At 41.9% G+C, this 72,089-nt stretch overlaps 1 protein-coding gene and 1 long non-coding RNA gene across 2 annotated transcripts; one reads left to right on the top strand and one right to left on the bottom strand.

Annotated features, from left to right (window-relative positions):
• The first annotated feature begins 28,135 nt into the window (after positions 1-28,135).
• Positions 28,136-61,671, top strand: ERCC6L2 (ERCC excision repair 6 like 2). Its single transcript, XM_048504369.1, has 10 exons — positions 28,136-28,208; positions 39,652-39,711; positions 41,476-41,894; positions 45,940-46,059; positions 48,332-48,525; positions 51,111-51,272; positions 51,714-51,921; positions 57,850-57,990; positions 60,641-60,754; positions 61,666-61,671. Exons 2-10 carry the CDS (start codon positions 39,693-39,695, stop codon positions 61,669-61,671), a joined length of 1,383 nt encoding a protein of 460 aa, XP_048360326.1. The 5' UTR covers positions 28,136-28,208; positions 39,652-39,692.
• Positions 61,672-64,558: 2,887 nt separating this feature from the next.
• On the bottom strand, positions 64,559-70,518 carry LOC125436894. The gene is made up of 3 exons (XR_007245131.1): positions 70,403-70,518; positions 65,431-65,502; positions 64,559-64,699 (listed from the first exon to the last, which is right to left on the bottom strand). It is a non-coding gene; the product is annotated as an uncharacterized LOC125436894 (long non-coding RNA).
• Between the last annotated feature and the right edge of the window lie 1,571 nt (positions 70,519-72,089).

Genomic DNA, 72,089 nt, shown 5'->3' with positions numbered 1-72,089 from the left:
AATTTTGCACATTATGGAAAGAAATCAGCTGTGGTACACAATACACACACAAAATTTATATTAGCATGACTTTAGGCACAGTACATAGCGTGTCTGGGATTGGCTTCTTGTGTGGGAGATCTTTTCACATGTATAGAATCCTCTCTAGTTTCAACTGCTACTGAAGTTTAACTGTGGCCAAGAGAAAATGAAAAGCCTTTCATGAGGAGGCAGCTAAAACTGACAGTTATACTCCCTGGTTGGCATGCTTACTTTGTTTCTTCTGCTAAACAAAAGGTCTCTGTGCAAGGTCACTGTATAATGAGCCTCCGTTCAGTTGTAAATACACTGCCAATGTTTCTGTCCCAGTGCAGAACAAAGAGGCATGTCCTAATTCAGGTCAACACTTTGCAACATCATCATTTGATGGGAAAAATAATTTTTGTCATCAGTTGTCTGCTAAGCATCCCTGCTTCATGGGAAGCAAGCTTTCAGATACATTTGACATTGACTGCAATGTCAAATGCCTGTCATTGGGTCCTTTAATCTTAATTGGTGATCTCAGCTTTCAGCTTTAAAGCATGTTTTTTGCTCACTCAGTATATGTGCATCAATCCCATTTGGATTTCTTTTGTCCTTCAAAACCATGGCCAGTTCAGATCTTTATTGTTAGAGAACTGCCTATTTTGGCAGACTGAATTGAGATAACATTTGAGTTTCAATGCAACAATGTTTAAACATTCTAATTATTTGTTAACAAAGGGGAAGATAATGAACATCTTATAGGGTGACAAGGTTTATTGATCAACCATAGCATTTCAGAGCCCAATCAGTTAAGTGAATCAGAGAGTTCATGGCAACGTGGCTAATACCTGTGAAATCCCGGATTCAATTTTTCTCTTCGATTGTGATGGCCTTAAGAGCTGTAATATTCTCTTAGCCAAATGGGCCCTGTCTCCAATATAGGGAGGCCACCAAGGAAGACCGGGGGTGCTATGCAGAGGAAGACAATGGCAAACCACCTCTACTCATCTAATCACTTGCCTTGAAAACTCCATGGTTCTGGGGTTGCCATGGATTGGTTGTGATTGTCTGCTGATAGCTGGCATGGGAGAGAAATCAGTAGTCATGGTCATGTTGGCATTAATGACATTAGGAAATGTTGTTGTATGGTCCTGAAAGAAAAATATTGGTTACTAGACAGAGGACTACTAGCCAGAATCTCCAAGGCAGCATTGTCAGAATTGCTACATTTTGTCTGTGCAAAGGCCAGCTACACAGGGACAGATTAGGAGGCTCGTAGATGAAAAAATGGTTCTGGGAGAAAAGGTTTAGATTTGGGGGGTAATGGGGGACTGTATAAAATAGATCATTTTCACTTGAATGAAAGGGAACCAGGATACTGTAACTTAATATAGAAGAGGAGCTACTGGAAAGCCAGCAAGTTCACCCGACAGGGATGGTGGCAAATTCTCAGGAGAATATTGGTGAGAGAATGCTAGAACTTGAGAATTTTTTCTAATTTATTTATTTATTTATTTATTTATTTATTTATTTATTTATTTATTTATTTATTTATTTATTTATTTATTTAACTTATATACCGCTCTCCCCTGGAGGGCTCAGGGCAGTTTACAACACTAACAAAACAAGTGGAAAACAGAATAAATACAAAGTTAAAAGTTAAAATACAGCGTTCAATTACCAAAAACCAATTAAAATATAGTTGGCATCCAACCATTAAAACAGAGGGGAACAGTGGGCCTTAGATTGTTTTGGGCACACACATCAGCAGCTGGCCTCCCCAAAGGCCTGGTGGAATAACTCAGTCTTGCAGTCCCTGCGGAACTCGTTAAGGTCCCGCAGGGCCCGGACAGCTGAAGGGAGAGCATTCCACCAGGCAGGGGCCAGGGCCGTAAAAGCCCTGGCCCTAGTGGAGGCCAGCCGCATCATAGAGTGGGATCACCAGCAGTCAGGCAGTAAAGGAGAGCTGTGTGAAGAAATCTGAGGACCAAGGGATGTGGAGATCTTTAGACCCAGAAATGAGATACCTTTGCATTTATGCCAATTCTAGAAATCTCTGAGCCAAGACTAGGGAACTGGAGTGTTTCATGCTAAATGACAGTGTAGAGACTATAGTAACCTAGTAAAATGGGGAACTCAATGGGACACAGTTATCTCTGGAAATAAACTTGACAGACAAAGTTGAACAAAGGACGTAACTACAGAAAATGGTACCTAAGCAATGAAACTGCACCCCCACCCAACAGTGTGCATAAGAATTGGGTTTGAAATGGTGTGTTGGGCATGAATCAACCCAGGGCAGCATCCCTGTTCAAAACATGGGAAGGTATGTGTGGTACAGGGGCAGAGATGTCCCCACAACAAGCTGAAGTTTCCCATTGAGGAGGAGGAGGAGGAGGAGGAGGAGGAGGAGGAAGAGGAGGAGGAGCTGGCAGGCAAGCAGGAAGGGAGCCAGTGGGAGAGGGGGGCATTCCCAGAGGGGAATATTTTGATCTCCTGAACATACTATCACGGTCCCGATAGATACTTTTCTACCAAACAAAAAATTAAACAGTACATGTCCCATAAAAAGAATTCCCAGTGTGAAATCCCATTCAAATATTGAAAAAAGTGAGCTGTGCCTCAAAAAATTCATATTGAAATAAAATTTGTAAGTCTTTCAGGTACCACGGTGTCAATGAGAGAAGGGTACACATGCAGTCCATGTTTGTATGTATACACAAGCACACGAGTCCATTTCCTCCTGGTGCCATGCCTTTTCCATCCACCACTGCTATTCCCTATTCATATAATTATTTATTCCATTTATATTCTGCCTTTCTTCCTTAGGGGGACCTAATGCAGCTTACACTCTTCTCCTCTTCTCCATTTTATCCTCCCAACAAACCTTTGAGGTAATATAGGCTGAAAGTCTGTGACTCGACCTGTAATAACCATCAAGCTTCCATGGCAGACTGAGGATTCTAGTTTGACACTCAAGCCATTATATACCACTCTTCTTCCATCATGCTGTATTGTATTGCCAGATACAAATAACTGCCATAACTTTCCCCCCCACTTTTATTATTCTAGTTTTATTTTAATATTTTATTTTAATATTATGATATGCCAATAAAGGCTCTGAAACTGATACAAACAACTGCTATGATTACTGTATTATGTCTAAAGCAACATCTCAGTGAACTTCTCCCCTACAGTGAAAAAAATCCACATCAGAACTTCATACATCTTCCCACATTACACAGAAAAGTTTTAAAAGCCGGTGGAAGGGTGAGCTGGTGTGGCCATTAATGTTAAACTGGTGACACCAGAGTTCAAATCTCCACTCAATAATTAAATTAACTGAGTGACTTTGGGCAAGTCACTATCTAGCTCAGCCTAATTTACTTTACAGGGGGGTGTTTGGCAAGATAAATGAAGGATGGGAGAGCTCAGTACACTCCCTTCGGAGAAAAGGGCAGGTCAGGATAGAAAGGCCATAGCCAGACGGAGTCCTTTACCTGCTGATGAGCCTCATTCCCACTTCCCCATTACGAAGCAGCATTTGCATTCTGACTGCTTTATCTGCAGTGGGAGAAATTCTGCATGGGAAGTAGCAGGTGCTCAACCCCTGCCCCCACTGTGCTCACAACAGCTTTGAGTGAGGCAGAAGCAGTGTGTGGAGTCCATGGGCTCTTCACCTAGCTGCTCTTGCGAGCCCATTCTTCAGCCATGAGAATCCAGGAGCAATTCCTAGAGACCTAGTGCAGAAGGTATAAAGGTCAGCTTGCTAGCTGTGGACATCAGACTTGCCTGGGCACTCTGCTTCAGTTTGTGTGCACCTTTTACCTTCCACACTTGGGTTCAGATGGAAGTTTTGAGCTCACAAGAAGCAGACTAGGAAAGCATCTGAAAGGGTGAGTAGCCAGGCTTCGAGGTGCTCTTCCTCAGCTTGGCATGACAGTTCAGTCACGGTGGCTCTCACAATGGGTGTGTCATCTGGTAGGTCACTGAGGATCCTCAGTAGGGCAGGCAGCTCCTTTGAGCTCATGGCAGGACTCTGGCCGCTTCCGCACGGCCACGCTGGGGGTTGGGTTGGCGTACATGATGCCGACCCAACCCCCCCCCCCGGGACTGTTAGCCATGCTGCGCCATCGCCCGATCGACTTACCTTCCCTGCGACCTTCCGGCGTGTCGCCGAGACCAGGGCACACGCCCCCCTGCCCTGCGCAACCGTTCCGGAGTTGCAGGGCAGGGGGGCGTGTCCCCAGGCCTTGGCGACGTGCTGGAAGGTCGCAGGGAAGGTAAGTCAATCGGGAAAGGGGGGATGGCGCCTTCCAGCTGCTGCTGTTTGCCCGGCAGTGGCTGGAAGCCGCCATTTTCCAAAAACCTTGCTCCCCGAGGAAATGGCGGCTTTGCGCCACTGGGGGGAGCGAGGGCGGTGCGGCTGCGAAGCAGCTGCGCCCCCCATGCGAACAGCTCCTTAGGGATGGTGTTTTTGCCATCTTAGGGTGATGTAAATGGCCCGTGCAGAAAGAGCCTCTATTGTGGATCCTGGAGAAGAAAATGGGAGGATTGGGTGCACACTCAGCTGGAGCACAGGCAGAGCTGGCCTGATTTGTCCCTACTTTTGTACTGTCTTCTCACAATCACCTTCTTGTAGTGATCAGTGACAACAGGAAGGGCTGGCCAGGGCGTCCCCAGTCAAGGTACACTGGGGCATGAGCCCTAGCCCGCCCCACCCTAGATACACACCTAAGTTCAACATGCATATCAACAGAAAGTTCGCAGTGTTCAAATCAATCTTTTGATTTCAAAAGATGAAACTTGGCTAAGATGAGTCAGTAGTATTTTAAAAGTGAGAATCAAGAGTCAACCCCCTCCAGGATGTCTTCAAACTGGCCACATCATTTTTGTGTGGGGATTTTTTTTAGTTGTGGATTGATAACTGCCTCTCTGATTAGCTGAGGGAAGGTGCCATGAATTAATGGCAAACAAGCAGAAAGCCTTAGCTGTCAGTGTAATTGGCATACAGTCTATGGCAGCTATAGTTTGTACCAGCAGTATGTGGAAATTGAAGGTCACAGATTCCCAATCTCCTGTTCAGAGTTGGTGAAGAACTTCATGATAAGGCAGAGTTAGGGGCAGACATGTTATCTTCCAGTAACATCACTGTTATGCAACCAAGGTCAAGTTCTTCCTGAAACATTCTGGCGAAGCATGTAGTTGTGTGCCTCATTGATCTGGCATTGTGCAGTATTGGAGAACAGATCTTGCACTGCCAACTCCTGGGATATTATTATGATTAGATAAGCAGTGAGCATCATTGCAAGGTATTGGCTAACTTTCAAAAATCCCACTCCCATATCTATCGGCTCCCCATCTGCACTGAAATAATGTATTCATTGAACATCTTTTTCCAGATAAAGACTGCCTCCTGCTAGAAAAACTCACATACTGCACTTCAACATACTAGTGTCCACAGAGAAGCTACAAAGCAGCCTGGGCTATAATTGTGATCTGCTGAGGTTAGCGTTGCCCAACAGGTACTATTCTATGTCAGTAAGACTTCTAGTTTTCAGATATGCAATTGGTGTATCTGTTTTCCTCCAATAGTCTTCCATCATTCCATGGAATGGTGGGCTCCAGCTGTAAATCCCAGGAGAAGAGCCACAGGTTGATTTGGTAGGCTCTCCTGGGCTTCATGCACTGTAAAGGGGAACAGTTGAATCCAGTGATATAAGAATACTATAAGCAACCAACTCAAAGTAGGTTCCACTCCATCTAATTCCTCTTATGCTTAAATCTAAATGTACCTAAGATGAAATTCAAGTAAGTAAACACACTTAAAAGATATTTAATCAACAGCCTCATCCCAACCCCTCTGGTAGCAGGATGCAGAGCCACCCCACAGCTGCCCCATCTCCTCTAAGAGGGCTTTCTGGCAGCAACAGGGAGCAAAAAATGCAACCGCCTGCCACTGTCATAAAGCCCTCCGTAGGACTTACAGGACTTACACCAGCTCCAAAGGCTGGGGTGGTGCACTTCTGGCCCTAAAGCCGATGTAAGCATATGAGCACAACGTCCATTGCACTCCTGGGAATGCCCCGGCCTGCCCTCCCCCCCACTGGTGTCCCATCAGGACCCCAGCTCAGCTTCACTGTGGTCTGGACAACTATGTTTTGCAGTGGCTGGCCCATCTGTCTCCTCCACTGGGGTAAGTGCCCCAGGGAAGGAAAATACACTGGCACAAGGCTGTGCTGCACCCTTAACCCCCCCCCCCCCCCGGGGATGAGACTGTTTTTAAAGAGTTGGGTCAGAGTTCCCAGGACCCAACTTGGGTTCCCTACAGCCACAATGCAGCTGTGGGGAACAACTTTCAAAAAAAGGAGAACCAAACAGGCTCAGCACAATTCTGCTGGGAGGAAGGGGTCCTGTCTTCTCCCCCAATCTATTTTCCCATGCAGAAACAATACTGGGAAGTGGGAGGTATTTTCTCATTTTTACTGCTCCAAATGCACAGATTTGCAGTTCATTGGGGGCACTTCATTGGGGGCAAGCTTGTAATGCCTCATATTTCCCTCATGGGCCAGTAGATGAGTAAGGCCCACAGACATAGCAGCCTACCTTTTCCCACTAAACTTACAAATCTCTTTCCTTTGAGGCTTCTCACTATTTATTGTTAACTAATCTCATGAGGAAACAGCATTTAGGTTTACATTCCTTTTTAGATGATCTTTAACTGAAACCTCCACAGTGAGGCTTTTATAATTTTGGTAATATTGGCAAAAGTTTCAAAGCTGTTAAGTCCTTTTTGCCTTTCCAATGCAATATGGACAGCACGTTGTCATGTGCCTTGATCCTTCAGTGTGCTGTAAATCAATCTTAACCTGCAAGAATTGCTCTCTAGTGAGTTAGATGAAAGCATCTCACTTCTCAGGAACACTCCTTCCTGGCCTTTTGCAGAGCAAAGCTGATGTGCCAAAAATGATATATGATACAGATAACAGCCCAAAAGGAACTTGGCTTATTTTGCTTAGGACCTTTAAGAGACCTCAATCACAATGAATTTTCTTCATCCTGGTGAAAGATAAATTGTAAACTTGAATTTGGAGCTGGCTTTCAGTGAACTCTATATGCTCTGTTCTTTAGTGGCTGTATATTGAATGATGTAATATTTTATGCTATCCAAATCAATTTATCAAGAGTCAAGATAAGTTTGCAGTTATCAGGGGTAATCATCAGATATGGATCCACATGCCAGTAACACTAAAGCTGCATCTAGACCCCGACTGTCGAGCATAAGGGCCTGTAGGGGGTTTCATCTCTAGCTTCTGGCAGCACTGCCACTACATAAACTACATACAAATTACTGAACCAGGGTTAGTGTGAGGGGTGTTCCTATATTTATTTTCATTGTTAGAAATGTTTGCTGCTGGTGCCTTGTATTTGCCCAACCATGTAAGCTACCAATGGCCACTTGGAGTACCACAGTTTCGGGGAAAGATGGATAAGCCTATCTGTTATAATAGGTGATGCCTGGAAAGCTAGGATGGAAAGTGGAATTAGGCAAATGCTGCAGAAGACCTAGCTATGAACATGACAGGAACCATTTAGCCTTTTCTGCAACTTGCAGAGGGAGTTAGGTCGGGTAAAAAGTAGTTTCAGGAAAAACCCCAGGCCCATTCTCTCTAGAACAGCCCCTTTGGATGCCATGGCAACAAGGGTAAGAACCCTGAACAGACAAATGTAAGAACTGGTTGTTGTGGGTTTTCTGGGCTGCGTGGCCATGGTCTGGTAGATCTTGTTCCTAACATTTCGCCTGGATCTGTGGCTGGCATCTACAGAGGTGTATTTGAATTTTTAAAGCCTTCGACAATAAAATGAAAGAACATAAGAAAGAGTCTGCTGGATCAGACCAGAGTCCATCTAGTCCAGCATTATGCTACTTGCAGTGGCCCACCAGATGCCTTTGAGAGCTCCCATGCAGGATGTGAAAGCAATGGCTGCTGCTGCTCCCAAGCACCTGGTCTGCTAAGGCATTTGCAATCTCAGATCAATGAGGATCAAGATTGATTTCTCCTCCAAAAATATGTCCAAGCCCCTTTTAAAGCTATCCAGGTTAGTGGCTATCACCACCTCCTGTGGCAGCATATTCCAAACACCAATCATGCATTGCATGAAGAAATGTTTCCTTTTATTAGTCCTAATTCTTCCTCCCATCATTTTCAATGTGTGCCCCCTGGTTCTAGTATTGTGAGAAAGAGAGAAAAATGTCTCTGTCGACATTTTCTAACCCATGCATAATTTTACAGACTTCAATCAATTTCAGTTTTATAGACTTCAATTTTACAGACTTCAATTCATGCTTCTACCACCTTCCTCTCTCTCATTGGAAGCTGCTCATCTGGGCAGTTGTGGAGAATTCTCCTATGGTTATCCACATTTACGGTTATGCATGGAAACCTCTCACAGTCTTCTATGCTGATGAAGCTGAGAAGGATTAGTATTAAGCCTAGATAAGCAAAAAGTCCTTGACAGCAAGTGATAATTCAATAGCATGCATAGAATAGAAAAGTTTTCAGGCGGAGAATGTCGAAATTTTGAGACAATCAGACCCCATTTGCTCTGAGCATAGCAGTCAAATAATCAAGGTTTGTTATATGCTCTGAATGAATGTAAGTCTAGTATTTGCCATTATTTTTATCAGGTCAGGTGTTATGCCAAAGGGTAGTCAAGAAGTTTCATCCAAGAAGATCTAAAAAAGTACTTGCAGATACTCCTGAACGCTGCAAACCTACTTGAGAGGAATCAGAAAGCCAGGTGCTGGTTACAGACCTGACAATTGGCATTCTGAGCATTGTATCTTACCTGAGAACTGTAGGAAATTGTTTCTGTACCTGAGAACTGTAGGAAATTGTTGGATAAACCAGAATAGTCAAAATATCAATAGTAGAATTATCTATTTTAGCTCATAGTCTCATTTTGCATACTGAATCAAAGACCAATTTAAAATTCTTAAACCCCACAAAGTGGTTATATTTCTAAACCAAATGACGGAGATTTAAGGTGCAAGCACCTCTTTTAAACCTATTTGCTCCCAGCTAAAAACCTCATGTGGTTCCATCCAACACAAGAATTTAAAATATAAATATGAAGTATGGAGCTTTCCTAAAGATCCATGACAGATCCACCATAAGCAGCACATTGGGCACCAAATCTGTTTCAAGAACTCTTTCCTGATGCAACTGACTTATGAGAAATATCACTGGATTGACCATGACAAATAGCCATGTTGGTAATTGAGTAAGCAAAACAGCTGATGTTAAGTTTGTCCTCCACAAAATATTGAAAAATAAGTGTGTGAAATAGTTTTCCCAAAATACAATAAATGTAGATGTGTAGAGGAATCAAGCATGCATTAGAAAGAAACCTACTACACCACTGCTACTGGCATTAAAAATGAAGTGTTTGAACATTTGAAAATAATATATCTAAGTGAATAAGTGTACAATAGCAAAAATGAACAAAGACACATTCACAATATATAGAGCCATATTCAACAGAATCAGCAATCCCACATAAACAGCTCAAAACATAGACAAACAAAACCTGCGTCAACATGATGGACAAGTCACTTTCAACATGATGGACAAGTCACTTGAAGAAGGAACTGAGTCCTAAATTACAGTCACATAAAGTCCTTTGATCTTCATGCAGCACAGGGTAAATCACCACCAGTGTGGATTCTTCCAAAAAGCTGAAGAGCAACAGAAGATGGGGCTCCCAGTAACTGTCTGTTTCGCATAAAGCTTCGTCACTTTGTAGTGACACATAATGCCTGCCTTTCATTAGGCTATCCAAGCTAAGCATTTTAACATTATGAAATAAGGATGCCTAGCCTGACGATACAACCATGAAGCATTACATTCTGAATTGTAAAGTGGCTAAGAAAAAAATCACTGTACTTTAACATCATTTTACCATTCTGATTTAAAGCAAATATCTGAGGACATTCTTCAAAGGCTGTGATAAGTGAGCTCTGCTTTCAAGGGTCTATTAGCAAAGCCTGTACTTTAGATGCAAGACCTTCCACACCATGCTTATTCTAATATGTTGGCTCTTCCGTTTTGGCAAAGCACCAAAATGCAATGTAATTTTTTCATTCATTACAATGACTACTTGTCCTTGGTGATAACTAAGTAATCCATCTTCAGTGTACCCTGCTGTGTGTGAATAGGATGTCAAAGTTGCAAGTATTTCAAAAGATTCAATAGAACAGAACTGATTTCTTATGTTTATTTAGATCTGTGGGTCTTATTTAACTGACAAATTGGATTTTATTTCCTAGTTAACTATATCTTTCAAAGACCGATCAGTATCCAAACCTGAAATAAATGGTACCTGATTAAAGTAGTAAAGGTTAAAACATTTAAAACACATGCTGTAGACCTGAGAAATCAAGTCAAGATGTGTATGGGTAAGAATTATTAGAGGGTTTATGAAATCTGCCCCGAACAAATTAATTCGTCCGTTTAGCCAAAGGCCTGTCAATGAATTCAAGAGCCATTTCAAAAAAGTGAACATCTGTTGCATATTTAAAGGTTCTGTTTATATGTGAACATAGTGGATTATTCTGTCTGAAGGAGGATACACAGTTTACATAAATGTATTTGGAAGTTAATTTTAAATTGCTCTTATGTCATTGAGGATCAAGAAGTAATCTAATAATTCTTACAGTTATTTTAGTTCCCAAGGCTTATAGATAAATGAGGTGAATTAGATTTTGATTGAGACTCTGAGATGGCTACAAAAATAGGATAAAATGCTTTGTGCTGATAAGACATCATCAGCTCTCTCTTACAAAATGAAAATATAGTCATTCAGAAAATGAAAAGTGAATATTAGCCTTTCATTCACCATTCTTTCTGATTAGTTTGGCAATGAAAAGGTAGGGCTTTTAAGATACCGAACTGTGTAATGTCAACACAACTGACATTTTAAAGGAATTACAGTTTTATTTCCTTTACCCTTTTTATATTTGATCTTAAGTCCTATGTTATGATATTTGCAAAGAAGAACTGTGGGCTTTGGCTTTTAGTTGTTTTTTTTTACTAGTTTACTTCAATGTGTTCAATTTATCCTTGCAAACAAGCACACACACACACACCCTGATAATTATATCACCAACCCACTAAAAACATCTACAATATTCTAGAATAAATCCATTGTATATAATACATCAAATGTTTAGCTAGTTTATAGTTTTAAAGAATTTTATTTTCTAGGCAGGCAATGGATTTATTCACATGTATATGCATGTTGTAGGTCCTTCTTTTGATGTGACCTCTACTGTGATCAGTGATGGGAAAACCATTATTTATTTATAATTATTTTTATTTTATTAATCCCAAATACCTACAGATCTGAGGTTTTTAGATAACGTTGGGTGGCTGTTTAGCTAGTCTGCCCAAATATTCTGCTGGAAGCTACTATATGGTGGATCTTCAGTACTTCCTATCTATAGCATTGCCAGCTGTGGGTTGGGAAATAACTGGAGATTTTGGGGGCGGAGCCCAAGGAGGGTGGGGTTGAGGAGGAGAGAGACTTCAAATGGGCTGCTTCTTTACCTACTGCTTCATCCCACCCCTGCAAACGCAACCATTTTCCTCATCCTTCAGCCAGGTTAGGAATGACTGCTGAGGGCGAGGAGGGGAATGGTGGGTAGAATGATGCCTGTTTTCATAGAGGTCTTAAAGTCTTCAGTAGACCACATTTCAGTTTGGACATTTAAAGTCAAAAGACTCTTAAATTTGTATGTTGGTTTTTAGCCAAGTTTTTGCACCTTGTTTGTTCTGAAGAAAGATGTTTGTTGTGCCTTGGGCTGAAGAACCAATTGCAGTCTTTGAAACTGAGAGCTGTAAAATCATTTCTACAATATTCTTAAAAATGAAAGAAGCAAGAAACATCTCCAAAGCATTTTCAGTGCACCCCTAGGTGCGTGGGTGGGAGCCAAAACCACTCAAGAGATGTATGATCCCAGCACCGAAGTAAATGCTGCTTGCACTTGGGAAAGGGGCACTTATGTGGTGCAGAGGCACTTGGCTGGCCCTGGCCCTGAAGGGGGTGTTCCCGGAGGTGTGGCCAGCTTTAGTTGGCTTCCTGAGCCGTTTTGAATGAGTGATGTTACATTAGGAGACAGACACAAGCCAGGCCAATTGTGTCAGCTTTATCAATTTCATCTTGAAAACGTAACATTAAGTTGAAGATACACTATGTCCACAGTTAGGAGTGAGTGAAATTGAACAAGGGAAGTTTCTTTTGCAGGAAGAAATTGACAAAAGACCTTCCATAATAATAATCGTGTATTACTGCTTCTCCAATTTGGTCAAAATATGGGCTTTTGTTTCTGTTTCATTAGGTAATAGTACCTGTTCCAATAGGGTTTTTTAAATTTTATTTTATGTGGGTAGTTCTGAATGGTAGAAATGGAGGGTGAGACATTTTTTTAAATTGCTGCTTTAATGTAACTCCGCAGTAATACTAGAGCACCTGCACAAAAGATTTAAAAAATGGGGAAGGATTGTTCTTTCTCATCACAGATGACATCTCATTACCATTAGAAATAATACGTCTTCAGTAGTGTGTGGAATAAAATACAACTGAAGCGGGGAGGAATGATGAGTGAGATGGAAGTATTCAGAATAATTTAACAGAAAACACTTCCAGTACACAAGGTTTGACCTCAGGGAAAATCTGTGTTAAGCTATGCATGCAAAAAAGACTTGTATATAAAAAGTTCATTGGAAGAGCTATCTCTTCATAATTCTAAAAACCTTTTGAAGAAATGTTATTTCCATACTGTTCTGGAAACCAGTAATGAAAGGCCTGTTTTCACAGCGGTCCTAAACTCTTCAGTGAAAGCACCATCACCACATTATTCTGAACACCATAATTAGAAAAGTCATCTCTACAACATCTGCAAAACAATCACTAGGAAAATCTGCCTGCACAGCATGCACAGAGCAGACCCCAAAGCTAGAAAGACCTTGAATGAGATCTGTCCAACCTCTTATTTTAAAGGTAGGATCATCCATATATCACAGGGGTGTCAAACTCAATCGCACAGGAGGCCAAAACACAAAGCACACTTTAGGTTGTGGGCTGAACAGGATAAACATTTATTGAACAGACTAAAACTACACGTTTTTTGAACATTAATATACATCGAAACACAGGATATCATTCCAAAATAAATAAAAACTGGTGTCCCAGCTGCTGGGCTGGAAATAGGGGCTGGTGCATCCCTTCTTGCCCAGCAACACCAGAGAAACTGGTGTCTTGGCTGCTGGGCTGGGAAGAGGAGCTGCCGTGGGCTTCCCTTCTCGCCCAGCAGCCACCAGAGAAACTAGCGTCTTGGCTGCTGGGTTGGGAAGAAGGGCTGCCCTCGGCCTGTCAGAAAAACACCAGTCGTCCTGACTGCTGGGCTTGGGAGTGGAGCTTCCTTGCGAGTAAGCGAGGCTTACTCATGAGTAAGCAGTTTCTGGCATCCCAGTGAGTCTGGGGAGGAGTGGCTTCTTTCTCTGGGGGATGTGGTCCGGGGCAAGTCCAGGGCTGGGGCCGAGCCGGACAATGGAATTTGAAGTGTGTGTATAATTGCATGCCAGGCCGGATGTGGCCCACAGGTCTTGAGTTTGACACATGTGATATATCAGCTCTACACAGATCTGCCCAAACAACCCCAGACCAAAGCTTGAAGCAATCAAGAAGCAGATATACTGTACATATCAGAACAATAAAGAGTTCCAGATGATAGCTAATTAACTAATCAATCCAGCCTGGAGGCAAATCCCTTATTGACCTTATTATTTAACATCTATATGCGACCACTTGCTCAGCTGGTACGGAGTTTTGGGCTGATCTGTCATCAATATGCCGATGACACTCAGCTCATTCTGTTGATGGAGGGTGGAGCGGTTGTCGCCCCTACTGCTCTCCAGCATTGTTTGGAGGCGGTAGCTGGTTGGTGGCAGCAGAGCAGGCTGAAACTGAATCCATCGAAGACGGAGATCCTGTGGCTAGGCAGTGAGGGAGAGGCTCGGGATTTCCAGCCGCTGGTGTGGGAGGGGGCCTTATTGGCGCCAGCCTCCTCCGTTCGCAGCCTGGGGGTCCACCTGGATTCGTCTCTTTCAGTGGAGACCCAGGTGGCCCTTACAACCCGGACTGCATTTTTCCACCTTCGTCAGGCCTGGCGGTTGGCCCCCTTCCTCTCCCAAACAGACCTGGCCACTGTGATCCATGCAACGGTCACCTCCAGGCTAGACTATTGTAACTCGCTCTATGCGGGCCTTCCCTTGTGTTTGATTTGGAAATTAAAACTGGTCCAAAATGCAGCTTGCTCACAGGAGGCGCCTTCAGAGAACACATTCAGCCTGTGTTGCGCCAGCTGCATTGGCTCCCGGTTGAATTCCGAATCATCTTCAAGATGTGGATTTTGACCTTTAAGGCATTATGCGGCCTGGGACCCTCGTACCTTTGGGACCGCATCACCCCATATGTCCCTACTCGGCCTCTGCGTTCAGCAGAGGCCAATTTGCTGGTGGTCCCCGGCCCCTCAATGATGCGGCTGGCCTCCACACGGGCCAGGACTTTTACAGCGCTGGCCCCGGCCTGGTGGAACACCCTTCCTCCAACTGTCTGGGCCCTGCGGGACCTTGGTGAGTTCCGCAGGGCCTGTAAGACCGTGTTGTTCCACTGGGCCTTTGGAGTGCCCAGCCGCTGATATGGTGTCCCCTACTGCTCCTTGCCCTGGCACTGGTACATCAGAGCCCTCATATTGAGGGGCCTGCCGTCCCCCTCTTGGGGTGGGTTGAAATTGAGGCCTGGACGCCTTTTGTTTAAATGTTAATTATTAGCCGCTGTTTTTATGTATTTTAAGATGTTTTTATTGATGGAGCCTATGTATTGTGTTGTATTGGATTTGCTCCTGTTTTATGTTTATATTATGTTGTTCACCGCCCGGAGCCCTTCGGGGATCGGGCGGTATAAAAATTGAAACAATAAAATAAATAAATAAATAAAATATAGCTGATAGTTGACTAAGAACAAGGACTAACAAGACAAGTCAACCCTGTCTTATAAAAAGTGGTAGTGATGGGATAGGAAAGGGGTAGAGAGTGTGTAGCTAGAGCATTTGCCTTATATGATGACAGCGATTAGTTAATCCAATGGTTTATCATTTTTCTACCATCAAGAAATCCTTTTTGCAATGATGGTTCTGGGGTATGTTTTAGGAACTCATATTCAGTTCATACAGTATGCTAACCAGGTCTGTTGGTCATCATTTATATATCACACAAACTGTGTATCAATACCTAATGGAAGCTGTGCATTGCCAAAGAAAATTGGAAGCAAGGGACAAGCTATGCTTCTTGGAATATTGTATAATGCAGTGATGGCGAACCTATGGCACGGCTGCCAGAGGTGGCACTTGGAGCCCTCTCTTTGGGCACATGCACAGAGAGTTCGTCATGTGGGGGGGGGGTGGAAAATCACACACACACCCCCATACCCATCTAGGCTGGCATGGGCCACTGAACACGACATGCGCGCGCCACAGTGAGCAGGGAGGACTCGGCTGGCGGGACTGGTGCCTGTGCTCCGGGTGGCTGTTGCCTGGGGGGGGCGGGGGCGCAGAGGAGGCAGAGATGCTAAAGAGGCACAGAACAGTGCGTACGGGACTTGCAGGAGGCCAAAGCCGACTGGCTCCTGCTCGAGTGGGTGGGGCGGAGGAAGAGGGAGCCAACCGGTTGGCACTTTGTGATAAATAAGTGGGGTTTGGGTTGCAATTTGGGCACTCGGTCTCAAAATCACTGGTATAATGTCTACCATTACTAGCCTTGTTATTGGAGGACTGCTGATTCTCACACACTTCCTTGCCTTAAGCACTTTGAAGTTTTCATTGTTCATGTTGTCTGAATGTTTGCAGCCTTAGTTGTACTGCACTGCTACTTGGATGGCTTATTCTGCATGACTATATATTTTTTATTTATTCTGTAATATGCCTTGAGTCTCAGCGAGGAAGGTGGACTATAAATAAGCTAAATAAATAGATACAGTAAAGTTCCAAGGTCCCTGGGAGTACAGTGTGAAAGCTGGGAGTTTTGTCTAACCAGAGGCTTGTTTATGATGGTACCCCTTCATAGATTTGTTCCTCAAAATTGTATGGCAAACATCCCCAAACTGTGTGGCAAACCTAGCACCCACAGAGTAAAATACAGTAAAACATCAGACATAGGTGGCAGCCTTCTCCAGTGATTTTGCAACCCTGGGTGACATAGCATAGCCAACAACAAGACCAGAGGTCCTGAAATCATACTCACAGCAGTTGCTTTACTCTGTACACTAACTTTATTGCTAGCAATTTGGACTCTTATTCTCAAGACTCCTATAATCCACTGGCAGGTTACTATTCCTATCTATTTATTTTATTTGCACATATTTTATACAGCTTTTCCTTACAAGCTCAGTGGGTGAAGTTCACTGCTTAAGAGACTATGAACATTGGCTACATGCCAGCCTGAAGAATAGTACTTTGTAAAATGACTGTGTGGTCTGAATTCAAATTGCACAGGAAAATAACACTCTTTGAAAGGTCTGCACATTATTTTTAAACTGCAAAGCCAACACCCAGAAATGTTAAACTTTGTGGTTTTATGACAAAGGGAGATTCTGCAAGCTCTGCTGCTTTGCCCAGAGGCTTTGGAACCATTGACATAAAACAATGGGATTTAACTGCTTCTTGGCTTTCATAAAGGAGGGGTTTTGGAAGATAATAGAATACTGCTGGAACATCCAGCTAATTATAAATGTGCACAGTGCTTTCAAACATGAAATATAAAGGGCTCTGTACAGCATTCTGTATCAGTCTTTGAATGAACTGTTATGAAATCCTGACACAATGGCAGAACGCAACATGGAGACTTGACAAAACAAAACAGAAATACTATTCCAGAAAAGTAGCTTGTTGTAAGGAAAATGACAGAAGTCATCAGTTTAATGCATTGAAACATTAGATGGTAAAGTTAGAGGCAGTGCATACCGTGTTTCCCCGAAAATAAGACAGGGTCTTATATTAATTTTTGCACTAAAAGATGCATTAGGGCTTATTTTGGCGGGTAGGGCTTATTTTCGGGGAAATATGGTACCTTCACAATTCATTCAGGCGGGCTCTCAGCAACCTGTTGCTTCCCCGTCACATGTGACACAAGCTGCATCCTCATAAACAGGGAGCACAGGGCACTGTTTGCGATCTGTGATCTGTAACTACCGGTAGGGCTTATTTTTGGAGGAGGGCTTATATTTTAAGCATCCTCCAAAAATCCTGAAAAATCATGATAGGGCTTATTTTCGGGGTAGAGCTTATTTTCGGGGAAACACGGTATCTTTAATTTTACCTATTAGGCAACAAATGTTTTTGAGAGTGCTTTAGAGATTTCTTTCTCTCCAGTAAAGACTCAGTGGTTCACGAAATTCTCCTCTCCTCCATTTTATCCTCACATCACCTTCTAAGGTAAGCTAGGCTGAGCATATGTGACTGTCTGAAGGCCACTCAGTAAGCTGATATAGCTGAGTGGGGATTCATTTCTCAGCCTCCCAGATCCTAGTATTACACTCTAACCCAGTGATGGTGAACCTTTTCGAGACCAAGTGCCCAAATTGCAACCCAAAACTCACTTATTTATCACAAAGTGCCAACACGGCAATTTAACCTGAATACTGAGGTTTTAATTTAGAAAAAATGGTGGGCTCCAAGGTGTGCGTTACTCAGGAGTAGGCTTGGTGGTAGTTGGTGGCTTTGCTTTGAAGCAACCATGCAACTCTTTCAATGAGTGAATCATGACCCTAGGAGGGTTTTCTCAGAAGCAAGCCCCATTGCCAACAACCAAACTTACTCCCAGGTAAAGGATCATGCTTTAGTTCTTCGCATGAAAATCTTTGAATGAACTGTGGGGTTTAACAGCCCTTAACAGGGTTACCTACACAGCTTTCCCAAAACTGGGTCTTAGGTTTAATGCTAATAATCAAGCCCAGTGGCCCAGGCCAGCCTAGATGTGGGGGGGGGGGCACTTTGTTTGCACGTGCCCACAGAGAGGGCTCTGAGTGCCACCTCTGGCACCCATGCCATTGGTTCGCCACCACTGATCTAACCCGTACAGTACTCTGACTTTCAGTGTTAACAATAGCAGCAACAGAATGTTGGAAATAGTTGGTAATATGTGACTAATAATAGTCACAATCAGGAGTTGACTGGAAAGTGAAAATGATCCAGGAAGAAGACAAGTTGAGCGGCCCCTGTGGTTCTATAAGGCAAAATGGTGGAGGCCTCTCAGCTAAGTGGTGCTAACAATGGATCTTAACTCACATTGCTTTCTCATGAAAACTGACAGGAGAGTGGGGAAAAGACAGGCAGTGAAGTAATACAGGTTACCATTTCAGATGAAGGGTTTGAGCCATGGGCTCAGCTGGTCTTTTGGGGTGGCGGGGGAGGCAAGAAGACCTCTGCTGGGCCCCCATGAGCCTGGCTGGCCTTTTGGGTTGGTGGAGGGGCAGAAGGGCTCTGCCAGGCACCAAGCGGGCCTGGCTGGCCTTTTGGGGTGGCAGGGGGCAGAAGGCGTCTACTGGGCCCCCTGTGGGCCACGCTGGCCTTTTGGGGTGGCAGGGGAGGTCAAGAAGGCCTCTGCTGGGCACCAAGGGAGTCCAGCTGGCATTTTGGGCTAGCAAGGGGGGGGGGGGACAAGAAGGCATCTGCCAGCCTCTCAGACCCCTCCGATCCTCCCGGGGTGTGGCCCCATACTCGCCTTGGGACAACAACGCCATGTGCAGGCAAGCCAGTGGGGCTGCTGGCGACCTTTGTTCCATTGTGGGCTCCGTCGGCCCGGCAGGAAGCCCCGAGGCTGGGAGCAGGCCAGCAGGCCCCACCCTTGGCCCCTATGGGGCAAAGAGCAGTAGTGCCAGCAGCCATCCACCCTCTGAATGTAGCCTGCCAGAAGACCTCATTCTGGGGGGTGGGACTGCAGCTGTCTGTGGCTGTGCTGGGCAGCCCCTCTGGGCTTTCCTTCACCCACCTGGCTGCCAAGCAGGTTCCCTTTGTTTGGGGCAGCCGCCCCAGCTGAACCTAGCGGAGCCCTGGAGGAGCTGCCTGAGTGGAGAGGAACGGGCTGGGCAGTCCCAGAATGGGGGGCTCCCCTCTTCACACGGGGCGGCATGGTGGGAAGGAGGGATGTGGGGGGTAATTTTCCTCCTCCACCTGACCCAAATGGCCTGCGCCCGGAACATGTGACCCCACATGTCCCCATGGGCCCTATGCCTCTGAAACTCAGCAAGATGATTTTTTCCTCTCCTTTAACTGAGACCTTGTCTATGCATTCAGCCAAATCTGAAGGTATAATTGAGGTGATATGATGGGTCATGCCTCTTCATAATGTGCGGAAGGAGCAGATAACATGCTTCTCTATATTAAAAGTCTACAATCAGAGATATAAAAAGGTTTTACTCTCACCTTTGTAAACTGAGTTTATTTTAATGTCACAGGCAATTAATTCTTTCTGCATAATTAGACTCTCAATAATGTAAAAGAAAAAAAGAATTTAGATTAAAAAAACTCACAGGCCCCTTCCGCACACGCAAAATAATGCATTTTCAAACCACTTTCACAACTGTTTGCAAGTGGATTTTGCTATTCTGCACAGCTTTAAAGAGCACTGAAACCAGTTTGAAAGTGCATTATTCTGCATGTGCGGAATGAGCCACAGTAAAAATTTACGCCAAAAAAGGCTCATAAGCTGTATTACTTATTTCACTTATTTCACCTAAGGACATCAAGTACCCAGTAAATCATCCAAGAATCAAATACATCAGCTTGTCTAATATGAGCATGTTCACTCTATGTTCAGTAACAACACAATCTTTTCAAGGTATCAGTATTGCACTAGAAGTGCTACTGAGAATCCAAAATGAATTCAAATAAAATTTTACATAAATCAAATGAAAACAGCTGAGCTAGATGGGCATCTGGATAAAAATCGAACCTCATAGGTATTTCAACTGCACAAGTGTCTAAAAAGTAAAAAATGTACAATCCAGTGAATAAGATATCAATACACAAGTAGTAAATAAAAAACTTCCTATCAGTAACACATTCACATGCAATGTTTTCTCATCAGAACACAGATGCTTGAAAATGTCCCGATAACCATTCCAGGTGCTAATATCAAAATCTGTGAAATGTAGAATAAATTTAAGCAAAGTCCTCAAATAGAAAGAAATAAAAAAACAAGGCAAACCCAAACAACTATTACCCAGAGTTGGATTTATATCCCCCTTTCTTTCCTGTAAGGAGACTCAAAGGAGTTTACAATCTCCTTGCCCCACCCTCACAACAAACACCCTGTGTGGTGGGTGGGGCTGAGAGAGCTCCGAAGAACTGTCCAAGATCACCCAGCTGACATGTGTTGGAATGCACAAGCTAATCTGGTTCCCCAGATAAGCCTCCACAGCTCAAGTGGCAGAGTGGGGAATCAAACCCGCTCTCCAGATTAGAGTGCACCTGCTCTTAACCACTACACCAGGTTGGCTCTAGCTGCCACACAAAGTCCTTGGTCAGCAGAGTGTCCACAAGATAGGAGGAGCAGTAAGAATGTGCAGTATAGTACAGGTATGATTCATCATCAATTCACAGGTAAGCAATATAGTCAAGGTCTGGTTTAAACCAGTTGGCTCCAAAGTTTCCAGCCGAAAGACGTAGTAACTTTTTATTCTCTGCAGCTTCTGTTGGATATTCAAATGGTGGCCTCTTGCTATCATCCAATGTAGCCAACACTCCAAAACAAAGAGACTCTGGGCAATGATGCTTCCAAAGGGAATGTTCTACTAGAGGGGCATCTTGGTTCTGATTGCAGAAACGTGATATGTGTACCAAAACCTTAATTTTCAACTCTCCAGGAGTTTGACAGATATAAATCTTATTACAATCACATCTTATATAATACAGTACATTTTTAGTATTACAACTGGAAAAATCAGTTAACTTTTTGGTAAAGTTCAGTTCTAGTAAGGAAACTTCCTGACATTCTAAAGCCACAGGGCCAACAACACAGTCCCCGCATTTGAAATGGCCTACAACACTAGGAACCTTTCTGTTCCCTATTTCTGACATCTGCCATAATAACTAAATCCTCCAGATTTTTGGTTCTCAGTTCTCAATCTTGAGTCACCAGGAATGCAAAACCACTCGCCCCTTTGTGGATAACCCTCTTGTGTTGCTTTTGTTATATGCAGAGATTTAGCCACCACCATTATTGTATAAGAAACCTACATTAGGTAACAAAGTAGTTTGCTTTTGGTTCTTTTGTTGTGCTTGATGTTCAGAGGAAGAGGGGGAAATATATTGTGGGTAATGGAACTGGTGGAAGGAAAAACCATTTGTTATATATGATAGTTTTTAGGAAGTTTTTTTTTGCAGGCTTACAGAGCAATCTTAAACCAGGTAACATCTTTATAAATCCACTGAAGTCAATGGGCTTAGAAGAGTCTAACTCTATGTAAGATTGCACTGTAACTGCTTTAGTTTGTGCTCAGCCTGAAAGATCTTGGGTCGCATCAAAAGTACTTGGCTGAAAACAAATAAACCAACAGTCTCTTCTCCTTTGAAAATATAGATGCCAGAAACAACCCCTACCATTTTTTGTTTATTCTATTACATTTGTATTTTCCATAATACAAATAGTCAACTAGGACTATCTGATAAAGCCATGATTCTTAAACAATTGCTGGTTATCCACAAAACCTTTCCTATGATTGCTAGCCTGATGGAAAGGTCTGTTCAGTTCCTAAAATTGTGTATGCTTGTAGCCCTTCTGTCTCTCTTTCCTTTTAGTAAAATGTGTAACACATAATAAAAATTCTATGAAGGATGATTAATTACATTGATTCAGTGGAACCAGAGCCAGTATATAAGTGAGATTATTTAACTAGTCCTCAAAGTGTTCACATGCTGGGAAAAAACAAAGCAAAGCAAACAGGACCGCTGCACATAAATATCTGTTACAAATCCATAGAACTGACAAGGATCATTATGTAGTTCCCATTCCAGGCAACTGTGTATGTTGAGTGTTGCTGACATGATCCATTTATGGACAATATTTATTTAAGGAAGAGATTTCAGAGTTTCTTCTGGTCACCCATTAAACAGACACAGTGGGGAAATGAATCAATACTTCAGAGCACTTGTGGAATCAAATATTTCAAGATTATTCAGGGCCGAAGAACTCACCTTCCAATCCGCAAAGCCTTTTAGAACAAGTAATTGGACCATTTTTGAATAGCTGGGAATATCTTGACTCCTTGTCAGCAAAATATAAGATCACATATACATAATAGCTCATAAAACTCTGCATAACCTGACCATGCATTTCAGCATTCCCTAGCCTTGTTAACACACTAAATATTTTTATTTAAAGCACTGCAGAGTCCTCATACAGAAACTGCATTTAATCTGCTTAAAAGCTGTAAAACAGAATCATCAATTTTTTGACACAACTCTTTGACATAGTTGCTGATGTATCATTAGAAAATGTTTGAAACATTACAGAGATATGTTTACGTCCTGTCCCTTAGAAATAAAGTCCTGTGATCTCTGCTAACCATATACTGCCTTGTATCCATTAAAGCCAATAAACCCAGATAATGTAATTTTAGATAGGCGTTCACTCAGAAAACATCTTTAAGAATGCAGAGCCTTAAAGTCCTCCACAACTCCATTGTGCAAGGCCAAACAGCAAACTGAAGTATTTTTGCTATATTTGAGTCCATTAGCACCTTACAGACAACAAGATTTTTGGGGTATAAGCTTTGGGGAGTCAGCCCTCCATTGGCATCTGACAAAGCGAACACTGATTCTTAAAAGTTTACACTCTTAAAGGCTTACACTTGCTGGTCTCTAAAATGCTGCTGGGATTGAATCAAGCTGTTCCTGTTCTATTGCAGACCAACACAACTACCCTCTGAAATTGAAATATTTTTGTTTGTTTCATTTGCAGTCAACCTCCTACAAAGATAATCTTGCCCAATTGCAGGGCATGGTGTTTCGGTGTATTGAGCTCTTTACATTTCCATGTAGTAATCTGACAGATGCAGACATGTTTTGATTAATCACCAGTACCATTGTTTAAGCAATTCACAGATGAATGCTCTGAAGCATTTTCAATTAACAAAAGCAAATGATGAGCTAGTAAACAAGAACCAAAAGTCATGCTTCTGGGGAGGGGGAGGGGAATTCAAATCATCTGGCAAATGTATGATTTGTTTCTTTATCCCTTTGCTTAGCCACGCGATTACAATATGGAATGAGGAAGAAGAAACTGATTGCAGAAATTCAAGTTTTGTTTGCATTTGGACACATGTATTCTTGGATTGTATAATCTATTCAAATTAAGGACATCCTGTTTAGGAGAGGCATATATGTTTGGAAAAATAAGAGCCAGTTTATTACAATGCAGACAAGGCAAGCTGAGCCATTAAGGAAAGTAAAGGACAAAGTTGGCAACCAGTTAGAAGCCTCTGCTATTATAAATAGTTATCAGAGATTTTCCAAGTATGAAGTCTTTCCATCCTCATATCCGCACTGGATGACATGAAAATTCCTTACAAATTTAGCAATGAACCCACAATCACAGGACAAGAAAATGGTGTATATATTCCCAGCTGGAAGAAACCTGAGGATATTTTCTGAGAATATAAACGAGCAGTGACAGAGGAAACATAACTTATGCTTCCTGTATAAAGTGAGAAGAGGGAATTCCTATTTCTCCCTCATGGAACGATGTGTGAGCTGTATGTGCATTCAGAACTCACATAGCTTACTGCAGGGGTGAGGCACAATTTCTTGCTTCCCACATTATACAGAATAAGCAGAAAGAAGAAACAGGCGTCTGCTTCCTTTCTCACTCCTCGTCCATAATGTGTTTCTGTAGGTGTCAGGGATCAGACAGAATAGGCTCATCATCTGTGGGTGAGGCTGTGAGTACACTTTTGCAAAGAAGACACCCCCAATAATTGGTCAGATATGTTTGGGCACTCAGAGAACATGTCAGCAAGCTTAGTCTTGTGCTTCATTTGGCACCTTTGTATGGAGAGTGGCATGATGCAATGTTAAGGGCATTTGTGGAAGATGAAAGGTAGAGATGGCAAACCTTCTGAACAGTACTACATACAATTCTACAACACTTCAAGTGTCTGTTTTGCCTGTAGGGAGCCTCCTTTGAGCAATTATAGCACACTGCTTCTTTTTTAGTTCCTTTCCAAATCAGACTCAATATTGTTTGCTGTGTTTTAAACGCAATCTATTGGTAAATTAAATCTTATATTTTATCAATCTTTTTTAAAATGGAAAAGATTACAGTTAGTTTACTAATACACTCAGCTTCTATAGGATCTATAGAACAAGCTAATACATAAATTAATATAGCAGGCAGAAAAGAGTAAAGTGTGTTTGTGTATGGGGGGACTGATTGTCATGGAAAGTTCCCTGTAGGTCCCTTTACCAAAAATGTGAGCACATACCGGTACTTAACAGTATTAGCTTAGTGGCTCCAGTTGCTAGGTATGTTTTGGACCCATTTCCTGATTCCTCAACAAGAAAAGCACATAATCAGAAGTTGCTTCTCACTGAATAACTGGCACATTTGGAAAAAATATAATAATTTGTTGCTTAATACTACAGTGAATTTATATGACATATCAGCAACAAATACTGTCAAGTATAGCTGTATTTACTATACAACTCCAACAAAAATTAAATTCAGATTTTTTTTGCTATCAAAAGGAGAAAATGGGAAAACATTTCCCCAATCAGTTCAAAAAAGACCATTTGGGGCAATGTGCCTTATTTCTCAAGGGCAGGACCAGACCATGAGTGTTTATTTTGTTAGCATTTTATCTTAAACACTGTCCTGCATTTACGGCTCACATTTAAGAAGGAAATGTTTTTGTGGTATTCCTTTGGAGTGAATGCAGTTAAAATGCCAATTGTTTGTATATTTTGGCTGGTACCAATTTATTGGTACTGTATTATGTCTAATTTTTTAAGCAATCTCACTCAATTCCAAAACTGCCAGAATGAAATCTAAGTAGCCTTTTCCGCATGCTGCACTAGAACTCTGATGGCTCATTTTCAGAGGATTAACCAGCCATAAACCATCTTTCATAGTTTCTGTTAAGGCCACACTCTTCTCCAGAAGCAAACGGATCAGATAACTGCATTCAGAAGGGAAATCTCTACAGGGGCAAGGAACTAACTGTTCTCATTTTGAGGTTGTAAATCAATACCAGAACCAGACTGGTGATTACAGTTGTGGAACTACAGTGCTATGAAAGAGGGAACACCCACATTTTGTATAACAATGCACTAATACTACATTATTAACCATCATGGTTACTGTTAAATATTTACACAGGCATTGGAATATTCAGTTGCTTCAAATATTTATGTTGCTTAATTTCACAATGGTCATTTGGTCACTATTATTCCCAATTACTGAACAGAAAACTGAAGGCAAAGCTGTACCCAGGATGATGGTTTAGAACTGCAGCATTTGACAAGGCACAAAAGTAGTTCAAGAGAATATAGCAACTCATGCAGTCATTTTATGCCATCATCTATTTTCCAGATTGTGCTGATCCTGCCATCCACTGATCTGCCACTTGCAGCAGGAGGAACTGGTGCAGAGACTAGTTTCTGCTTGGCCCATGACTGGAGATCAGGCAATTCTTTTAAAAAGCAAACCACCCTTCGAGAATTATACAGCAACATAATAAAGCTTGTACAACACTGCCCAGTCTGTCAGAAGGTAGGATTTTAATCAAGTTTATAGCTCCAAAGCTAAACTTGTATGTATCGAATTTGTAATCCAGGTTTGCTTCGCTGTTTGTAGTATATTGTTTTTAGAGTGCTACCCTCTAATTTTGTAATCTCATTGTAGGAGTTGGTTTTATACCTTACTTTTCTCTACCTTTAAGGAGTCTTAAAGTGACTTACAGTCACCTTCCCTTTCCCCTAACCACAACAACAGGCACCTTGTAAATGAGGCTGAGAGAATTCTGAGAGAACTATGACTAGTCTCAGGTCACCCAGCAGGCATCATGTGCAAGAATGAGGATATGAACCCAATTCATCAGATAAGAGACTTTCACTTGTGTACAGAAATGAGGAATCAAACCTGGTTCACCAGATTAGAGTCCACTGCTCTTAACCACTACATCACACTGGCTCTTAACTGTATTGTTGATTGTATTATAGTGCTCTCATTGCATTTTTAATGGTGTAATCAACCCTGAACATCTTGGTCTGAATGGCCCACCCTAGCACAATCACATCAGATCTCAGCAGCTAAGCAAGGCTTGGCTTGTTTTGTACCTGGATGGGAGACCACCAGTGTAGCTATGCAGAGGCAGCCAATGACAAACCACTTTGTTCATTTCCTGAGTTGAAAACCCTATGGGGCCACTGTAAGTCAGCTGTGACAATGGCAGTTTACACCACTAATCTACCCTAAATCTCAATAAGAAAGATAAACTATAAATGAAGTAATTTAGCAAATAACTAATGCCTATGTTTAAAGAGGAGGATAACCAAGACTTGACTGTGCTGAATGCGTCTGCTTCTGGCACTCAGTGATCCCCACTGTATTTGCTGGGGAAGACTGCTTCACTAACCCAATCTGAGAAGTGAATCGGGGAAAAAACTGCTTTGTTCTCAGTGACTGCTGCCAATCAAAGCTGGTAGGGCAGAGGGACCCTACATTACTAATACACAGTATTTTGCTATCACAGAATTTACTGACTTAATAGTATTAACCAGAACTTGAAAAGATACTTCTTTTCATTCAGTACTGAGGAAAAATTGCTTAATAATACTAGGAAGATTGAGTTACCATCAATGACAGTTGTCTTGAATGGTCACTATGCTTATTGTATTACACTTTAACTGACCTTGGGCCATTCTGGTCCAGGTTTTCAACCTCCCTGAAAGTTTCTCCAGGCTTAGTAGCTCTAAATATGGAGGATGTGTTTAGCAATTATAGACAGGAGAAAAACATCGAAGAATTTGCAAACCCCCTTTTAGACCACCTAAACCAGGCCTGATTGATTACTCTTGGTGTAAACAAGTATTTCCTTAAACAACTTAATTAAGTCATCAGGAGTTCAAGTATTATTAAAGAGGGACATTAATTGCAGACTCATTCTGCATAAGGCGAGGATACGACTTCAGTGGCACATTTGTCACCTCCACATCTTGAAGGTCCACGAGGCACTCTGCAGTCCACTTTGGGCTTCCACTTGAGGAAATGCGTGCCCTTCCTACTCTCAACAGGGCTCCAACTCTCCTTGAGGAAGGGCGGCATGTGGACAAGTAGCTAAGGCAGACCTGGGCATTATGCAGCCCACGGGCCATATCCGGCCCGCAGGATGACCCTGCCTGACTGCCCCTCCCACTTGAGCGAGGCGTTTTGAGTTCTGCAGAAGCCGGCTGCCGGCTTCTGCGGGGCTTTCAAAAGCGCCTCGCCCTCCTGCCTTACGGGAGAGCGAGGTGTCTTTGAAAGCCCCGCAGAAGCCGGTTGCCTTGGCTGCCGGCTTCTGCGGGGCTTTCAAAAGCGCCTCGCCTCCCTGCCTTTTGGCCCTGCCCTCCACAATATTTTCCGTTTCTTATGTGGCCCCATGGAAAAAATAATTGCCCACCCCTGAGCTAAAGCGACTCCTGTAGTCGTGCACACACATTCAGGCTAGAATAAATCCTCCAATCTCTAAAGTGCCCTGAGACTCCTTTTTGCTTTTCAGCCACTCGTAAGCGTAAGCGCAGAACTCTGCAAACAGACGCCACACCTGCCCCTTCGGTCTCCTTCAATCTGCCCAAGGGAGATAGACTTTGACTAAGCAGCCCCAAAACTGGGACGCGCACCGAAGAGAAAACAGCGACCAGCATCATCGCGAGAGCTGGTCGAGATCGCCACGCTATTTCAGTTGGAAAGGAAAACAACGTCTCGTCAACACTGAATCGCGAGGACCTTACTAATCTCGCGAGATTTTTTTGCGGCCTCCTGATTGTAACAGCCGGCGAGTTTCCCAATCCGGGAGCCGGCAGGAACAGTCGTTCTTGGCGACGCGCCCTCGTGAGTTACGTGACGGCGGGGTTGCAGTGGGTGCGTGCCTTTGCTCACTCTCAAATCGGAATTACCCACAGAAGTAGTGGAAGAGCTGGGCTTTGTTTTATTTGTGCTTTACTCAGTCGGCTTGCTTAAAGATTGTGGCTTGGCTGCACCTTACTCTGCTTTCCGAAGCATGATGCTGACAGGGGATGATGGTAACTGTAGTCCCTAACATCTGGAGGGCCGCGAGTTTGACACTTGTGACTAAAGAATCTGTGCCCAGCAGTTTCATGGAAAGTGCTATCAAGTCAGATTCGATTTCCATAGATTTTTGAAGGCAATCTTGGACTTCCTTGGTGATATGCCCAGCTAAGGCTGACCCTGCTGTCAGCTGGGAACTGACATCATTGGGCTAGCCTGGGCTGTCCAGATGAACAGTTTTATGGATGCATAAACTTGGAGGGGGGTTGTCAGATGCATGGAGTGAAACTTAATCCCGCAGTTTTAAGTCTATAGCACACATGTATACTCACGGGAAAGAATGTGAATGGTGGAGGTTAAAAAGCTGGGGAGGGAGGCGCCTTTGAAAGCCCCGCAGAAGGCGGTTGCCTTGGCTGCCGGCTTCTGCGGGGCTTTCAAAGGGCCTTTCCCCACTCTCTTGGATCCCCCTATGCCATCGCCAGCTGCTCTCTAGCGCCAAGAAAGCATCCCAGTGGCGTACTATCTCGGCATGTCTCCCATACGACCCTTCCGCGTTTGGGCGCAGGGAGCCAAAAGGAGCCGTGCTGCCTCTTAAGAAGAGCGCCTGGGATGCTGGGCGTGGCTGAGGGTGGGGCACTACAGCGTGCAGCGCCAGGGCTGGCTGGCGCTGTCACCTCTGTCGTGGGGAGTGTCAGGGGACCCCTGCCAGCCACTCTCCTCAAGTAGCGCAGGGCTTAAGGTAAGTGGGGGAAAGGCCCAAAAGCGCCTCGTCCCCCTGCCTTGCTGGGGAGCGAGGCGCCTTTGAAAGCCCCGCAGAAGCCGGTTGCCTGGGCTGCTGGCTTCTGCGGGGCTTTCAAAAGCGCCTCGCCCCCCTGCCTTGCTGTAAATCTAGTTGGTGATGTTACTTCTATACTTAATTTGTTTAGAAATGCCACAAGATTTTTATCCATTTGGTTACAATAGGCTTAACATGACTATAGTAGTCGAGTGGCACTTTAAAGACAAACAACAGTTATTCTGGTATGAGCTTTCAAGAGATGGAGCTCAAACATGACTAGCCTTCTGGAATGTGTTCTTCAATTTATTCTAAGGAAAATGACTACATATCTGTCACTGGAATAAAAAAAGAGAGAGGTGTTCTGCATTTCATGCCAGAACAGCTGTTTTTCATAACATGTGACTCCCTACCACGATGATAACTGAAGCATAGCTAAAAGACAGATTTCACTAGGTCCATGGGTTGAGGACTCCTTTCAAAGAGAAAGGAGCTAAATATGAGGACTTTGGTTTCTAACTTGGCAAAGTACCCCCAATCCTTTAAATTGTATTATTCAATCTGTTAAGTGAGGTGTTGGAATGTTTGTTGATTGTCCATCAGAAATTCAGCCATGGCAGCTTTGCAAAAATGTATCTGTTTCATATAATGGGTGGAAGGCAAAGTGAAGGAAGGGCAAGGATAAATAATACACAGTCCATTGTAACTAAATAAAACTCCACTCTGTAGCTGCCTCATCAGTGTTAGGAGTGTTTCACACAGAAGCTTTATAAAAGGAAAAAAGTAGTATAGTGGTTGAATGTTGTTAGGACCAAGTCCAGAGAGGAAACAGTTTACTGCTGTAGCAGTAAGCTCACTGAGGAATTCTGGTCCAGTCAGAGTTCTCAGTGTAGTCTATCTCACGGGGTTGTTGTTTGGTTTACCAACCATCTACTTGAAACTTGGAAGAGTTATTGCCAGTCTGATTAGACAAGAACTACCCTGATAGAGTAATGGTCTTGTATCCATTATCTTAGGACGTTGTAACATGTTTCTTAATTTGCATTTCTTCAGGTGGCAATCCTACCTGTTACAAGGAAAAAACTGGGAAGGAGGTATACCATGTATATTTTATGATCTCCGACTTTACTGACCTTCAAGTTCTTAGGGGCTGAAGTAACAGTAAAGCTGTGTTTTCTTCTGACTTTCAGCAAATTCAGTAAGTTAGGGATCCCCAGCTTTTTTGAGCTTCTGGGAGTCTTTGGAATGTTGACTGAGGGGGTGAGCATAATTGCAAAATGGCTGCCACAGAACGTGGAGTAACTAAAGAGTGTCAGGAAATGAGGTTACGCAATAACATATAATAACTCATCATCATTTCAGGCAGAAGGACCATTTAACAGCATGCCTTTTAGAAGAAGAAGAAGAGTTTGGATTTATATCCCCCCTTTCTCTCCTGCAGGAGACTCAAAGGGGCTTACAATCTCCTTGCCCTTCCCCCCTCACAACAAGCACCCTGTGAGGTAGGTGGGGCTGAGAGAGCTCTGAGAAGCTGTGACTAGCCCAAGGTCACCCAGCTGGCGTGTGTGGGAGTGTACAGGCTAATCTGAATTCCCCAGATAAGCCTCCACAGCTCAGGTGGCAGAGCTGGGAATCAAACCCGGTTCCTCCAGATTAGATACACGAGCTCTTAACCTCCTATGACACTGCTGCTCCTAAATAAACATACTGTTCAAAAATATTTTCTTGCCTATGTACCATTTAACTTCAGTCACAGTTGCTGCCAAAGCAGCTTTAAAAAAAATCTGCACAGCCAATCAGATCTCAAATGACCAATCAGAAGCACTGTTGGACAAAAGCCCCAACTGACCTTGTCCACTTTCGATAAATACTTTGTAGGCACCAGGAAAGGTTTCAGGTGCCCAGGGGTGCCTCTTTTCAAAATGTGAACATTATTTCTTTTTAAAATTTATATCCCGCCCAGTGGTGGGATTAAAAATTTTTAGTAACAGGTTCCGATGGTGGTGGGATTCAAACAGTGGCGTAGTGCCAATGGGCTGGGTGGGGCACGATGGGGGCGTGGCCAGGCATTCCGGGGGCAGGGCATTCCTGGGCGGGGCTGTGGCAAGGACGCATGGTGCGCGCGCCCCAGGTGCAGTTCCCCTTCGCCCCGCCTCTAGATTCAAATAATGACTTTTTAAAGTATTAAAAAAGCAATATACCGAAAGATAGTGTATTATTTCTTTTTTATATAATTATATTGATTGATTTTAAATAATAATATAAGTAAGGAGAGAAACTAAAAACTGTTTACAATTGTTAACATATTACAAACATATCTAATTTCTATCTCTTTCAACCCCCCCCAACTAAAACATCCTATCCCTCCCTCCCTACTTTCTACTTCCCCTTCAGATTCCTATAACTACTTTATCTATTCTGAAAGAAAACTAACAGAGGGAGAGATCCAAAATCCTTAATCTAAAAGAGTAGTTTAAACTCCTCTCTTTCCAATATAAATTTCAAGGGGAAAAAAGAAAATGAAAAATCTTTACCTATAATACTTTCCCAACCTTTATACCAATGAACAAAAAAAAATTAGAATTACTATATATTGTATTATTTATACAGTTCATACACATGTGGGGGGTGCCATGGGGGTAGGGGGCCGCAGGGGGCCCTGGGGGGCGATTTTGCATCCCCCCCCACTTGACGAGATTTGTTGTACCCAGGGACAGAGATTATCCCCTTGTCCCGAGTGGAGTTCATCATTCTCCGAACTGAGAAAATTTTAATAACCGGTTCTACCGAATAGGTGCAAATAGGCTGCATCCCACCTCTGATCCCGCCCAATCCCCAAAGGGCTCTGGGCGGGTTACAGCAAGCTTAGAAGAAGAAGAGTTTGGATTTATATACCCCCTTTCTCTCCTGTAGGAGACTTAAAGGGGCTTACAATTTTCTTGCCCTTCCCCCCACACAGCAAACACCCTGTGAGGTAGGTGGGGCTGAGAGAGCTGACTGAGAAGCTGTGACTAGCCCAAGGTCATCCAGCTGGCGTGTGTGGGAGTGTACAGGCTAATCTGAATTCCCCAGATAAGCCTCCACAACTCAAGTGGCAGAGCTAGGAATCAAACCCGGTTCCTCCAGATCAGAGTGCACCTGGGAGCAGCAGTGGCGTAGGAGGTTAAGAGCTCGTGTATCTAATCTGGATGAACCGGGTTTGATTCCCAGCTCTGCCACCTGAGCTGTGGAGGCTTATCTGGGGAATTCAGATTAGCCTGTATACTCCCACACACGCCAGCTGGGTGACCTTGGGCTAGTCACAGCTTTTCAGAGCTCTCTCAGCCCCACTTACCTCACAGGGTGTTTGTTGTGAGGGGGGAAGGGCAAGGAGATTGTAAGCCCCTTTGAGTCTCCTGCGGGAGAGAAAGGGGGGATATAAATCCAAACTCTTCTTCTTCTTAGCCACTACGCCACTGCTGCTCCCATATATGGTTCTCAGCTCAAACTGGCTGAACACATCATTTACAACCAGAAACCCCTGCTGGAAAATGATACTCTTCTCACAGTCAAGGGAGGAAACCTTTTCTTGCCCAAAGACAGTCTCCATCCGGGGCCTGCAACAAACCAAGATCTGTCTTCATATCCACTCATTTCATGTTCATTTGCCAATGTTATACATGTCCTCAAATGTCAGTAGTGCCCTTCCACTCAAACATTGGACTTATAGCTCAGTGCACATTGCAATAATCCAGTGTACCTGTAACTAAGGCATGGATCACTGTGGTTAGATCTGACCTTTGTGGTTCTCTGTATTATCTTGGTTGAGTTCTTCTTTTCCTTTTTTTTGATGTTTGAATCAAGAATGAACAAAGCTGACACATCAGCCAAAGCTGGTCAAAAACACTTCAAAACACCGCAGCCACCTGGTTTTCAAAGATGACTGCTGTGTTGAGTAGAACTTCCAAATTTGCAAATTTTGTTTTTCTAAGGGAGTGTAACCCTATCCAAGACAGAAGAGTTCTGAAGTCCCTGCTCTGCTTTTCTGGATTGTCCTTTCTGTAAGCAGAACATTACTGTCATTACAGTGAATGGATATCATAGGGCCTGCTTCTTGATTCCATGACCTCAATAGCCCAGGGTAGCCTGATCTCTTCAGATCCTGGAAGCCAAGCCCGATTAGTATTGGGCAGGTTTTGCAGAGGGAGGCAATGGTAAACCACCTCTGAAAATTTCTTGCATTATCATTTCTGAAGGTTATATATATTCATATACATCATTCACAATTATTTGCTAGTTCCACAAAGTCCTTCACTTTGTTCTATGCGGTTGATAGTGTGGTTTGGAAATAATGTTTTCTGTTTAAATTAGACAGATTAGAAATAACCTGTTCCCTTCTGCTACCATGGTTGTTAAGTAGAATAGTTATTCCATTATTGTCAAATGGCATTAAGTGATCTTGACTGTGTGTAATCTCAATCCATCTCATTGCCTGTGAGTACAGAACATAGGGAGATTGTAGACTTTCACTTAATGAGTTTAATTGTGTATGAAACCTCAATGTCTATTCTAGATCTTCTGATTTTATTGCTCTTTTGTATTACCTTCCAGCTTCCTTCCTCCAAGATCAATACTCCAAACTCAAATTTATGACTTAATCCATAGCATTGCCTCTAAGGCATGGATCACTGTGGTTAGATCTGACATAGGGATTAAGAGCAGGTGTACTCTAATCTAGAGGAACTGGGTTTGACTCTCCGTTTCTGTTTGCGCTGCGGAGGCTTATCTGGGGAATTCAGATTGGTCTGGGTACTTCAACACATGCCTTGGGCTAGTCACAGTTCTTCTGAGCTCTCTCAGCCCCACCTACCTCACAGGGTGTTTGTGTGAGCGGGGAAGGGAAAGGAAATTGTAAGCCCCTTTGAGTCTCCGTACAGGAGAGAAAGGGGGGGATATAAATCCAACTCTTCTCCTTCTCCTTCTTGACTATGTTGTGGGGCCAGGGCCGCTCTCTGGTCCTACACAGCTGAGTTAGTTTTAAGAAAAACTAAGTTAGAAATAAAAGCAAAAGACATCTGACATTAGAAACAAACAAACAGTTTTACTTAGCAGAATTTAGATCAGTTTACAGAATGTGAACTCTCCCGAGGAAGAGACACGCCCTTGGTGCCCTCGAGTGATAGACACAGAATTTAGATTGTTACAGGAGGTTGACCTCTCCTGGGTGGCTCTCGAAAGAGGCATGGCCAACAGAGGAAGAGCCTTAATTTTTATAGATGCAAAAACGTCACACAGTCCATCCCCTGACTCTATGTATTTTCACATTCTTTCTGTTACTCAAACGCTACATGCTGTTAGTTTATGGCCTCTATACATATACAAAGAACAGCCATCAAGGTAGCTTGTTGTCTTCAAGAAAACCCATTTTGCTAAGTTTCTCACAGAGATAGATGTCCTCAAGGTATGCAGCATTCCTTTGGATCATAAAACTTACTTTTCCCAGCATGAAATGTTTCTAACAATTCCCCAGTTTGAAATGTTAAAACATAATTCTAAGACTTATACAATGATTCTAAGACAATAGAATTATAGTAAAATACTAATACATGTGAATCTCTCTCATTATCATTTCTCTGTGCTCATTTAACTATATAGAAAAACACTTTGTTGATTTAACTAATCACATTCATTTCTAACCCAAAAACCAAATAATAAAATGCATCTGTCTGCTGTCACGTAGGCCCTCAGTGCCAAGATGTCAAAGATGTTATCTTGCTTGTTTGCATAGTCACTAGCAAGCTGGTAACATGCCTTTTTGACCTGTTGCAAAACATGCAGGCTTTTGGTCACTTACACAGAAGCTCCCATTTTGATTCTTTGCAAATCCTTGGTTCTATAACTTAATCAAATACAAATTTATACACATTCTGGCCTGTCCCCACAATGTATATAAAGTGCTGTCAAGTCGCAGCTAACTTTAAGGCCCCTTCCGCACATGCAGAATAATGCACTTTCAATCCACTTTCAATGCACTTTGAAGCTGGATTTTACTGTGCGGAATAGCAAAATTCACTTTCAAACTATTGTGAAAGTGGATTGAATGTGCATTATTCTGCATGTGCAGAAGGGGCCAAAGCAACCCCAGCAAGGGGCTCTAAAGGCAAGTGAGAAGCAGAGATGGTTTACCTTTGCCTTCCTCTGTAGAGCCTTCCTTGGTAGTCTTCCAAGTACTGGTTCTGTTTAGCTTCTGATGGTATACCATGCTGCCTTTCCTTTCTCTACATACTATAGTGATGTCCTATAGTACTTTTCTCCAGTGAGCTGTAATGACGAAACTGTACTTTTAAAAACAGATTACAAGACCCATATCTTTATAACTTTATGACATCTGCCAGCATAGAGCCAGCCCTAATGTATCTGGAATCTCTGAATTTAGCTGGTATGCTGCATTGTGACCCACAACATGAGGGGATATATCCAGAGGTGGGATGCAGCCGGTTCGCAACAGTTCGATGGAACCGCTTGTTAAATTTTCTTCAGTTCCGCCAACCGGTTGTTAAAGATTAACTTCAACTCCTTTGATAAATCTTCCTCAGTTCTGCAAACTGCTGGTTAATGATTAACTTCAACTTCAACTGACCCAGCATGTCTGTTAATGATTAATCCCCCTCCCCTCCATGGCAGTTAGTGTTGTGAGGCTCTCTTTTAAAAAGTATCCAATGAAATCCCTTGGAGGAGGGGCATATGAAGCCTCAGTAGGAGAGGAGTGGGTCAGCGGCAGGAACACCAGGAGATAATTGAGCTTGTTCCTCCTGGCTATTAAAGTAAGTAACTGCGTTTTATTAAACGTTCTACCCTGGTGCCATGGGTATGGGGAGGGCAGAGTTTGCCCATTGCTTGGGTTCTGCTGGCAAAACTTTCTATCCTGGTGCCATGGGGATGGGGAGGGCGGAGTTTGCCCATTGCTTGGGTTCTGCTGGCAAAACTTTCTATCCTGGTGCCATGGGTATGGGGAGGGCAGAGTTTGCCCATTGCTTGGGTTCTGCTGGCAAAACTTTCTATCCTGGTGCCATGGGGATGTAGAGTTGAGAGTTTGCCCAGTTTTTGGTTCCTGTTGGCAAAACTTTCTATTCTGGTGCCATGGGGATGGGGAGGGCAGAGTTTGCCCAGTGCTTGGGTTCTATTGGCAAAACTTTCTACCCTGGTGCCATCGGGATGGGGAGGGCAGAGTTTGCCCAGTGCTTGGGTTCTATTGGCAAAACTTTCTATCCTGGTGCCATGGGGATGAGGAGTGGAGAGTTTGCCCAGTGCTTGGTTTCTGCTGGCAAAACTTTCTATTCTGGTGCGATGGGGATGGGGAGGGCAGATTTTGCCCAGTTCTTGGTTCCTGTTGGCAAAACTTTCTGCCATGGGGATGGGGAGGGGAAATTTTGCTCAGTGCTTGGCTCCGTTTTGCAAAACTGTCTACCCAGGTGGCATTGGGGCGGAGTGGGGAGATTTTGCCCAGTGCCCCTGCTGCAAGGTAACAATGGCCAGCACCTGCTCCTGGAAATCCCTTCGACCCCAGAACGCTTCCAGACCACTCGCCCGCCATGTTAGTGCCCCACCCCTCGTTCCTCGTTGGCACTCACGCTGACTGTTTGTTTGAATCCCACCACCATCGGTACCTGTTGTTAAAATTTTTGAATCCCACCATTGGATATATCAAAGAGGTTTGTTATACCAAAGAACCTCTTTATTACCGTTCAGGCACAATTTAAAGTCATGGTTTTGATTTGTACACTATAGTCCTAGATAACTTGAACCTTGTACACCAAAAACACTGCCTCTTCCTCAATACCATTATTTTAAAGCTATTGTACTCCCTCTTGGTGCTGTAACACACAGATGGAAATATGGGTGGTTTCTTGAGAAATGGCAGGTGCTTCTTCTATAGAACCACTTGTGTGAAAGCTAGCTGTGCAAACTGAATAGTTCACCCTGATCCCTCTTCTGTTATGAACAGCTATAGGCTACTTTACAAAGGGTGATTTCCCTGCACAAATACTACTACTGTGTGTATGAATTCCATCAGTGGTTATAATGGTTATTTGTCCCTGCTGGCAGTTTTATTTATTCATACAAACATTTATTGGCTGTGTTTCTACCTTGTGAAGTTTGTGGTGGCTATGACGATTTCCTACTTCCTTTTTTTTCTTCACTGAACCAAGTGCCTCCTTTTTCTTTTTTCCCCCTGTTTGTCCCCCAGATATAAAATGTATATAGATGTATTTTGACCCAGCCTAGGAAGCTGATGAAGTGCAAACCTCTTTATTGGTATATGCAGTGGTGGGATCCAAAAATTTTAGTAACAGGTTCCCATGGTGGTGGGATTCAAACTGTGGTGTAGCGCCAATGGGGCTGGGTGGGGCATTCTGGGGGTGTGGCTGGGCATTCCGGGGCGGGGCATTCCGAGGGCGGGGCTGTGGTAAGGACACAGCCGCTGCACCGGTCCTTGGGCGGGAAACAAATGCACGCAGGCGCAGGCTGCCACGCACGCCGGTGCACCTCCTGCTAGACTGCTTCAAGTTCTGCGCACTACTGCTGAGAAGAGGGCGTAACTAAGGCAAAAATCATGTGGCAAAATCACCAATTAGTAACCCCCTCTCGGCACACACCAATAATTAGTAACCTACTCTCAGGAACCTGTGAGAACCTGCTGGATCCCACCTCTGGGTATATGTCTGAAGATGGCACAGAAGAGTCTGATATTAATTCACAACACATAAACTGTTCTATTTTACTCGTATGGGGAAGTGGTCAAGACAGACTGCTGGGGAGGTTTCAGTTATAAACTTGGCAGGTGAGAAGGCAACAGGCATGAGGGAAACTTTGTATAGCTATATAAATAGATAGTTTGTCACAAAAATGTAGCCACTTAGTTCTATCAGCAGGTGATAGTAACTGTTGGGAGGGATCACTTGGCCGTACCTCTTAGATAAATTGAAACTATATAAATAGATAGTTTGTCACAAAAATGTAGCCACTTAGTTCTATTAGCAGGTGATAATAACTGTTGGGGGGGGGATCACATGGCTGTACCTCTTAGATAAATTGAATAGGCTTATTTGATGTAAAAAGTCTAAAGTGTGGAGGTAGGAACATATGCACAGGTTCCAATTTTCCTTTCCTCCTTAAACTGTTTCCCTCAAGAAAGAGCTACTGGTTTCACTTTCCTCTTTCATGATCCTCCTGAACCATACACTCAACTCCTCCTCCACTCCATCCCTCCCCTGTGCCTTCCTTCCTAACTGGTGTGAGCTATCTGTAGTTAACTGTCTATCAGAGTGACATCAAGGGCAAATAAAACAGTTCTTAAAAACATACATAAACCCCCAACAATTTAAAATACCGATTAGGATTACCAATAAACAAAAATTACTCAAATAGTACTGTAGCACAATCGGTAGCAATGATGTACAGTGTATACAATGTACTTGTTTTTGCATGTTGAATTTATTTTCATGTTGGAAAATCCCAATGTGGGACAGTCGGAAATAGCCATAATTCTTCTTGTCAGAGAAACTACCTATCAGTTGCTAGAACTGAAGTGTTGTTGGATATGGTCCTTGATGCAATTGGCTGTTATTTGAGCTATATAAAGCCCTAGCAAGATACACTTCTGAGAATTGTTAAGCTGTACTAATTTACAATGTCCTTGATTCATTTTTCCAAGTCTTTTTTCATATTTTTGATAGTTTCTTGGTGCTGGTTATTTTGATTTTCCCACCAGATTTTACTTTGCAGTATTGTCCTTTCCTAGTGGACTCTCATGGCATCAGTTGTATTTTAGTATAGTGTAACCTCTAGCGTAATATGAGTGTTGTTTTGTGTGAGAAATTATGTTATTATTTAGGTGCCCATTAATTGCTGATATCCATTATCTTTTCTAGAGAGATGAACAATTTAGTCTTGCAAACCGAATTTCATATGTCATCCTGGACCTTCCATGATATAGTTTAGCTGCCTTAGTGCTGCTATTACTGTGGTACTGTAGTTGCACAATAGTGCATGGATTACGTGGATTACTCAGAAAGGTCTTGGTGCTGGTGAGAGCTAATCCAGCTGCAGCATTGATTTATTCGCTGGCATTGGCAGTGTAGTGCTTGATTATTGAAAGGAACTTTTTTTTTTGCTCTTTCACGGGTAGGATTTGCCATGACTACTTCTGAACAATCCTGAGAGTTTTCAAAGTAGATCTAGATCAGTGGTTCTCAACCTTCCTAATGCTGCAACCTTTTAATACAGTTCCTCATGTTGTGGTGACCCCCAACCCTAACATTTATCCATTTTACAGATGGAGAACACTGATGCAGAGAGTCTTAGGCGACCCCTGTGAAAGGGTCATTTGACCCCCAAAGGGGTCCCGACCCCCAGGTTGAGAACCACTGATCTAGATATCTGGTGAGATAAAAATCTATATAAAGGGATACATGTATAACATTTTACAGAGATTTTTTTCCCCTCTTTCAGTTGTGTAAATATTGGCGAGCCATTTTTAGTTGTAACTCGGAATGGGCGACAATCCAAAAGGTAGGTGCTTTATTTATTATTAGGGAAGGGATGGGATGGTGTGGAGGTCTCTCAAATATATTGTACTAATGTAAAATGCTATCTCCAATCCGGTCGATGTTTACTCAGAAGTAGGCCACACTTAGTTCCATGGGCATTCCTAAGTAAGTATACATAGTAATATATTCTTAATTTATTTTAATGCCTTTTAATCAAGTTCATTTTGTCAAAGTAAATGGCTCTTTCTAATGGACTCAAGATGTAATGTCCGATTTAATTCTGAAGCATGTATCTTATTTTGCTTCAGAGAGAGGCTAAATGAATATCATTTACTCTTTTCTGGGGGGATTTAGTATTTATTAAAGTCCCTCTAAATGTATGCAGACCATGTCACTTAATAGTTATATTTATCTTAAACAAAAAGATGTTTTGTGGCTTCTTTAAAGACTAACAACTTTATTATGGCTTAAGCTTTCATAGAATAGAGCTCACATCATTTGATGCATGAATTGGATCCTCAGTTGGCCGGCATTTGGTTCAATTCTTTGTTCACTTTCCTGGGAGTGAGCCCCATTGAATAGACCTCAATAGGATTCTGCATACACATTCTAAGGATTGCTGTCATATTAATATGTTGTTTAACAATATGGTCTAAGGACCTAAATAAAAGGTATTCAGGCTGTGACATTTTTGTGTGAAAGTGCAATGTATGCCAGATAAAGCAAACTGACCATTCACCACAGCAGTAATTTGTAGAAATAGTTCATGTGATTTTTCTGTCCCTTGTCCAGAGCTTTTCTGTCAGGTAGTAAGTTAGGATCTGCATAGCTGAATGATTGCTTCATGTCTAGAGAAGAAAGAAGTTAAATAATCTTATGAGTTACAGCTGGTTATGTTGTTTTTTCCTAGAAGGAGGGCAGAAGAATAAATAAGAAGAATCTTGCCTTTCTTTATAGCATAATGTCAGTTTAAACTGCTAACTGCATTTTGTAGCTCTTAGGAGCAGCAGTGGCGTAGTGGTTAAGAGGAGGTGTACTCTAATCTGGAGGAACCGGGTTTGATTCCCCACTCTGCCGCCTGAGCTGTGGAGGCTTATCTGGAGAATTCAGATTAGCTTGTACACTTATCTGGAGAATTCAGATTAGCTTGTACACTCCAACACACGTCCGCTGGGTGACCTTGGACTAGTCACAGCTTTTCAGAGCTCTCTCAGCCCCACCTACCTCACAGGGTATTTGTTGTGAGGGGGAAAGGATAAGGAGTTTGTAAGCCCCTTTGAGTCTCCTCTAGGAGAGAAATGGGGGATATAAATCCAACTTTTCTTCTTTAGAACATAAGAACATATTTCTTCTGCTGAAGGCTTTCGAAAGCAGTTTTAATAATTAATTAAATTGGTTGTGTTATAAAACTGGCTGTTCAAGCTTCCTTGTTTTGAATATTTGCCTTCAGATATTTCACACACCTTCCTATCATCTTTACTGTTTCTTTTTTATTTGGTTATAGATACAAATATATCATCTTCATCCAGTGTGATCAATGTTATTTAAATTGGGTTGATATTTGTGTAAGGAATGCAAAATTGGAAAGTCAGAAAGCAAAGCTGGTTGATTTCTTTGTTTGTTTATTTATATTTTATGGTGTCCTCAGTGTGGGTGCTGGCAGGTGATAAGAAATGTGGTAGTACTAATAGATGGTTTTACAAACTTTTAATCTATGTAGTTTTGTTAAGTAACAGTTAAATGAATGATAATTCACTAATATTAATTTATATTCCCTTTTTAATAGAAAGGTGGCATGCTGGTGATAGATGCCTGGCTTCTTTTTCTGAAAATGGAAAGCTTTGTGAAGCCATAATAACATCCCTTGAAACCGATGAGTATGGAGAATGTTTTGCTGTTGTTTCTTTTTGTGGATCTCAAGAACAGAGAATAGCCGTAGCAAAACTCTGTAGGATTAAAAATACTGCACCGAAGAGCTTCATATTTGATAATGAAGATTTGGAGAAACCTTACTTTCCTGACAGAAGACTTCCCTCACCTTCAGTTGCTTTTGAATTGTCCATACATGGGGATTCTATCCCTTATACAATTAATAGATACTTACGTGATTATCAAAGGGAAGGTGCCCTGTTTTTGTATGGACACTATGTTCATAAACGTGGATGTATTCTCGGAGATGACATGGGCCTTGGAAAAACAATACAGGTTTTTCTCTCTTTTTTGTTTTACTCTAAAGATATTTCTTGAACAAAGAATTAACTGAATTATGGGTGTAAGTGATGTAACAAATTTAGATTTTAAACTACACTTAAGATTTATGTTTAGTTTATTTTGTTTCATATTTTTCAAGGCATTTATGGTGATAATATGTGACAGATAGGAGGTTGTCCTGCCCCTTGTGGAAAGTCAGCCATTCAGATGAGCTCACAGCAGTGCTGTTCAGCATCCAATCACCTTCTAGAAGGGGGATGAAATGTTGGAGGGAACACAGGAGTTGAGTTCTGCCTCAGGAAGAGGTCAGTGACAATTCAGGTCTGGCTCAGGAAAAACCAACAGAGTAAAGGGTAGCTCTGCCTGGTAGTGTGGCAGAGCTGTTCAGCTCTGTCTCTGGCAGAGAAGAGACTGCTCAATTGTTCGGCCTGTCTATAGTGATGAGCAGACCTTGTACAATTTAGTCTGACTGTGAGGAAAGTGCAGGCTAGTGTGGGGGGAATCCTGTGTAATAGAGAGGATCCAGCATAGTATTTGTAGAGAAGTCTAACTACTCTAATGTCATAACCTGCTTAAATTTTTATGCCGCAGCCAGGTTTCTACTTTGTCTACCTGAAGACCCGTGCTGCTGGTTTGTTTCTTCAAAACCAACCTGTAAATAAAATTTCTTAGTTGTTCCTGTATTAATCTAGCCTTAGTGATCTCAATGATCTTCTTGTGCACCACAAAATTTATCTCATAGCAGCGAGCCCAAAGCCTATATACTTGCTCACTATAGAGCACCTGGAAACTGGGGGGAAGTTTTATAGTTCAAAACAAACCTAGATCCCAAAAATGTTAGGAGGCTTTGTGTGCTTTTCTAAAGGGGAAAAAAAGGGTTGCCACAATATAGCTGAATTTTGGCAGTTTAAATGGAAGAAATAATATATTTTTGGTTTGCAAAATAAAAATGAATAAGGGGTGCTAGGTTAATTTTCTTAAATTAAAAATTTGGTGCAGTTGAAGCATTTTAACACTACTTTTAATGTAAGCAGCTTATGAAAATTCCAGAGTCACATCTGAAATTCACTTTTCTTTTATAACTAATTTGTGAAGGCAAGTGATTGAAACCTTACAGGAAATAGTTCATTTGCACATATTTATCAGGCTCATCAAAGAATCTTGAATTTCTCTAGATTATGCTCATGTTTTAGTTTTCATGAAAGTAGCATATGGAAAAAGCAGAACAGGAACTGTTATAGGAATGATCTGTCTTTAATTGAGAATGCCTAGCTTTTTAAAAATTGCAAGGCTATATAGCAAATATGCTAATTCTACAATGTTTATAAGTCTTAGGATTTGGGAGTAACAAAGAAGAACTTTTTGCAGAAAGCTTTCTTGGATCCTTCACGTTTTTGTTCTTGAATTTTAAAGTAAATATATGTTTGCCCAATTTCTTCTCTAATAAGGGCTAGAAATTTAGAACTTGATTCCTTGATCAAGTGTCAATAGTGGCAGGCTCCTTGCCCTGAAGGAAAATGCCCATAGTAGTGGAATGGATCTAACCATTATTTATTTTCATTTATTTCATTTATTTATTTATTAGTTCCACTTTTATACTGCCCTCCCCCACTTTTATACCGCCCTCAGTACTTTGAAAAGGCTCGTAGAAATAAATTCAAATATTGATAATAATGAAAACCATGTTAGATAGTTCTGGTCCCTTTTATTATCAAATAAAATATTAGTACTGTTCTGGCTTTCCTTTGCTGTCCACACCTTCTGGAAGATAGTGCAAGAGACAGCCCCCTGTTGCTTGCAGACAATTGGTGAGATTGGCGTGAGATCTTTTATTTTCCCAGAGTTATCACAAAATGGGGAAACAACCAAAAATACTGTTATGCATGCACAGTCTATACTTCCTTTTAAAAACAAGGGTGATTTCTACTTGACCATTTATATTGCCTGTTGGGAAGTTTTATTGTGCTCTTTCCCAGACACTGGTATACAGTGCACATTGCAAAACATTTGTAAGGAAAGATAGCTTGTAAAAATGCTTTCTTGTTAGCATGGGGAAGAATGTCTATAACATTATTTTCTCAGAATAGCAATTCATGTATGGATGAGATAGCGTTCAACTTCTGTGAGAAGCCAAGGAATTAAAACATTTATTCAGATTAGTTTACTTCCAATTTGTTACATTCACTCTTTTAAAAAAATTAAGATCTAATTTGCTGTCAGTATATTTGATAATCATGAAACTCACAATGAGAAAACCATATTTCTGTTACTAGCATCTCTTTTCAGAACAACTGAACTGTGAGCTGCATGCAAATGTTTGCCCCAACAATTTATTTTTAAATTAGTTGTGTTTTAAGCCTAGCTGTTGAGTCTATGTGATCAACATCTGGTTTAAGACAAGCTATTTTATTAACTTGATTAAAGCAATATTGGTTTCTTAGTGCTGGAGCAAACCCAGGACAGCACTGCATGTAGTTAAATTATTTAGCACATTAAAAACTAGTTCTGCGAACTGCCTACTATTGATGGGCTTCTGTACCTGCATGGAACCCCTTCTGTTTGCAAGAAGGTTTGTCTGCTCATGTGGTTCTTAAAAAAAAAAGAAAAGAAAAGACTGGAGACCACATCCACTTCCATACATTATCACTTTCTCAAAACATTCTCAGAGCAAGCAGTGCTTCTGTTGTATGTTTTTTAAACAATAAATATTATTGTTTGAATTTTTAAGGAGTTCTAGCTGCCTGAATTCTAAAGAAATGTGTGCTACTACACTACAGCTCTTCTATAAAATATTCAAAAATATAGGATTTTTCTAACACAGACAGTTGCTACAAACAAAAGGCAAACATTTAGCAAGTTACAAAATGTGCCTGCAGTACCTCAAAATTCTTACTTAGATTGTCAGGAGCAGAGATAGAGTCCTTTGCATAAAAATATATAGCTATGATTGGATAAGTTGTGTGAGTGAAAGCCAGGACATATCTACATTAGTATTCCTTGCTGCTTTTTTTGTATGTGCACCACAAAACTTTGCACACCACAAACTTTGCTGTGGTTTCCTAGGGTTATTTTTTAGAACAAAGAACACTATATACAGTTATATTATAGAGAAGTGAAAACTTCTTCATTGAGTTGGTAACTTTTAGATGAAGAGCCAGGAATGCTAACTAGGGACAAACAAAGCTGGGAAACAAGATGAGATGCCAGCAGTACTAAGTCCTTGTTCTTCTGATTAATCACATAAAAATGAGTTGCTGCCAACATAAGCTTCTATATGAATAATGCTACTATGAACAATAGTGTTGGAGAGTAGCTAGTAACAAAATTACAGAATTCTAGAAATGCAAAAAATTTAAAGTGTATACATCTATTTGTATTGAGGCCAGACATTTTACACTAGAAGTCCTATTCAATTCAAGTTTTAAAACAGATATAAAGCGGAATGGATCAACACAAATGACACAATGGAATGCTAGTTCAAGTTACAATACCATGAGCTTTTGAGGTCTTTTTGTCACTTAATCCTCAGTCCTTGGTTTCAGATTCATCAGTTTCTCTCTTTGCCTTTCTTAAGCCTTAATATTATATAGCCAATAATATTTCAGATTGAACTGGATCTTGACAAACGTAATCCACAAATCAACAGAGCCCAATAAAAATAGACTGCCAACCCATAACTGTTTTGTGGTTTGCCACCAATCAAAGCAGCATTTTTATTTGCAATTCTATTTTTGAATTTATGCCCTTCCTTTCCCTAAAGCTTAGGACACTAAAAAATACTCAGTTAAAAATCAAAATCAAGTAAAATATAAACACCCCCCCCACACACACACCAAGTTGATAGTTAAGGTTGAACTGCATTTTGAAATAGGAAAGGCTTCCTCATTCTCCTCTTCTCCTCCATGTGATGATAACGTCTTTTTGGTACTTGAGCTCCTCGTACTATTTCAGTGTAGATGCTTTGTGTTGGTGTATCTTTGTGCCATGCCAGAAGGATTTTGGAGTTTTGTGTAGCTTCAGATTGCCTTTTCCCCTCTAGGTAATCTCATTCCTGGCTGCAGTACTAAATAAAAAAGGAACGCGTGCAGATATTGAAAACAACATGCCTGAATTTTTGCTAAGAACAGTGAAAAAAGATGTGCCATCTGTTCCAAAGAATGTAAGTTGTTAACTTAGACACACTTATCCGAGAGCATCTTGAAGATATTAGGAAACTCATTTTCAAATGGAAATAAATTTGTCAGGTTATGTGGATCCTAATTGCAGTATGCACAGTGAAGAATCAGAATGAGATTTAGCTCGAGTTGGTGTATCTGATCAGTGAGCCCCTATAGTTCTTGTTACAGCTGCTGAAACTGGCACTGGCTCATTCGGTAGCCTGAGAGAAGGGCTACATAAAAAATTTACAAAAATAGTCTGTACATTTACCAGAGCAAAACTTGTTCCTTCCCTTCGTGTGCTCAAGAACTCTTGAGTGACTTGGGTATTCTGCAGATTTTTAGTATTACTTGTGTCATTTATGGCCCAATCCCACTGGGGACTTCCAGGCAGTGCAGGAAGGCAGGACTCCCTCCCTCCCTCCCCCCCCCCCCCGGCCACCTGAAAACCCTCCATACGGCAAAATGGACTCACGCTTTCAGGTGTCGTAAGTCTGACTCCTGCACCAGGGGCGCTCCCTGGCTAAAAGCCCAGTGGAAGCCCGCTAAGGTTGACTCTGCCCCTGAGAATGTCGCTAGCCTGCCCCAGCTGCACCAGTGTCTGACTTTAGGCCAGCACAGCTCTGTGGAGCAGAGGTTCTTCTGGATTGTGAACCACAGAGCTTCCTGTTTGCCCTTTTTGCTGGCATAAGGGCCACTTATGGTGGAGGGTGAACAAATGCCCTGGCACCTGCTCCACGAGCTGACTCACATATTGTCCCCGGGATTGGGCTGCGCAGTAGCAGTTGAACAATGGGCTCCTGCCACATTATTACGCTAGGGTCATAAGTGTTCCTCATCTTGGAATGAAAATAAAATGTGATCTAAAGCTCTATTCATTCTCTAATAAAATAATTGTAGAAAATCTTTGCTCTATTTTGCTCTGGAAACAAGAAATTCTTTCTAGAGAAAAAGACATATATAAGCTCATTTGAGTTAATAATTAAAAGTGATTAATTATGTAAAGTAGTTAGAAAAGCCCCAGGAGCAGATCTTTCAAATGTGCTGAACCTTGAAGTTAGGATTATATTCAAGACCCTTCATTAGTTTGCATGGGATAGCGCAGCAGAGTATAAGCTTTGTTTCTTCTGGTTTTTGTCCCATACATTGTCTGCTTTAGCTACACATTATAAGCTGAATGTGCTGTATGTATCATGGGTTGCTTTACAGTCATTTAGCTCAGCCAGATCTTATCCTTTTCCCATTTAATTTTGACAGCACTCAGAAAACCAAACAATGCATTAGCAGTCTTCATGTCTGTGATGATACATTGGCTCTGTATTTGTAACTTATCCTAATGTTGAAACTTGCAGCAGCCAGGTGTCTCTTGTGGCAGCTAGGATCTTTTGAGCCAACCTGGGTTATCACTGTTTATTATTTGATATTATGAATTTGATTGATGTTGTCCCACTGGTTTCAAAATACGCTTGACTGTAATGATTTGGGAAAGGATGAGCCAACAGACCTTTATCTTTTAAAAGCTTTCACAAACTATTTTGACAGTTACATCTTTCTGGAAATGTACTCCGTTTCTGTTGGTCTTCTGTTTCTGTGATAAAAGGCAGCCTTACTAGCAATCTGGATGGGACGTATGTGGGCTGTATGACCATAAATACAATTCTGATTCGCTTGGATAGGGGTCTGTTTTTCTCATTTTTATTATACAAAAATGCTTAATGGTGTCTGGATTACATGTGGTTGCCCAGCAGGGGCTGAATAAACTTCCTGATTTGTTGCCTGGATGGCATTGCAAAAATTGGGTTGGGGGGAAGTATTTCAGTCACTGGCGTGCCTCAAAGTAAAGCTTCTTGGATACTTTTCCATTATGTCTTGTATAGGACTGCCATAAGTTTGTGAAACAAATTTCCATTTTTGTTTTTTGCCGTCAAGTGCCAATCCAATTTAGAGTGACTTCATAGGATTTTCAAGGCAAGAGATGTTCAGAGATCATTTGTCATTGCCTGTGTCTGTGTAGCAAGCCTTGGCTTCTAATGGTGGTTTCCCATGTAAGATTAACCAGGGCTGACTCTGCGTAGCTTCTGAAATCTGATGATAATTGCTACATTTCATTTTGAAGAGGTTAATTTTGTTTCTCAGTTTTCTCTTCTGGTTTCCTGCTCAAACAACTGAAAGTCAGATTCCGATATCTGTATAATGGAATGAAGTAGTGTACAAATTTTGTATCAAATGGCATTTCATATTTATTCAGCATCATGATATGTTCTTTGTTTTTAGATTTTCCTAATTGTGACCCCTCTTTCTGTGCTGTATAATTGGAAAGAAGAATTGGACACTTGGGGTTACTTCAGGGTTATTGTGTTGTATGGCAGTAGAAAGGACTATGAACTGAATCGAATCAAACAAGGGAAATGTGAGATTGTGCTCACTACTTATACGACTCTTCACCGATATTTGGATGAGTTCATCAGGTAAATGACTTGTGAAGTTTTTGTTTGCAAGGTCAATCTTTATTCAAAACACCTTAGAATATTAGTTATAATCAGGGCTTTGAACCTTGGAAGACTTCTAGCAAGATGTTAGAGAAAATGCATGAAACATGAATGTAATACCTGAATCCAATGCTTACATTTGTAAAAAAACCCAAACCCATCCCTCGAATTCACTGGGATTTACTTCCAACTAATATGTTTTGGTTTGGCCTGAAAATATCTTTAAACATATACAATATACCAGTAGATTCAGTGTAATACTCATCATATATGTCAACTATTCACGTTATTTTGTTAAAAGAGTACATATTTCTATACAGCAGCTATAATTTCAGGATCTCCTCTTATCTCTGTAATATTTCCTTTGGTTAACTTTCAATGGCTGATGTTTGTTGTAGGCCAATGCCTTCAGAGGTCTTCAGCAGTACTATGGATGCACTCTTTAAAATGCCAAATGATGAAGCTTTGATTACAGACCCTAGCCTTGCTTCTCCAAATCTGAATGTTGTTGGTTGAACAAGAAGCTATCAACAAAAGTGCCAAATCTGAATAAATATAAACAATGTGGTTTAATGTTAGGGTGTTGGCTTAGTATCTAAGAGGCTCAGTCCCTGGGAGAAATGTTTTGGGACTACAGCGGACATGAGCTTTATACACTTGTAATAGTAGATTTATTTTATTGCTTTACTAGCGGGCCCAGCCACATGTTGCTGAGGCAATTGTCCTTCGCATCACAGTCCACAACCCACACAGATGTCCATGCAGGTCAAATGATCCCCAGCATAGCCTTTTGGGAGCAGCAGTGGCATAGTGGCTAATAGCAGGTGCACTCTGATCTGGAGGAACCAGGTTTGAATCCCAGCTCTGCAGCTTGAGTTCTGGAGGCTTATCTGGGGAATTCAGATTAGCCTGTGCACTCCCACACACACCAGCTGTGTGTCCTTGGGATAGTCACAGATTTTCGGAGCTCTCTCAGCTCCACCTACCTGACAGGGTGTTTGTTGTGAGGAGGGAAGGGCAAGGAGATTGTAAGCCCCTTTGAGTCTCCTACAGGAGAGAAAGGGGGCATATAAATCCAAATTCCTCCTCCTCCTCCTCCTCCTCTTCTTCTTCTTCTCCTTTTTGAGGGGGGTGGTCAAATGGAATCCCTCTTTCCCTTTTCAATTCACATTGTTATCTGGTGGTATCTTGGTTTTTAGTATAAGGTAACCCTTTCCATTCCACAATGGAACTGTCCAGAGTGCAAATCCCGCTGTCCATGAGGCTGGTTGACATGCACAGTTCTGGCTTGGGTAAGGCAGAACTGGGGCAAGCAGGCTATCTCAGGCAGGCAGCAGAGGCAGGATGGTGAGGCGCTCAGATCGAAGCCAGCTTCCTGGGTTTTTAAAGGGCCACATGCAAAAGAAGCGGAGTCAGTAGTGTTGGTTCGCCCCCACCCCGCAGATTTTCTTAGAAGAAAAGGGCAAACTCCAGCTTGCTTTTAGTAAAAGAGAGCTGTGGTGAATATGGGTGAGGAAGTGGGTAAGTGGTGGTTGGATGTGAGGGAGGGCAGAGTGAGGTGTGTGAGGATGAGCTGGATGTGTATTGTGTGGTAGCAGTGGGTGAGGCACAGAGAGTGAAAGTTACCTGCGTGTGAGGGGGGGACCCCATCTGGTGCCTCACACGGCAAAGTGTGTATGTGCTTCACTTCCAGTTGTATTACCTAACAGTGTTACCTATTTACTGTCTTCAATGCTCATCTCTGCCCATCTGCGCGAACATTCTAAGCCCTCATATCAAGCCCTCAGGCCACAGACAGGCTGCACGAACATTCTAAGGGTGACAGTTAAACACAGCCAGCTTCATGGCCTGGTGCGCCAGGAAAAAGTGATGGTTTTACTCTTGGCCTCAGTGTATGGGATTTTGCATGCGATTTGAAAGGTCCCGATTACACTGCCCCAAGCAAGAATCAGGGAGGGATCGCCATGCGGTACCCTAAATTTGGGGGCATCCAGCCATTTCAGCGTTAGGGCAAGACCAACAAATGAATGGTTAGCTTTATATATATATAGATTACAGCCATAGCAAGCTCCATAGGAGCAGCAGTGGCGTAGGAGGTTAAGAGCTCGTGTATCTAATCTGGAGGAACTGGGTTTGATTCCCAGCTCTGCCGCCTGAGCTGTGGAGGCTTATCTGGGGAATTCAGATTAGCCTGTCCACTCCCACACATGCCAGCTGGGTGACCTTGGGCTAGTCACAGCTTCTCTGAGCTCTCTCAGCCCCACCTACCTCACAGGGTGTTTGTTGTGAGGGGGGAAGGGCAAGGAGATTGTAAGCCCCTTTGAGTCTCCTACAGGAGAGAAAGAGGGGATATAAATCCAAACTCCTCCTCCTCCTCCTCCTCCTCCTCCTCTTCTTCTTCTTCTTCTTCTTCTTCTTCTTCTTCTTCTTCTTCTTCTTCTTCTTCTTCTTCTTCTTCTTCTTCTTCTTCTTCTTCTTCTTCTTCTTCTTCTTCTTCTTTAAATACCAGATCCAGCTGTATATTTGGAAGATATAGATAATCACTATTTCATGTCATTTCACAGCCTGAAGTGGTCAGCTGTCATTGTAGATGAAGTGCACAGAATCAAGAATCCAAAGGCTCAAGTAACTAAAACCATGAAGGCATTAACATGTAATGTTCGAATAGGACTCACTGGGACAATTCTACAGAACAACATGAAAGAACTTTGGTGTGTCATGGACTGGTAAGTTACTTTTTAGCGAATACTTATGACTTGGAGGGTCATTGTATAATCACACATTAAATGCTTTTCATGTATATGTAACACACAGCATAATCATACAACAATTGTATGTTCCCAAACAGAAACCCTATAGTTACATTAATCTGGGAAATATAACTGAGGGTCAGTCCACACAGCATATTTATAACAAGTTGCAATCGTTATAAATGAATTCATTTTCCAAGGAAAAACAAGTTCATTTATAATGATTACATAAATATGCTTTGTGGAATGAGCCTAAGGGTGGCTCACTGTCATAACTACATGTAGTAATAAGTATGATGTTTGTATGTAATATGTGTAGTAGCCCCAGAACTAAATCATAAATTAGGATGGTAGGGATATACTGTTTAACAGCACCATGAAACAATGGACATGCCATTTTGTCTCTCTCTCTTAAAGGGCTGTACCAGGACTTTTGGGTGGTGAAGCAAGGTTCAAGAAGGAGTTTTCAGATCCAGTAGAGCATGGCCAGAGGCACATGGCAACTAAAAGAGAGTTAGCAACAGGTCGGAAGGCAATGCAGAGGCTGGCTCAGAAAATGCGTGGCTACTTCTTAAGGCGTACGAAGTCTCTCATTAAGAGCCAGCTGCCCAAGAAGGAAGACAGAGTGAGAACCATTATTTACAATGAATTAAATTGTTTCATTGTTAGTTGTAATTTGGATTTTGTTGAATGTAGATGGGAATCATTTTAAACTAGAGGAAATGATTTACATCTTCCCTTGTATGTTCATTATCACAGCTCTCATGGTCATGGAGTGGATCCAGTAGGGTCAAGTGGGAGCCAGAATTTAAATTTGCTCACACTATCTGCTGGAATTGGTTTGGGGAAAGACTGGATCATTCCACTCACTTATTGCATTCTTCCGTACACTTCTGCCATTGAAAATCATGGTTTTACATTTTGTAGGTGCAGCACAGACATAATCTCCTATAAAGTTCTGGAGCCTTTGCTGCATCCCGTCCATGTGCAGTAGAGTTCCATGCATGCATAGGGTGGCTGGCTGGAGCCTGCATTTTGACTGCATAGAGAGCAGCAGGGAGAAGAAACTTCTTTGTTGCATTCCTTGACCTGTGAATCTTGTAACGGGCCACCTGCTTCCAGACATTCTTCACTGTTTGGTTACATCAACTCATCAACTGTACTCTCAGTATTATCACAAGCATTTGCAGCACACTACTTTGCATGCAACATCCTCAGTTCCTATTTTAGTTCCCTTGTCCCATTCTGGACTGCTGTTTTTCATGCCAACCCAGTGGTTCCCTTCTTGATAGCTCTCACCACTTCACTTGAGTTTTTGGAGACTTATCCTCAAATATCTTCTCCTTCTTGCAAGATGAAGAACTTGTCCAATAGTGATAATTCTGAAACTCAATTGGAATTATCTCTGGATGTCACACTTTTGTCTGTTGAGAGATGTCAGGCTTTATCGGGACCAGATGGTTCACTGTGCTAAATACTGCAAGCCTTTCTCTGATGTCATCTTAGGCATCCTAAATCTGCCAGCTATTCAGCTTGTTCATTTATGAGGATGTTAACTACTAGCCCTGAATTGTGTTTCTAGATCTCGTAGAATATAAAATATTTATGATGGATATTGAATATCTCTTACCATACCTTGTGCCGATCTGTGTCATTGGTGGAGCACCAAAAGCCATTCGTCACTACCCTGCAGAGGTGTATGGAGGTAAAATGGTGCCCGGAGATAAGACTTCTCCGGGCACCCCCCCCCCCCACCAGCTCCACAGCTTCTGCTCTCCCCAGAGCCTAGGGAGAGCAGAAGCCCCTGTCAGCCTCTGGAGACTTGCTTTTAAAAGCACGGAGGCTGGGAGGGGGACTTGGGGTGGGGCCACGCCCCTAGCCCCTCTTTCTTGTGGGTGCTTTTAAAAGCACGTCTTCAGAGGCTGGTAGTGGCTTCTGTCCTCCCCAGGTTCTGGAGAGGTCAGAGGCCAGGCTGAGAGGGGCCTGGAGGGGGGGTGAGAGGGGCGGTGCCCCTCCACCTTCCCTGGAGGCCAGCTCCTGCTCTCCCCAGGGCCTGGGAAGGGCAGAAGCTGGCCCAGCATCTTCAGGCTCCCTCAACCCATCCAGGTTGTCGCTCCCACGACGTGGACGGGGCCGTGAGAGCCCAAAGACAACATCATGTTTGGGCTTCCTCAGTCCCCCCACATCGATGATAACATGGGCAGGGCCAAGGGAGCCTGAAGTACTTCCGGCTGCCTCGCCGTCTTCCCAAAGGCATCTGGTCACGTGTGAGGCCAATTTTGTGTCCCCTACATGACCAGATTAGTTGAGCCCGGGGACAGGGGTTACCCCTTGTCCCCAGGCAGATATGCCACTTCTACCCTGTTCTCCATGTGATAAGGAGTAGTACCTTTTGGGACAGTGGCTAATTATCAAGATGGCTTTCTGTTCTTTCTGGAAGAAATTCAGGTTTTTTTTCTGGAAGAAATGAATGTTTTCATAGTTAAACACTCTGATGATTAGTTCCAAGTTAGTAAAGCAGCAGATCAGAACAGAATATTACTGATCTGACCTTTTCTTATTCATTTCATTTGCATTCCATCCTGAAATACTGTAGTTATTAAAAATGGAATAGACATAATTCTTTATAGCTTTGCATTCTTCAAATGAAATTCTTCATTCTTCAAATAAAATTCTCAGGTAGATTAGGGAGGGAAAGACCAACCTTACATATTTATGTTTTAAACACTTCTATCTACCTCTCCTTTCTAATATTTTTGTTCTTTTTCACCCAGAGTGCCCCTTCTCTGCCAGGTGGTAGTGATGGCATACCAGTTGTTCTCTGAATGGTAATATTCAAAGGGAAAACACAGGAAATGTCAACCTCCCCAGAACTCTCAATCACTATCCAAACATAACTTGTGACTTCCCAGCTTCCCTCTTGTTTCCTAGTTATTTTCAGTCATGATGGAAATGCTCCCCAGATTCAACTACCATTTATGCCCCTTTTTGTTCGGTCAAAGTGGCAAGATATCACCTCAGGCCGCTTCCTGGAGAGGACTTATACATTTTTTCTAAATAAGTAAACATCATTTTGGATCGTGGGTTCTACGCAGTATCATATAGAACGATGCTATTAAAATTAACTTTTTCTTCATTCAGTATGTGATTCCAAGACAGAATCTGTCTTTTCTCATGTCAGAAATGGACTTACTGCTCCACAATGGATAATAAAATAAGTAACACCCTAGGGTAGATATCAAAGATTCTGTTTCTTCTGAGGTAGAGAGGTGGTCATGTGTCATCCTCAGTCTGAACAAATCAGTGTTTGAACATTCCAAATAGGGTTGTTGGAGAACATTCTCTTTTAGTATAGGAAATATGATAAGTTATCCTAAGCTTGTAGGATGTTTCTGTGTTGTCATCAGTTTGAAGAATTTCCCCTTTCCATCTTGAAGGAGGTTACTATCAAACAATGTTTTAGCTTTTGGTCTCCGTCCAGCCCCTTGAGATTGTCAGAATGCCAACATTCTGGCAGGTCTGTGGCCATTTCAGTAGCCTTCACCTTTTGAGTTGCTCACATTTGTACCAATGTCACTTGATCGACTTGCATAATGGTTGTTGTGGGTTTTCCGGGCTGTGTGGCCGTGGTCTGGTGGATCTTGTTCCTAACGTTTCACCTGCATCTGTGGCTGGCATCTTCAGATGTGTATCACAGAGGGAAGTCTGTTACACACTGCGTCATGTGAGAAGGGAATGTTTAGTGGGGTATATATTGTCCATGTCCCAGGGTGGGGAACCAATCAGTAGATGTTTGGGTGGAAGTTCTTATGCAAAGATTTGGTTGATAGTATTGTATTGCGGGTGGGGCTTACCAGTTTAGGGAGTGATTCACATTTTCATGCCCTGCAGCAGCAGGAGTATTGGTGAATGCAAATCCTGTGTTTGGGTGGAGTCCATTGTTCATGAATTTAGCATGCCCTTGGGGTTTGCTTTTGGTGTTTTTAAGTACTGGTAGCCAAGCTTTAATTCTCAGAGTCTCTTCTTTCCTGTTGAAGTTGTGTTGGTGTTTGTGAATTTCAATGGCCTCCCTGTGCAATCTGACATAGTAACCTTCTGAGTTGTCCAGAATTTCAGTGTTTTCAAATAAAATGTTATGTCCAGTTTTGTTTAAGACATGTTCTGCAACTGCATATGTTTCAGGATGGTTAAGCCGACAGTGTATTTCATGCTTTTTGATACGAGTCTGAATGCTGCGTTTTGTGGTTCCTATGTAGACCTTTCCACAGCTGCAGGTTATGCAATAGACTCCTGCTGAAGTGAGGGGGACTCTCTTGTCCTTTGCTGAGTATAGCATCTGCTGTATTTTCCTGGTAGGTTTGAAGATGGTTTGTAGGTTATGTTTCTTCATCAGTTTCCCTATTTGATCAGTGATTCCTTTGAGGTATGGTAGAAATATTTTTCCTGTGATGGGCTGTTTCTTCTCAGTCCTCTGGGTTTCTCTTGGTCTTAAAGCTCTTCTGATTTCTCTTGTGGAGTAGCCATTAGCCTGCAGAGCCCAGTCTAGATGATTGATTGCATCAGGGAGGAGGTGAGGTTCACAAATTCATTTTGCACGATCTGTCAGAGTTTTGATTATGCCCCTTTTCTGTTGTGGCTGGTGGCTGGAGTTTTTATGTAGATACCGGTCTGTGTGAGTTGGTTTTCTGTATACTGTGTGGCCCAGTTGATGGTTGGGTCTGCGAAAGACCAAGACATCTAAAAAAGGCAGTTTTCCTTCTTTTTCAGTTTCCATGGTAAATTGGATGTTTGGGTGGATGCTGTTAAGGTGGTCCAGAAAATTCAGCAGTTTCTCCTCGCCATGGCTCCAGATTGTAAAAGTGTCATCCACAAATCGGAACCAAGTTGTGGGTTTCCTGGGTGCTGTTTTGAGGGCTTGTTTCTCAAAATGTTCCGTGTAAAATCGGCTATCACTGGGCTGAGGAAGTTTCCCATGGCTACCCCATCTGTCTGCTCATTGTAATAATTGTCCCATTGGAAGTAGCTGGTTGTTAGGCAGTGTTGAAACAAAGCTGTGATGTCCTCTGAAAAAATCTGGCCGATGAGTACGAGGGTGTCTTTCACTGGAACTTTGGTGAACAGTGAGACACCATCGAAGCTGATAAGTTTGTCGCTAGGGTTGAGATGGAGATTGCAAATTTTTTCAATGAAGTGGGCTGAGTCTTTAACATAATGCGTTGTGTGTCCAATGTTGCTTTATAATTGTGAAGTCAAAATTTTTGCCAGTTCTTATGTGGGGGAACCAATCGCACTCACAATAGGTCCGAATGGAGTCCTTGTGGATTTTGGGGAGTCCATATAATCGGGGTGGAAGAGCTTCTGACTTGCAGATTCATTGGGATGTGTCTGGTTGAATGGAGGAGTTCTTAATCAATGTGGTGGTTTGGCGAGTGATTTTCTTGATTGGGTCTTGTTTCAGTTTTTTGTATGTTGTGGGATTAATTACAGAATCTATAATTTCATACTTAAATGTGTAGCTGAGTGCATGTTTTACCTCTTCAGTCCTCATGGAAAAATTCTGAATGGAGTGAATGTTTGTGGTGGTATGCATTTAATGACTGGCCCAAACTCCATATTGCTCCCATATCCCTGCTCTTAATAGGTGAGCCCTTCGGGGGAGGGCGGTTTATAAATATAATAATAATAATAATAATAATAATAATAATAATAATAATAATAATAATAATAATAATAATAATAATAATAATAATAATAATAATAATAATTTATGAAAAAGCTAAATGCATGTTTTTAATGGAAAACTCTGTTTGAGTTTGGCTTCATCAAGATGAAAGAAGCTATTTTCAGCTGCCTCATTGGAACATTTTGATGAGCATGAGAGTGTATTTTAAAGAATGCACAATTGCAAATGAGAATACACATACCCCTCTTCCTACCTCATTTATACCTGCCATTCAGCCAAAGCTGGAAGTCTAAACTGTCTTTTGAAAAGAGATTAACCGCAATGTCATTCAGCTGTCTTTAATCTCGCCGGTTTTATTTTATCTCATTCTTTTGATAATGTGAGTATATGTTCAAGATACTGTTGGATTATTATAACACAGCATGGTGCTGCTGGTTTGTGGGTGGCCTGAATTCAAAAGTGATCTTGGGATTTCTGTACCCTGCTGGTTGAGATCAAAAGATGTCATGGAGATGCCCCCCATGGTCTAGGAGAGGAAGGGTGAAGCTGGTCTGACCACTGTACAGAGCCCCTCCTTCCAGCACTAGTGAATCAGAATATCAATAGATACCTAAAAATTGACTGCATTTCTTTTATTCCGTCTGGTTTCATTTGTGCTTTACAGTCACCAAGGCCAGGAAATGGCAAATAGATCTTTTAAGTTGTTCAAAATCTCTAGTTTATGATTAGGCATGTCAGCCTTTTCCGTGCCTGGTACTTCTCTCAAACTGCTGCAGTTTAATTTTCTATTTTTAACAGATTATTTTTTATATTTCCATATATTTATTGCTGTTGTTTTTATTTGCCTTGCCTTGCATTTTATCTTGCCAGATGGTATATTGTTCTCTAACGGAGTTTCAGAGAGCAGTTTATAAGGCCGTATTGGAGACAGAAGATGTACACTTGGTTCTTCAAGCACGGGAACCCTGTAGTTGCAACAGTGGCCGTAAAAGGAGGAATTGTTGTTACAAAGTAAGAATTTTTCTGTGCTTGATTTCCAATTTCTGCTGTTCAGATCTACTGTGCAAAGCTGTATACAACCCATTCTGCAACATTCATCTGTTTGCTGCATGGGCAACATTCTGTAGATCTGCAAAAGAGGAATAGTATCTGACGGTTCTTTCTATCAATGTGGTTTTTTAAAATTTCCAATGTTCTGCAACAGTATTAAGTCCTCATTTGTCATATTTATATTTTTAATAAGCAAGGCAACCTATTATTCTTATGACAAAGTAGTTCCATTGTTTGCAAATAGTTATGGGACTAATTTTGTTTCGATTGTGGTTAGTATCAGGTTATTGTATTTAAGGTATGACTTTTTATTAGCACTTTTTCAGAGCTAGTTTTTAATGCTGAACAAGCCTCACCTGGCAACAACCTTGCCTACTTCAGGGTCAGCCTGTCTTTTCAGATGCAGAAGTTGAATTGTTTGTAGGCAAAATAATAATACTCATTGTTCATTCAGAGCCATGTTAAGGGACTCCAGTGTCATCAAAAGGCAACTCCTTGCCTCAGAAGGTTTCCAGTTTTGGAGGCTGGGGAAGGCAACAAAAGGAAGGGAGGAAGGAGGGTAACTGGGCATCAGTATGTGTTAGATTGCTGCCTTCCGCAGTGGCAGAATTTTGTACTCCTTCCTCATCATTGTAGTCCCTTGTCTAACATGTCTTTATGTGCCATGTCAGTCCCATGGTTCCAGGCATCATCTTTTTATGGGACAAAAGATGGAGAAATGGCAGGGTGAGGAACTATGTATGCTTTGCACTGGTGCATGGCTTGTTGCATCCTGATTGCTAGTATAAGCAGGAAATGGAGGTGGAAACCAATAAATCAGTTTGCAAAAACATCTATAAAATGGAAAAAGGCTTTTTTGGTTATTCCTTTCATTACTCTCACATAATCAAATGAGTATGCAAAATTTTGTCACTTTAATTCTTGTTTACTGCCCATTTAATAGGTACTCATAGTACAAAATTGGACTCGATTGGCTGATTTTGGCCATAACATATTCCAGTTGATCTTCATGTACCTGCAATTACCCGTGAAGCAGAGCAATCAATCACTTTAAAGTTGACATAATAAAATGATTGAGTAGTAATATGTGGTCATGGAGAAATTATGTTGCTAAATTATAGTGGATGCTATCGTTGTTTTAGAATTCCTGTGCTCATGAGATTAGTAAACGTGGCACTGGATTTACTTTTTGCCATGTTTACTTCTGTGGAAGTACCACAATGTAAAGGATCAGTGAATCATCCGCTAAAAATCAGCCAGGTATAACAGGGAAAGCAATTATTTGTTACAATTGTTTATATCATTGCTGGTGTAGCGGAAGATATTGGATGAGAAATCACAGGTTGTTCAAGTTAGTGTGTTTTAAATGTTAATACTCTGAACCCTAAGTATATTTAATGGGGATTAATTCCTCTGGAAGATGGTCCAAATGTGTTCAAGTTTGTGACTGAACTTGTTCTGCAGAAAGCAAACACTTAAGAGTTATGACAGATAAGGAAATAATTAATCCTTGTGGATGTGCTAAAGGAAGGAACCAAAATCTTCATAAATCCCATTAATTTCAGTGGCACAGAGCTTGTATAGGAAAAGCTGCTGGCATGGATGAGTTGGTCCTTTAATTTATGGGGAAAGTTTCTGACATGGGCTGCCAATTCTGAGTTGTGAAATTCTTGGAGATTTGGGGAGAGAAGGGTGGGGTTGAGGGGAGGAAGAGAGAGGAGGGAGCTTGACTTGGTGCAATGCCATGGAGTCTACCCTCCAAGGCAGCCGTTTGCTCAGGGGAAATTATCTTTGTAGTCTGGAAATCAACTGGAATCCTGACAGATCTTCAGGTCCCACCTGGAGGATAGCAACCCTATTTCTGATGGAAGCTTCCTGGAGAGCCGCTAACAGCCAAGAGCAAGCCTGGCTGAGCGTTAATCAGCTCAGACTGGGCAGTTGCTGGCACAGCAGAAAATGACACATGAGTTTATTCCAGTTGTCGCCATCACTGTCAACTGAACCACAGGGCCTGCTCAACCCAGGTTTCCACTAGGTGATTTTAACATCCCAATCCATCACTTGTTCCCAGTCAATTGTATCAGGGATGATGCATACCTGAAAAATGATTGGCTTATTAGGACACTTCCAGTGATTTATTATTTTCTTGGAGTGTTTATCTCCCTCTGATCCTAGTGAAGGTAACAGCTCCTTTGATAGAAAAACTAAATTGTGATTAACATCAGGTCCCCAAGACCCCATCCCAGGAATCTGTTTAATGTCCAAGAAGTAAGGCCTGTATGTTCTTACATTTATCATTGAATACCAAAATATTCAATGGAGGTGGGGGAGGGATGAACTGACATACCCTTGGAATGCATAATTTTTCATTTAAAGGCTATTGAATAGTTGTGTATAGAAAACTGCATATTTATCCATTCATAACTAATGACCAGTTTCATGATTTTGAACAATTTGCAGAATGTAACAACCTTTTTTTAAAAAAAATATTTCTAATCATACAATTCTTCTTTGTGTCCCAGCAATGATGAAAATATGGGTTTTGCCTGCCCTGTGTCAAATAGTTCTAAGCTGGTTTAATCTCTTTATCTTTCAATTTATATTTCTACAGACAAACACACATGGTGAAACAATGCAAGCTTTGTATTTCAGTTACCTGACAATTCTTCGTAAGATTGCCAATCATGCTGCACTGTTACAAACTGACAGCACTAGCAAACAGCAGGTTAGTTTCCTAGAATATTCATAGCCAGAGAAGAGATGTGATTGTGCTGGTAAATTCCACTTTGCAGTTTCATGATTTTTTAAATGTTGGATCACGTATTGCTGTTCTGCAAATCCAATACACTTCCTAGTAGTTTCAGTATATTTCTGACACTTCAACACCGTGATACTAGTAAGGTTTTAAGAGGAGTGTCTTCTCTCTGTTTCCCTCACCTGAGTTCTACTCCCACTCCTAATTCTTTTTCCCTTTCTCATATGCACTCTGACTACTACTACTGGAAAGGACAATAAAGCTGAGAAAAGTTTAAGTCAGCAGGAAAAGAGGAAGACCCAAAACATGTTGACTTTATAAAGGAAGCCATCTCCCTCAATTTGCAAGACATGAGCAGGGCTGTTAACAATAGGATATTTTGGGGGACGTTAATTCATAGTGTCACTGTAAGTCAGAATTGACTTGATGGCACTTCCCACAAACACACATACACACACTCTACTCTGATCCCTTACTCATCATAACCTTTCACAGATACAGAAGGTACATACTAAGAAGGGTGAAGAGCTAGAGTACTGTGTCCAACTGGCTTTGCTTCCTACATGCTAGCAGCCGACAAGAGGACCTCTTCCCTGAATGCATTCTCCTTCACCTTCAGAGCCAGAGTGTAGCGCTGCAGAGCTCATATTGAGACACAGGGTGATGTGAGCCTCCAAGCAGTGTTGGCAAACCTGCCTACTTACTATGAAGGTTGGGGAGTCAGTTGTTATAACAAAGGTCAACATAGAAGCCTAAAAGCTTGATTTCTGTCATGGATAGATAGAGTAACATGGGATTACTACTACTGCTTGGGGGTAACAGCTATATGACCAGCCACGAGTACTACAGCTATCCTTTTCTTCCTCTCTATCTCTTGACAGCTGTGAGCCTCTGCATTCATTCTTTCTGTCCTGCCTGGACATTCAGTGAATGATCTGCAGAATAGAGTCTTGTTTACCATTAGGCTGTATTCCAAAGGCTGGCTAAAGGATGATTCTTTTCAGAGGGAGTGGGAAATCAGATGTGCTCTTAAAGGTCACAAGGTGAAGGGAGAATGATCTCTGCTATCCTTGTGCCTTCTATAGCTTAAGAACATAAGAACATAAGAACAAGCCAGCTGGATCAGACCAAAGTCCATCTAGTCCAGCATTCTGCTACTCGCAGTGGCCCACCAGGTGCCTTTGGGAGCTCACATGCAGGAGGTGAACGCAATGGCCTTCTGCGGCTGTTGCTCCCGATCATCTGGTCTGTTAAGGCATTTGCAATCTCAGATCAAGGAGGATCAAGATTGGTAGCCATAAATCGACTTCTCCTCCATAAATCTGTCTAAGCCCCTTTTAAAGCTATCCAGGTTAGTGGCCATCACCACCTCCTGTGGCAGCATATTCTAAACACCAATCACATCGCTAAGTGAAGTAAAGTGTTTCCTTTGTATTAGTCCTAATTCTTCCCCCCCAGCATTTTCAATGAAATGCCCCTCTTTCTGGTTCTAGTATTGTGAGAAAGAGAGAAAAATTTCTCTCTGTCAACATTTTCTACCCCATGCATAATTCTTGTAGACTTCAAATCATATCCCCTTCAGCCAGCCTCCTCTCCAAACTGAAGAGTCCCAAACGCTTGCAGCCTCCTCATAGGGAAGGTGCTCCTAGTCTCTCAATCATCCCTTTTGCTTGCCCTTTTTCTGCACTCTTCTTCTTTTTTTCGTATCTCCCTCAATATCCTTTTTTTTGAGATGCGGCTACCAGAACTGGACACAGTACTTCCAAGTGCGGTTGCACCACTGCTTTATATAAGGGCAATGACAATCTTTGCAGTTTTATTATCAATTCTTTTCTAATGATCCCCAGCATAGAGTTTGCACTTTTTTTACAGCTGTTATGCATTGAGTTGACATTCCCATGGAACTATCTGGGGGGGGGGGGGGTGGGGGGGGGGGGGGGTGGGGGGGGGGGGGGGTGGGGGGGGGGGGGGGTGGGGGGGGGGGGGGGTGGGGGGGGGGGGGGGTGGGGGGGGGGGGGGGTGGGGGGGGGGGGGGGTGGGGGGGGGGGGGGGTGGGGGGGGGGGGGGGTGGGGGGGGGGGGGGGTGGGGGGGGGGGGGGGTGGGGGGGGGGGGGGGTGGGGGGGGGGGGGGGTGGGGGGGGGGGGGGGTGGGGGGGGGGGGGGGTGGGGGGGGGGGGGGGTGGGGGGGGGGGGGGGTGGGGGGGGGGGGGGGTGGGGGGGGGGGGGGGTGGGGGGGGGGGGGGGTGGGGGGGGGGGGGGGTGGGGGGGGGGGGGGGTGGGGGGGGGGGGGGGGGGGGGGGGGGGGGGTATGCTGCCCTCCGACCTCCAGGGGTCGGAGGGCAGCGTGGGCGGGTCCCTGACGGCCTCCAGAGCGACGCTGGAGGACGAGGTGAGTGGGGGGGATGCAGAAGAGGCGGCTCCGTGCGAAGCCACCTCTTCTGCGCCGGCTTCTGTGGGGCCGCTCGCACGCTCCCGTGTGAATGGCCCCCACCCCTCCACCAGCATAATTTCTGCTGGTGGAGAGGCGCCCTTTCCACTGTGCGGAAAGGGCCTAAGATAAAAAATTTCAGAATTCTAAAGTGTTATTCTGTCTTAAGCAAAAAAAGAGTGTTTGATTATATCTACCATCTTGCATTGCAGATGGAAGGGCATAACATCTAGAGAATGCAAAAGCTCTCCTAAGTGACTGAATATCCAGATCATAAAGATAAGAGGACGGACTCAAGATATATTTAAGGGCTCAGTTCGCATATCATATTAAACCATGGTTTGTTACAGGTAGTGTGATAGTCCAAGCATGAGCCACTCCACTAATTATGGGTAGTCAGGGAATGTAAAATTAGGGTCCGAAACCATGGTTTGAAGTTGATTTATTAATTACAGTTAGTCTTCACTGTAGTTTAATCTGAAACATGAATAGAGAATGAATGGCTAGTTTGTTGTCATCACCATTGCCACAAGGCAAACCAGGATACCAGCTGGTCTCTGCAGACAAACCAGGATTCAAATGACTATACATGAACCAAATCTTAATTTCATAAACTAACCATTGTTAATTGACCATGGTTTCATGTTACATCTGAACTGCAGTACAGCAGCTTCAGGAAAGAAGACTGTTTGTATATATTTGTGATTGCACAGACTCAGAAGAATGTGGGAATAGCGAGCCATGAATGTCATCTGGCTTCAAATACTATTATGAAACACTAGTATCAAATTCAGTAGGATGCCCAACAAGACACCAGTCTTGTAAATGACACAAATGAAAAGATACCTCTGAAAGGGATAAATATACTATGAGAAATAAGTTGAGAAACTAGGCCACTTACGTGCCCTCAAAAGATGCAGTCACAGTTTTACTGAATTTGTGATTTTCTATGGGTTCCAGTTACTACTGGTTTTACTCACATTTAAGAGGAAGATGTGAGTATTCGTGAAAATGAATATATTAGTGATCATTCTGGTTCCAAAAGTAAAACAAAAATAAGCAACTTATACCTAATATTCATCCATTTCAGATGTCAAGTGATCCCCAAAAAAGAAGAGAGGAAGATTTAACAAACATGGACATACGTAAAGGATATGACTCATTTCTACCCTAATAGCTTTGATTGATGCAGTCTACTTCCCAGTCTTATAGCAGCAGACAGTAATGTTATTGCTTCTTCCCAAGGAAGTGACAAAATGCAAGATCAATCAAGTGGGAGTGCAGTAAATTTGCTATAAATCTCTAACTACCTAGACAAAAGCAGACACAGCATTTTCTTACATTGTAGAAACGAGGCAAATGTTAACTTCTTCCATGCTGTTGAACTCGTTTACTATCCTGACCCTGTCCTCTGCCTTTGTATTTCCATCCAGTCTTCGGTAATCTAGCCCAGATGCCATAGAATACTGTTCCAGTACATCAAGTAACTGAAGGAAAAAATGAAGAGAACGGGCAATTAATACTATTTAAAAAGAGCCACTGTAAACTAGGGAGATCATGTGACCTGAAGGTTTGGAACAATCCAGAGCATCTCTATCATCAACCTTTTTCTCTAAGTCATAGAATTACAATTATTTATACCTAACACTTGAACTTTCTCATTTTGTATTTGCAGCAATGATTTGAATATCATCCCATTCCCACTGAAAGCGTCAAACCACTTTATTACCAATAAATTAGTACAAATGTATGTACGTTTACTTCCCAAATTATTTCTCTCTTGCAGAAATTCTACATGTAAGAGAGGCAAAAGAGTCTCGCCTAATGACTTGATCATAGAACTTTAGAGAGTTTTAGTTTATCATGAGTTGTTTCACATTGACCCTACAGTGGAAAAATACTTCTCTGTAGGAAAAAGTGTATAAACTGCCAGTAAAATACCATGAAGTGACTATGCACACATCTGTTTTATTACGGGAACACTGAAAACCGCTGTTGTGCACGCAACCCCCCCCCCCCCAATTCCACAGAATAAATAACAATGCATAATGGAGTTCATATGACTTCTAAATATTTTCTTGCACTGAAGTGCTGAAAAAGCATGTTTCATCTCATCATTATCTTACCAAATATAGAAATCAAGACATTCATGTTTCTAGTGCCTTACATTTTACCACATACTGACAAAATAATCATGTCAAGAAAATGTATAGCTCACCTTGGTAGAAAAGGAAAAAAGGAGGACTTTATCCTTGTTTTTCCTAAAGTGATTTAAAAGTTTCTGTAGAACCTAGAAAAAGGACACTGATTTCAGCTAGCCAAATCTCAATATTTTCCAAACAGAACAACAAATACAACACAAACACCTTTTCACCACAAAAAATTGGACTACACTAAAATGTCCTGATAACTTCTACCGAAACAAGAGATTTCCCAGGGTTCAGTAGAAACACAGGTTTTCTGCTGTGCTTACTGCACACCCTTCCCACCTCCTCCTCCTCAAACACACAGCTTGATCAGACACTGACTGGTTTGATTAAGCTTGTTTGCTGCAAAGTCCAAACAGAGATGCACTGGCAAACTGGTGTTTACATTTTTTCACAGGTCAGTATTCTAAAGTGGGATTTAACCAAAGATCAGGATCTCAATTTGAGCAGCAAAACAAACTCCTATTTGCCATCTGCATTTAAATGTCATAACGAAGGCAACAATAAGCCTCATTGATTAAAATGGGACTTACCTCTGATTAGACCCTCTAAGAGGAGTGCTCCTTAAATAGAGTTTAACCAAACCAGGAAGTGTTCAACGAAGGAGAGTGAGAAGTAGGGAGGTGGCAGGAGCAAGGGACGCAAATGAGCACAACAAACTGTTAAGACCGTGATAGTGCCCACAACTGACAAGCCTCAGTTTAATGAAAATCTGTTAAAATGGGCTCTACACAGTCTCTATCAGATGAAATAAATTTCGCAAACTGCAAAAGTACAGAGGGTTGTCAGAAATCTCTGTGTGCGCCAACATGATCGAAATAAATCTTTCAATGCAAAAAAACAAGAAAAAAAGCAGACACCCTGAAGAGAGCTATAACCCTCTTTTAAATCAGCTGCATTACAACCAAGTTCAGACTTCTTGGAACTTGTCTTCTAAAAATAATCTGCCAGCTGAATGCCCCTCCCTGCTTCCACTGTCCTATATTACTCCATTTACTGTAGGTTCTGGCTTCCAGACTTCACACAGGTCTTAAAATGCCAATAATCCATCCACAAACAATGTTCTGGAAGAGAAGCAAATAATCCAGGACATTCTATATAATAAGAACACTGTTATTTTCAAGAGAAGCATGTCCACATCTGGAAACAGCAATTCCAGAACACGGTGTAGAAGAAAGATACAAAGGGGAAAAGAAGAATTTTCTGCCCCATATCTGTAGTCAATTCCCACTGGTCAATAAATATTTAAACAATGTTATTTATTCAGCAATAAATAACCTCTTAATTTGCACAGAGTTCTGCAAGACCACAACATTAAAATGATAAAGAATAATGCAGATAAAATCTTGAACACAAAATAACCCACTCTGTAAAATATCATCATCGAATTACATGATGAATTAAAGACGCACAAATCAGAAATATTTGTTGAGTTTTAGTTTACAGCTCACTTAGAAACTTTCAGATGACAGAACTGGATTGTTTTAATGTGCAAAAATATACACTGCTGTTCCAAATTTATTTTTTTAAGCCCAAGAAGCAAGTTTAGGGAATGAAAATGTTTTGCTCCAATGCTAATGGAAAAAAAGAGAACAAATATGTTCATATAAGTAATTCCCCAATGGGGATCCTGAAAACAAATCACCTTGTTTGTTTAAATAAAGTGAACCAAAGTCATGTCACATGGGAATTTAGGTATTCTGCAGCTGAGAAGCAGCATCCTGGAAGTCAGAAAAGGTAAGAAGGAAACCACTAAAAGTAAAAAAAGGAAAACAATTCTAATCCATACTCCTGTTTACTTATTTTTATAATAGAAAGAAAAACATAAAAAGTAAACAAACTAACCCAAATAAGAGCCAACAGACTGCAAAGTAGTAGAAATACTTGAAAGTAGTCCTACTGAATATCATGCCTTTCTAACTTCCAGAAAGACTGCATGATAAGTTCCATAGGGGTTCCTTCAATGGCTAATGGAAAGCAGAAACTAATCGACAAATGCAGAAACCTATTGACTGATAGATCTTGTTTACCATGAGCATGTTATGCTACTGCCCCAAATGTCTGGATGGGTTCCCTTCAGTTTTCTACAAACATTCTTGACCTGTACTCAGCTCTATGGGACCTATCCTCCAATGGACACTGCTGCTCTCTCAGGCCATCATAATATTATCTGTGCATGCCCATATTACTCCCTCCTTTCCCCACGATGGACTACTGACTCTTCTCATAATGCTCTTCCACAGTGGCGAAGCGAGAATTGAGGGAGGGGTCCACCTCCTCTTATGTGACTGCATGGGAAACCAGCCCATTCTCAGCTCCAGAGGGAAGAGACTGCCCCACATGCTTGAAAGTTTCTAGAAGCCTTCTGGTCAGATCTCTCTGACTAGTCTGTGCAGTCCTCATGAGGAACTGCACTGAAGATACGACGATGAATATTTAATTCATAAGTGCTCTTCAACATGTCATTCTATTGCTTTCTACTGGTAGCAGCTGACTTAATTTACTGCCTGATCAGCAAAAAAAAAAAAAAACCCACCAGGAAAGTATACTAATTTTGAAATAGGAAAATAAAAGCCTCTATTTCATTGTAAGGCTTATAGTGTATATTTCTTGTTGTTGTTTTGTTTGGCCATCAAGTTACAGCTGATTGATGCCAATCCATAGAGTTTTCAAGGGGAGTTTGTCATTGCCTGCCTCTACATCGCAACCCTAGCGTTTGGTGGTGTCCCATCCTAATATTAACCAGGGTCAACACTGCTAAACTTCTGAGATCTGACAAGATTGGGTAGCCCAGGCTAGTCCAACCTATACTGATATCACTAAATCATTTAATTAATGTTTACTCAGAAATAAATGTCAATCAATTTAGCAGGACTTATTCTGAGGTATGTATGTAGAAGATTGCAATTTTATAGACTGTTTCCTTCCTGGCATTTTATCAAAAACTCTAACAGATACTGCTAATGGAAGCGCCTATGCTCCAAATGTAAATGCCACACAAAGAAGTATTCTTGACAACTGCTCCATAACTGGGGTATTTTTTTCATTGCAGGTTTATCTAAATATCTTTTGAAAACAGTTTAACACTGTCCAGTTTGACTTATTAATAGTTCATAGATTAATTAATTAAAGGGCTGCTTTCAATATATTACATTTCATTTTTCATTCAAGATCTTTAGGATCTCCCTGCCTGGGATCTCTTAGATACGGAAAAGCATTAACAAAACAATCAGAGTTATATAAACCAATTGATTATGCTGAAAAAAGCCACACAGAGACAGATCCAAACTCCACAAAAAGCTCCAGCCTGCTTGCGGAGCTTCCATGCAAGTAAAGTGTCAAGACACCAGAGCTACAGTGTTTCATCATAACTCTTCACAAAAAAGAGAATGCTACAGGACAAAAATGGGTAACAGTTTAACAATTACAATTATTATGCTATTGTTTATGCTTATCGTTTAAGAAATTCATTATAAAATTGCACCAATATTACCTTTCATCAGAGAACTGCCCTGTAATTAACATTAATCATGACAGTTCAGTGGTCTAAAATACAAGTAATATCTCTGACTCCCCAAAGGTATAAAAAAGAGGGCTTTAATCATACATTTGAAACATATTAAATACTAGGTGTTACAAAGTATCAGCAATTATTTAACAGCAATTATTAAACGCAGTGTTTACAAACATTGGCATGTCATTTCAGACTTACCTGGGTGTCAGACACCTCCTATGATAGGCCTTAGACGTACAACCAACGTGAGACAGTTATTGGTACGTGCTAATTTATTAGTGAAACAGCCTTCTACACCAACATCATATGGACATTTTCCATGTGAAAAATGTATACAATGTAATTTTTCTATGTCTGTTCGTTCTCTGAAGGTTCCTAATACTGAGATTGTATGGACATTACGTCAATTTACTAACTGTGACTCAGATAAATGTGTGTATGCGATTATGTGCCCATGTCCTAAAATGTATGTGGGAAAAACGTTACGCCCCTTAAAATTAAGAGTGTCAGAACACAGAAGTTGTATCAGGGCTAAGAAAATGGAAGCACCACTGGTGGAACATTTTTTGACGCATAACCATACGGACACTGACCTCCGTTTTTGTGCGTTACAGCAATTTCAGGGAGATTCTCCCCACATGAATTTAGACAGAATTATCCTCCAAGCAGAAAACCGTCTCATATATAAGTTTAGAACAGATTCCATTGGATTAAACAGGTCATTGGATTTTTCTTGTCATCTTTAATACTGTGTCTTTAAGAACACTGAACAGGTGTTACTTATCAGCTGTGCACGTAGCTTCAACCAGAGAGAGTCAGCTACCAGAGGAAGGTGTGGTAGGATCTAACAGCTTCTTGGAAAGCGTTTGTAAGTGGAACTAATAACATTAGTGAGCTTAATAATTGCTCATTTCAGTATATATGTATGTTATAATTGTATATATATGTGTTTAATAAGTGATGGATTCAATAAGACATTGAAATGAGCTATGAATTGATATGATGTAATATCCATTGACAGATTACCTATAGAACACCTCATGTACAAGTAAATGGCAAATTGGCACTGATGAAGGCACCGAAGAGCGCAATTTCGTGCGATGCGTTCCTGCCAGCAATGAATTGAAGACTGCAATATTTATGACTGAACTTTGTTATCAATTGCAAGAACTTGGATTTATATGAATTTGGATTTATATGAATGTGGATACACCTTTGAAAGGACTATTGAATGAAAAAAGAGAAAAGGTTTAGTTTAGATTATTGAATGAAAAAAGAGAAAAATAATTCATGTGATGATATAACAGTGAATTATATTATTGTATGTTATGAGCATTGTTCCTTATTATACAAATAAGAAATACCACACTTAAATTGGCTGCCAGTGGGTTACGTGGTTTGTATGTTAATGGTTACAAAGTATCCACCAAATAAGACCACGGTCATCTTCCTGACCCTTACAAATTTACCTTCATTTTTCCACTATATTTTGGATCTGAAATAGTTTCAAAGGCAGCATCTTTGCTAAGCTGCACAAAATCAGGAAATTTGGAAAAAACCTGGTTGCACACCCTCGTGATGTGGGCTTCCTGAAATAAAGCACAGTGACAGACAGAAAAAAATTCAAAATTCAAAGTTTCAGTTTAACAGTAATCAATATCTCTATCAAAATGTGTGACAGAATATCCTGCTCCCAAACATTTCTCGTCTGCTCTAATCAAGTAGAGTATCTCATTACAATATGCCCTGTGAATCCTTTATAAGTATTCTTTACAACACCCCTTCCATCTTCTGACTGGGGAAAATGTCTCAGATCTCCATTTTTACTCATGTCTGATGAAAGGAGCTTTGGCTGTTTGAAACCTTCTATCTTGAACATTTTGTTGGTCTCTGGACTTGAATCTAACCGTTCTACAGCAGACCAACCTGGCTACCCTCTGAGAACATCCTTGATATAAAAAGACACATAAAACACTTTTCAATCACTATGTATATCATCATCTTTATTCTAATAGCAAAATCAGCAAAATCTTTGGAGACTTAAATCCAGTGACCAGAGCTGTAAATGGGTAAGACAGATCTTTCCCCTAATCTGGAAAGGATCCCGGGTTTACAGAAAAATGCGAAATCTTAAAAAAAAAAACAAACACTGGGGGGTTTAAAAATTTGAAAATGATAAAAGGAGTGCCTGAAGCTTTAACCAATGGATTCCCTTATTGGCTGTTGCTAGGAAACCACAGTATTCCAGGCCTTAGTTTCTATGAGTAAATGGCAGAGGGAGGCAGCAAAGCCCTTTCCAGGCCTATTCTGGCTTTTCAGGGAGGACTCACTGGGGCCATGCCTATGACTGACAGCTTCAGATCGGGAAATTCCTAGAGATTTTGTGGATGGACTCTATAGCATTATACCCTGCTGATATCATTTGCAACTCTGATATCACTTACCTCCCCATACACCGTCCTAAGGCACTAAGAACATAAGAACTAGCCTGCTGGATCAGACCAGAGTCCATCTAGTCCAGCACTCTGCTACTCGCAGTGGCCCACCAGGTGCCTTTGGGAGCTCACATGAGGGTTTCAAAGCAATGGCCTTCTGCTGCTGCTATCCCCAAATCTCTAGGAACTTCCCAACATGAAGATGGCAACCCTACCCTGCAGTTGGGAGATGGTTCCAGGTGATCTCCAGACCCCACCCTATGAGAAGGAAGCAAGAAAAGGAGAGAGCCTATGGGGCTTTCAGGAAAGGGAAAGAGGAAATATTGGGAGAGGAGAAAATGAGGTAACTCCTTGCAGGCTCCTACTTGTATTCATCTATATTTCCCATCTGAATCTCAGAAAATTTGTATTCTAGATTTCCTTCAAGTACAATGTATAGGAAATTTCTTATAAACTTTGAAAGAGACTAGGAAGCAAGATTGTGGCTTGCCCATGGCTGTCATTCAAACTTCATGGCTGAGTTGGGATCTGAAACAAAGCTTTGATGCACACATTCTTCTTCTTGCCTACAGATGTCCCTTCCATCAAGGAACTGGCCACTGTGGGGTGTCAAACTCTCCCACACCACTTGTAAGCAATGCTGAAATCAAGCAGTGTGAAAACTATAGGGGAACAGAAGAGCATACTGTGAAAATTTTCAGTTTGGCAATGTTTGAAGCTA

Source organism: Sphaerodactylus townsendi, linkage group LG07, assembly GCF_021028975.2.
Source record: "Sphaerodactylus townsendi isolate TG3544 linkage group LG07, MPM_Stown_v2.3, whole genome shotgun sequence".
Taxonomy (NCBI): domain Eukaryota; kingdom Metazoa; phylum Chordata; class Lepidosauria; order Squamata; family Sphaerodactylidae; genus Sphaerodactylus; species Sphaerodactylus townsendi.
This window is presented reverse-complemented; position numbering and strand designations above follow the sequence as displayed.

Excerpts from the sequence above, each read along its gene's own strand:
- ERCC6L2 (XM_048504369.1), top strand. Across the intron at positions 41,895-45,939 it reads GCCTTGGAAAAACAATACAG|GTAATCTCATTCCTGGCTGC; the intron begins GTTTTTCTCTCT and ends TTTCCCCTCTAG. Across the intron at positions 57,991-60,640 it reads GGAGGAATTGTTGTTACAAA|ACAAACACACATGGTGAAAC; the intron begins GTAAGAATTTTT and ends ATATTTCTACAG.